The sequence below is a fragment of the Lactuca sativa genome, chromosome 1, assembly GCF_002870075.4.
Source record: "Lactuca sativa cultivar Salinas chromosome 1, Lsat_Salinas_v11, whole genome shotgun sequence".
NCBI lineage: Eukaryota > Viridiplantae > Streptophyta > Magnoliopsida > Asterales > Asteraceae > Lactuca > Lactuca sativa.
In genome coordinates, this window is record NC_056623.2 from 168,007,808 (window position 1) to 168,079,896 (window position 72,089).

General features: G+C 36.2%; 2 protein-coding genes and 1 pseudogene across 2 annotated transcripts; all 3 read right to left on the minus strand.

Annotated features, from left to right (window-relative positions):
• Positions 1–39,180: 39,180 nt before the first annotated feature.
• LOC128128132 (protein MOR1-like) lies at positions 39,181–40,009 on the minus strand. The gene is made up of 4 exons (XM_052766960.1): positions 39,881–40,009; positions 39,671–39,787; positions 39,397–39,492; positions 39,181–39,306 (listed from the first exon to the last, which is right to left on the minus strand). The coding sequence occupies exons 1-4, from the start codon at positions 40,007–40,009 to the stop codon at positions 39,181–39,183; spliced, it is 468 nt and encodes a 155-aa protein (XP_052622920.1).
• Positions 40,010–41,568: 1,559 nt separating this feature from the next.
• Positions 41,569–52,172, minus strand: LOC111902430 (oxysterol-binding protein-related protein 3C-like; annotated as a pseudogene).
• Positions 52,173–56,989: 4,817 nt separating this feature from the next.
• LOC111902429 (uncharacterized) lies at positions 56,990–69,315 on the minus strand. The gene is made up of 3 exons (XM_023898257.3): positions 68,713–69,315; positions 65,910–66,095; positions 56,990–57,348 (listed from the first exon to the last, which is right to left on the minus strand). The coding sequence occupies exons 1-3, from the start codon at positions 69,247–69,249 to the stop codon at positions 57,058–57,060; spliced, it is 1,014 nt and encodes a 337-aa protein (XP_023754025.1). The 5' UTR covers positions 69,250–69,315; the 3' UTR covers positions 56,990–57,057.
• Between the last annotated feature and the right edge of the window lie 2,774 nt (positions 69,316–72,089).

Consider the following 72,089-nt stretch of genomic DNA (forward strand, 5'->3'; position numbering starts at 1 on the left):
AAACATATTTCTTTAATTATCTTATTATGGTTAGATTAATGAGTTATAGGTATATAGACCTTGTATTCAAAGGTGTTGTATGTTTTATGAGGGAATCATTTAGGACCGAGGACCTTCGCATGAGCCGCAAACCCTCACATGGGCAGTAAACCATCAGACCGCAAATGGTTCGCAGCCGTGAACTGCAGTCGTGAAGTCTTCGGCCACAAACACTCGGTCTTATCCCTTCGGTGTGGTTTCCAAAAAAGGTGTCCCATCAATGTTGACCATATTTAGGGGATGAAGCGTGAACTCCTCCTCACTTCTTCTTGATCTAGCCAAAAATTCACCCCTTACCTCTCAAGATCTTCAACCGCAAACACCTTTCTCTCTCAACTATCACCCTTCAAATCCTTTGAATCTTCTTAGGATATTGCTTAGGATCTTCAAGTGTTCTTCATTCATCAAGATCATTGGGCCGAAAACCCTTGAATCACCTTCTTTTCATCAAGAACATTCAGCCGTAAACACCTACATCTCCTTTATTTCACCAAGAACACACACTGAGTTTCCAGCCAAAAACACTTGAATCTTCAAGTGGTCGTGAATCATTTACGGTCGTAAACTCTGAGGTGGAGTCGTGAACTCCTTACAGCCTTCCATTTTGCTTCTAACACTCTTATTTGTAACTTAAACTTACGAATTAGTCGATTTCCTTATCGTATCTATGGTTCTATACACTAATTATATGCATATATATCACGTGAAATGCATTTTAGGACTTGTTTTGTTCCAGGAGCTAACTAGTGGAATCAAACATCCTATATCGAACTTTCATACGAATCACTCACACAAGGTGAATTCATACCCCTACAATTTACCTTTTTTGAATGCTTTTAGAGGGATTACAAGTAGAACACAATATAAATGTGTTAACATTTACATGTGAAACAAACAAACAAAGGATTTCTTATGCTTAAAATTGTTGTTAAAATCATTTCAAAAACTCTTTTAAACTATTTTAGATTGTTGTTTATTATCACAATCGTATTCTTTTATATATTTATGTATAAGTATGCTTTAACAGACTTAGCACTATTGTTAAATACCTTGACTTATATTTCTTGTTTGGTTGTGGGCTTAGGGTAGAATCACTAGTCCGACTGTCGGCTAAATCATAGTTATACTTACTAAATATATTCATGAATATTAAACTCCATTTTCAAAGTACATACTTAACTCAGTTGCATGCATTGGGCAAATGAGTCGTTTCTCTAACTCAGTTACAGTTCAACCGAACATACTAGTAAACTATAATAGGTATAGTTTAGAGGATCACTACATACTATTTCTATAACAGAGAAACAATACATGATTCAGTACATACATACTATCACTATTCATTACAAAGTATACTATTCATTTACAAGAACAAGAATGAACTTACATAGTATAACAAGAACAAGATAACTAAAATGTGAGATACTATTTCATGGCGTAGCAATATTCTTGCTATATCACGTTTTATCACCAGAGAACAAAACATGAGAATTGCATACTATTTTTCAAGTAAAGATATTTTTACAAATATGGAAAGCCTACATTCATACTATTTCAAGTACAAACATACGTTTTACACTATTTTCAAGAGAACAAAACATACAAACAGTTGAGTCTTGGTAGAAGACTACTTTTCATTTTAAAGTAGAAAATATAGGATTTTCTAGGAAAGATACAAACCTTTTCACTAGACAGATACCAACATTTTCACTAGACAGATACAAGTATTTTCATGAAACAAATGCAAACACTTGACACTAAAATACTTATGAACTCACCAACTAAAATGTTGATATTCTCTTTCAAAATAACTTGTATTCTCAAGGAACCAGTAGACAGGTACACTGGACCAGGCTTTGAGAAGACGGAGCATGTTCAAGACTCGTCTTTTATTTTGTTATATACACATTTTTGGTGTCATACAACCATTCACAGAACACACATGCATTAACTATTCTATTAATGCAATGGATGTTGTTGCTTGTTTTACTATTGTACATTGTTATGATACTGTAAATGACGCCCTCCGCCCCCAACGTTTTCGACATTCTCGGTTTGGGGGAGTGACAATCTTCTGAACATACTTCCTTCTACCAACCTAAACATTGACGCTGCATTTCATGAACTATGCAAGAAAATCCCAACCTATAATCATCTCCGTGTCTTCGGTTATCTTTTCTTTCCTAATGTTTTTGAACCTCCAAAACTCTCTCCTCGTTTTACTCCATGCATAATTCTTGGTATCCAACCAGTCATAAGGGTTACCAGTGCCTTGATCTTCATTCTAAAAAATCATAATTTCCCGTCACGTTGTCTTTAATGAAACCTTGTTTCCATTTTGATCTACGACACCTAATTCCGCTCCATCCTACTCCTTTCTTGAAGATATTGCACCTCTTTACCCAAATATTCCTCACATTACAAATACCTTTGATCCATCCGACCTACCTTCTGATTCAGATACAAACATACCACTACTAGCTGGTTCTTCATCACATCCTTTTTCCTTATCTCCTCAAAATGTCGATTCCACAACCCAATCCCCTGGTTCGTTAGCCAGTAACCAGCTCATTATTCCCTCTCAAGATCAATACACTTTAGATATTGGTCGTCCTAACGATCAACCTCTTACAGCTGCCCATCTGACAGCCTCTTCCCAACCCATCACTACTCCTTTGTTTCACCTTCATATGCCCACTCATCTTAAAAAGGGTGTTACCAAACCTATTAATAGATTAAATCTTCATGTTGATTCCTCCTCTTCCCTTCCTAAGTCTTACTTACAGGCATTTCAAAAACCAAATGTTTGATTAGATGTCTAAGCCCATAACTATTATTGGTATGTACTCGACCCGAGAATAGCATGGTCCATTTGGGTTGCATAACACCAGGACAATTTGTTAGGATGGACCCTTGAGAGAAGGTTATATATGATTTGTTAATATATTATAAGTTATAATATATTAATATGAAATCATATCTTCTAATTAGTATTGATGAATTAATTTGGAATTAATTTAGTGATCAAAAGAGAATAATTAAATCTATAGGGACTAATTATGGTAATTAGTTATACTCATATGTGTTGGGCTTATGATCCATGTTGGACCAAGTTTATGTATGGATACATAAAGAGTCGGGCCACATGAACCATGGATCATAAAACCGATGGGTATGAATTTGGGTTATACCCATGACCTTGGAATCCACATATATAAATACATGCATCATGACCTAAAAAACACCACCCATATACACTTGACATGTTCTTCGAGTTCATGGTGGTTTTTGGTGCATGGAGTTTCTCTCTCAAGAGTCACCTTTGTTCTAGGTGAGTTGTGATTCCATTTGAGATGCAACACTTGGGGCATTAAGTTCTTAAAGGCCAAAGTCTTTCTAGTAACACCAAATACATCAGGACTTCAAGCCACATAAAAGGTATGTTACTCTAACTAGTATCTTGTATTGTTTATTTCAAATTGCATGCTAGTTGTAGGCTTAATACCTTGGAAACACCTTTGCATGTATAATTACTAAAAACATAGATCCAAGGTATTTAGGGTTGTATGTGCAGCATAGGATGTTGTAGTATAGAAAACCCATCAGTGGTATCAGAGCCAAGGCTTGTTTTCAATTACACTTGATGAAAACTGCTGAAAAAATCGAATTTTTGGGTGTCTGGACAGTGGACTCGCCCAGTCCACTAACAGACTCGTCGAGTAGCATGCATTTTGCCTTGGACTCACCGAGTTCACTGGTGGACTCGCCCAGTCTAAGTACAAATCTGACCAACTCGCCGAGTTAGTTCATGTACTCGACGAGTTGCTGCTCCAGAGTGCAATTTTTCGTTTAAGCCTGGAATTGGACTAGGAACGTTACCCAAAGTTCTTTTTCAACATATAAACCTGTTTTTTTGATGTGGTAATGTTCATGCTAATCTAATTCAAAAGATAATTGTCAAAAGTTTCATGTTTTGTATTAGTTTAATGGTTAGGCAAATTACATGAAAATTGTTTGATTTGAATTGTCTTGTTCATATGAGTTTAATCTAAATCATAGTTTTCTTGACATGCTTGTTAGTTGAATTGATGATCTTGATGTTTTTTTAATGGATTCCATAAATTGTCCTCAAGTTATGGAAAACCAAAAGTTTTGTGTGTTAAATCTTCATTAAACTCATAGGTTACACAATTAAAGAGTTTTTTTTCTCATAAATAGTTTTATGAACTCCATAACTTGTCCTCAAGTTTGGATGTTCAAGAGTCTCTTCATTAAAGGTTTTAAATCCTACATTAAACTCATATGTTATGGAATTGAAAAGTTTTTGAATTGTTCAAAACTTGCCCTGAAGTTCTGAAATTTTAAAGATCCCTCCCCCCCCCCCCCCCCCCCATGAATACTTTAATTCCAATTTAAACCCTTAGAATTTTAAAAGTTTAAAATTCAACCCTTAAGCTATTATAATATTATAGGTTTAGTGTATATATATATATATATATATATATATATATATATATATATATATATATATATAAGAGCAAGTCAGTCTTACCGTTACTACGCCTCATTCATCAAACCGGTCTATAAGGGGGGGGGGGGGGTATAAGGTTACTGCCTATAAAATGGCAGTTTAATGGGTGTCCACTCTCACCCACCGCTTGCTTGACTGGTGGAGGGTCGTTAGCCGAATGGGTAGGATAGGACTCTAATTCTCCCTTCATGAAAAGTATAATGATAAACCTAAAGTAACTAAACTTTGTTAATACCCAATCTTAGTTACTTTAAGAAAATGTGAATATGGTGCTAACCCATGAAATTGCACTTTGCACCCTGTTAAGTCGTTAGTGGAGCGTGTGTGGTTAACCGGCACACTAATCTGGGACTGGCAGTGCGTGGCAAAGGGTAGCTCGATGTTAATCATAGATCAATGGAGCGTGTGTGGTTAACCGGCACATTGATTAGGTGGTTGTAACCTTGGGTGTACCAACTTAATTTGCATGGTAATTCACTCCTTGTTTGTGATCCTCGGCATCCCAGTCACAAACTTGAAGGGCATAATCGAGATTTAAACATGCCATTGAAATGTGCAATGAATCTCAAAGGATCGAGGAGTTTCAGTTCTTTGAGCTCTAAAATTCTTTTTCGTTTTTCGTGGTGGAAATTGGTAAATCGTCCTTTAACTACCTTCAAATACTTTGTAGCTTGGATTACAGCATCCCTCTTCCCTGTTATAAAATATTATGTTGGGTAGTAGCCTTAATATCCCATATTGGGTGTTATATTAAAGACTTAAATCAACTAAACTTGAATTTCTCCCTCATAAATGTCTAGTTCAAACAACTATGGTCTTCCTTATCCTTTTGGAAAAGGCCTTCCCATTGAAGATGATATCCCACATGGGAATCAAGGTTAAAGATTAATCCCTTTATCGTGCATTAATGGGACTGGAAATCCTACTTCACTTCCTCTACCTCCTCCAATAATTCTCCCTAACCCACAAGTTCAACGTCACTCAAGCCCTATTGGCAAGCAAAGTCTATGTGTGCTCACGTCATGGAGATGAAGTCACATATTGACAAGCCAGGAGAGTTGGGTGTCAAAGTCTTGAGGAAGTTGGTTGTTGACTAGGTTCTTTAATCACTTCCTAAGTCACATAGTGAGTTCCTTTAGGACTACTATATGACAGACCATGATATGACCCTCAATGAACTTACCTATTTTGTTGATGCTGTTGAAGCAGCAATCATTTGGTGCACTGGAAAAGCAAATTTGATTGGAGTATTGACTTCTCAAACTTCCATGGACATTGACAATGGTAACATTGGAAATCCAGAAAAGCTTTCTCTTTGTAAGTCCCTAATCTTCTTGTGTATCAATCAGATCCGTTTGATGGTGCGGAATCCCAATCAAACGGATGATGTCAGATCAAATAGAAGAGAAGGAGAAAAAGAAGAAGATGAATCTATGATGTATTCAATGAAATGATTGAAGCTCCATACACATAGTTCACACACACACTCTTCTCTCTCTAGATTCTCTCACACCTTACAATGCACACACCTAGGCTCCTTGGTGTTCATCATCCTATTCCTCACACCCCTCACCCCTATATATATATACACACGGAAAACATGGGCCGTAAACGGGTTTACGGCCGTAAAGTCACTCACCGACCGTAAACAGCTAAACAATACATAAAAATACAATTTCTCAAAAAAGCAAAGTATAAACCATATTTTTGACCCCACAATCTCCCCCTTGGTTTATAGCTTTCTTTTCTTTTCCTAAATGACCCAACAAGCTCCCCCTAAAAAGTAGCTGGCTTTTCTTGTTAATCTTCATTGGGAACTTGGCTTCAACATTAATCTTCAAATTCTTTACAACTTCAAGATGAACTTGACGAATCTTCAATGAATGACTTCATCTTGAGCAGTTGGCCTTTTCTTCAGAATTTGGCATTGAACGCACATTGGGTAAGGAGGCTTGATGTACTGATTCTTGAAAGATAGCGCTTTCTGCTTGAGAATCTTTAGAGAGAACAAATCTTCTGGATCACTTCAGCAGGTATAAAGATAGCAACAGACTGATTGAGGAGGCTTCAATGCAATTTGTCACATAATATTCAATTGCAGCTTCACCTTGCTTCTGGGGTTGAAGGATTGAATGTTGAAAGAATAATCTTCATTTCTTGCTCCTTCGAATGCAAATTCTTCGATGATCATGGATGAAGCCTTGGCTCAGAAATCTTCAACACAAACTTCATGAGTCTTATCTATACCTGAAATCACTTTTCAAGACAAAACAAAACTAAAAGACAACTTAGCACACAAATTAAAACAGAAACAAAAATATTTTTGGATTTTTAATTTTTCTGATTTTTCTTTTATTTTTGAATATTTCTGATTTTTTTTTTAATTTTTAATTCTCCCCTAATATTTAAATTAGAAGAAACTATGACAAATTTAACAAAAATAAAAATGATATCTAACTTTAAGAATGATTTGGGATCAAAGTTTTTAGACAACCTTTATCCGCTTGTCGGTACCTTCCATCTTCATGTCTTTGTCTAGTTGATCGCCGGTATTGTTGTCCACTTAAACACGAAAAATTGTGACAAAATTAGGACATACTATAAGTGACAAGACAATGTGATCCTAAGTTCCTAGATATTATATCTGATCCTAAGTTTCTAGATACTATATCTTAAGGACCATTCAGCTGATGACGACCAGGGATATTGTTGTCCACCTAAATTGAGCAGCGAGATCTACAGACAATATGTATGTGTTCAATTTTAAGTGTACTAGAACGTGTTTCCCGCTTCCTGATATGCCCCAACCATCAAGAACTTCCAGAGTACTCCTTACACCGGGTGAGCAGACAACCATTCAGAGAGAGGATAGATTCAGAATTCTATTACTTATTACTTATTACTTGAGAGGTGTTAAGAAGTAGAAGGTTGCATATGCTATGTACCAGGTCGGATTAGAAGTCACGCAAAGGAGACAGCATATGGCTAATAGATAAGAGGTATTTCACATATATAACATGTAGAGAAATAGAGTTGCATATGTTGTGTACCAGGTCGGATTGTAAGTCACGCAAAGGAGACAACATATGACTAACAGACGGAAAGAAAGAAAATGATATTCTACAGACCTAATTTATCGGAATTTACCAGTCGCCCCATCCAACCAGAATTAAGGACAGAATCCGCACATCGAGGAAAAGTTAAACCACGGTTCCAAGTACGGGTTCAATTAATGTGACGAGTAGATTCCTATATATATCTTCCTGCTCAACCTATACGAGCGTCATATTGTCAGGCTGAACGGATCTAACTAGGTCAAGATTTGTCAAGTCTATAAATTTCCTAAGTTCAATTCTGCCTAGTCATGTCCATTTAAAATTTTTTGTGCCTACCGACGCATCAAACTTGAGCATAGACCCTTCAACTTTGGGTATGTTACGTAGACTCAGATTGCCTGTTATCACTTGATAATATCACTTCCAAAACATCTCCCTCAAGCACATTTCATAACCAACATAATTTTTTTTTATTTTTTGATTTTCTAATGTTTTTGGATTTTTTTTATAATTTTATAATTTTTGTTTTGTTTTTATTTCCCCCCCCCCCCCCCCTTAATTTTTCGAGATCAATCCAAAAACGCAAGAATCTTTCCAAAATAAGATCAAATCAGCTCCAGATCTGAAAAAAAATGATTGATACAACTAAGCTCTGATACCAATTGTAAGTCTCCAAATATGTTTGTGTATCAATCAGATTCGTTTGATGGTGCGGAATCCCAATCAAACGGATGATGCCAGATCACAATAAGAAGAGAAGGAGAAGAAGAAGATGATGAATCTTGTATGTATTGATATGAATGAAGATTCGGATACAAGATTCACATACACTAACATGCACTCTCTTTTCTCTCTCTCTAGAACACCTTCAAATGCACACACTTAAGCTCCTTGGTGTTCATCACTATTCCTCACACCCCTCAAGCACATTTCATAATTTTTTTTTATTTTATGATTTTCTAATGTTTTATGATTTTTTTAAAAAAATTTCTAATTTTTGTTTTGTTTTTATTTCTCCCCCTAAATTTGTGCATAGGAGAGAAACGAAAGTAAATGCGCAAATTTAAACTATCCTAAAACAAAAATTAGTCTTTAAAGCGAATCAGCTTAAGAAAAACTTAGGAGTATAGAGAAGAAAACTCAAACCGTAAGTCACCGATTGAATTTGCATCCAGAAGGTCTGAGAGTAGCATGTGTAAACTTAGAACAGACAATGGTTTGAGTGTTGTACAGCTGAGAGATGTCTCCTATCAAGTGCCAGGAACAGCCACTACCAACAAACCGAAGTCTGATGATATGCCTCCATAGCTACTCCAACACAGAGCGGGATCAGTTGGTCTTTGGAACCCAGTCCATTTTGAAACTGGGTCGACCTTTGTCATCCTTGCACGGTACTCTCTCCCATGACATGTCCTACTTATCACAAACAGAAGATGTAGAATTATTATAGTCGTTAGTTGATTTGGGAGATTGAGCCTTCAGAACCCATTTGTAGTTGGGTTTAACCCATTTCTTTTTCGATCTGATGGGTGGCTCAGTACTTGCTTTTGATCTTGATGTCGGCCGTTGAGATGACTTTGAGTTTGACTTTACGGGATCATCTCTTTGATTTGGCTTCTAGGCCGACATTCCCTTCTTGAATTTGGGATTTTGATTCTTGTCCTTTGGAGTTTGATTCTTGGCCTTGGGAGTTGAATTCTTGGCCTTCTTGGCATTCCAGTCGTCAATGTCTGATCATGATCTCGAGGGGTATCTTTTGAAGTATCTCCCTCTTGGCACGTTTTGCCAGCCTTGTGCATAGTAGGGAACGTTTGCGCAATTTGGACAATTTCTGGCAATGTGACCAGGTGCTCCACAGTGAAAGCATGTCTTTTTCTTCACTGTGAAGTTGTTTCTTCCTGCCCCTGGTGGCGTATCCTTGCCTTGTCTCTTTTTGTTCCCACATGCACACTCGCAACAAGAACTCTGTTGCGTTGGAATTGGTGGCCTGTATTTCTCAACGGCAGGTTGATCAGAAGCAGTTAAGTTCGAAGTAATAGATTCAGAGTTCAAAGAGATGTTGGTTTGTTCAATGGTTTTCTCCTTGTTCTCATCTTCTGCTACTTTACCTTCACATAAAGTAGAAACATTAGTATTTTCAACATTAATAACTCCTCCTGACACAAATCCAGCTCGTTTGCCATATCGAAGATGTGGCTCTCTGTCGGTTTCGTCCTGTGTCATAGGGATGGATGTGTAGTTATGATTATAAGGAGGAGGTACACTATCATACCCTAGACCCTTGTTTTGATTTTCTTTGAATTTTAATTGGGTTTCATATAAGGAATCGACTGTCTGACTTGACGCGGTATAATTTTTGAAACTGACATCTGTTTTTCCACACTTAATTTTTAAAGCGTCAAGTTCTTCAGTTACAGCAGCAAGTTGTCTCTTAATATAATCATAATTTTCACACTTGTTGCTATACTCTTCCTGAAGTTTCCTAAAGTCCTTGGTTTTTGCTTCTAATTCAACCTTCAGGGGTTACTGTCCTTTCCTGAGTTGATATCCTTCATATCTCAGGCCCTCAACTTCTCTTTAAAATAAATCAATTTGTTCCCGAAGAAATTTAATCGTCGCTTCACAAGCTGGAGTACATGTAACTTCAGTGACCAGAGTGTTTTCAGAACTCATTGTTTCTCTACACTTCAAAGCATCAAGTTCTTGAATTACATCAGCAAGACTAAGATGATTGAGATCTTTTTTCTTCTTGATGATGGCCACGTTCATATCCCATGATTTTGGAAGTGAATTCAACATCTTTTTGTTTATCTCAGATTTGGACAAGAAGATCCCAACTATATTCATCTCAGTAGTGAGTGTAGTAAATCGCTGCAACTGAGTTTCGAGGGTTTCTCCAGGGATATAATCAAACATGTTGAAGTTTTGTGTTAACGTCTCTTGACGACTCTCTTTCATGTTTTCAATTTCCTCGTAAACTTCAAAAACTATTAAAAGCACAACTAGAAGTCAAAAGTCAAAGTTAAATTTAAAAATTCCCTTTGACTATAAACCTGAAAAGTCAACCTTAAAAGTAAAATATAAAAAGTCAAACTCAAAAGTCAAACTTGAAAAGTCAAACTTAAAAGTCAAACCGAAAAGCTAAATTTGAAAATTTAAAAGTTAAATGAAAAAGTCAAAGCTTAAGGTCAAAGGTCAAATTTTAAAAGTCAAAGTAAAAAATTTAAGTAAAAAGTCAAAAATAAAAATTAAAAATATAAAAACTAAAATTTTGGTTGAAAATGGAGCTTAAAAATAAAAGAAATTGATTTTTGGGCAAAAAATGTAAAATTTGCAAAACTAGGAAGCGGCAAGGAGTGGTTAAGTTTAAAATTTGGGAGGGAAGGAACAAAGTCGCAGCTTGGAAGAGTTGGTTATGGCTCTGTGTTGCTGAACCGGAGGTCGCAGGTTTGAGCCCTGGCACCTCCAAGTCGTATCCTATTTTCATGAAGCGCACTGCTAATCTTAGCCGAGCCTATCCCACCAAGCCGATCACCGAGCCTATCCCACCAAGCCAAGTCGCAAGCCGCCGAACCGCAAACCACCGGCCGCAAACCTCCTCCGACCGTGAACAGTTTCCGGCCGTAAACTCCGGCCCATAAACTCTTCAAAGACCGTAAACTCTCCTTCAAAGACCGTACACTCTCCAAAAATCGTTGTTCTTGACGAAAAACAGCGTTTTTTTCACCCTTTCTGCTCTAAAACTCAATCAAAAACTCGTTTTTAGGAAAAACGCGAAGAACAAACCCCCCTTAATTTTTCAAGATCTATCCAAAAACGCAAGAATCTTTCCAAAATAAGATGAAATCAGCTCCAGATCTGAAAAAAAATGATTGATACAACCAAGATTTGATACCAATTATAAGTCCCTAATCTGCTTGTGTATCAATCAGATCCGTTTGATGGTGCGAAATCCCAATCAAACGGATGATGTCAGATCAAATACAAGAGAAGGAGAAGAAGAAGAAGATGAATCTATGATGTATTCAATGAAACGATTGAATCTCCATACACATATTTCACACACACACACACTCTTCTCTCTCTAGATTCTCTCACACCTTAGAATGCACACACCTAAGCTCCTTGGTGTTCATCATCCTATTCCTCACACCCCTCACCCCTATATATATATATATATATATATATATATATATATATATATATATATATATATATATATATATATATATATATATATACACACGGAAAACATGGGCCGTAAACGGGTTTACGGTCGTAAAGTCATTCACTAACCGTAAACAGCTAAACAATACATAAAAATACAATTTCTCAGAAAAGCAAAGTATAAACCATATTTTTGACCCAACACTCTTCCCAATGGAAAAGGGATCGGCCATAGTCAACTCGGTTGACCAAACAGTAAAGAGAAATGCTAACTCTGAGATAGTCTCGTGTACCATTCCCAAAGAGTCCATATGTTTCTATTGCTAAAGGAAGGGGCATTTGTTGCGAAGCTGCCCTATTTGCCTGAAATATCAGAACGATGGTAAAGTCAAGAAGTTTGACTCTACTTCGGGTAAAGTCCACTATCTAACTCTATTAGGTTCCTATTTTGAGAGTCTTATTACATGATGTGACTAGGTCGCATTTTGATGTTTTAAGAATCAAAGAAAAGAGAGGAAACTTAAAGGAAGAATATGTTGATTCTAATCGCTAAGATGGATCTCGATCGCATGGTTCGGTGATCAAAATTTTGAGTTGTTGCTTAAGAGTTGTCATAGATTGCCTAGGAATAAATAACAACATTGTCTTCATATGCATTTGCATTGTAAGGATAAGTTTTTTTTTTCCGCAAGTTTTAAAATAAAAGAAAAGGTTTTAATTTTATTTATTTTAAATATCTTTACAATGACATTTGTGAAAAATTGTTGTTTATATGATTACGTTGATAGCAATATTGGAAAAATGGATTTGATTCTTTCGGTTGTGGTAGTGTCATAATTTACCAAATAAGGAAAGATTCTCATCACCCAAGTTCTAGTTAGATAGAAACTTGGAGTCATGCAACTGGTATTGTATGATGAATCAGAATTTTCATCTTTGGGAAATTAAGACTAATTCCTTGTTCACATGTATATGTGAGTCAAGTGAAGGACTAGGAGATTGGTTACACTTGGTTGTGCACTGGTCAGGTCCACCACAAAGATGGATGAGACTATTCGTCATTATTTACTGAAGTTTAGTAAATATGGTTATCTTACAAGTTTAAGTGAAATTCTAAAACATTGGAAAAGTTTCAATATAAGGTAGGACGGATGAGAAGAATCAAATTAGGCAGAAAGATAAAAGTTTCACCAATCTAAAAAGATGGGAGAGTACTTGAGTATTTTGTATATGGTTATATTAGTGTTTATGAAACCATATCACAATTGATTCTCTAAGGACATCTTAGTGCATTTGGTTGGCTAAGAAGAGGAATCCTGAATTGTTGAAATGTAACAATCAAGAAGATGAATCATACTTCGTTCTAAAACAATTCTTAGAGTGACGCTCCAAGACTGTAACCTTGAGTGACATATAGAAAGGTTTAAAACACTTGTCAAATGTAGAGTAAAATGTTTTCTACTCTTGTACATTTGAAATTGGCAAGTTATGATGTCTTAGATAACACAAAGACCAACTGTGACCAATTATGTGAAGTGTTTGTCTTGATAAAGAATCTGCACTAACTCTTGAATATTTGTTTGTCAAGGAATGATTTTTGAAAAGATAGTCTTATATGTCAAGAGGACACTGGGAGTCTTAAAGGTCTTGAAAGTCTCAAGAACTAATCAAGGTTGAAACCTATTGTTTATCACTAGCACACAACTGAAGGTTTGCAACCTATCGTGCTGACATATTCTTATTTCTGTGCCCATTCCAGTTAAAGTTGTCTATGCATGTGGGTTCTATGATTTCTCCGTTGTTTTCATGACTACTTGGAAGCAATGGTAGGCCTATGTGCTACCTGTTAGGTTTAATACAAACAGTCCTATGTGTGCATGCAACCCTAGTTGGATCTATGTTTTCACTATAAGACATACAACTTTATGAACACAAAATAAACCCTGGCATGCTTCTATAATTTTTGAAAATTACATAGAAGTGTAGTAGACATACCTTTGTTGTTATATAGCAATAACAACTAGTTTCCTTGATCTCTTGAACTCTCTTGAACTCTTGAAAGCAAGCACCACAATTGTAGTGCCTCTAATGGCTCACAAACACCTTAAAGCAAGAAGGCAACTAAGAGAGAGAAGGGAATGATGCTAATTTCGGCCCTAGGGTTCCCTTGGAATCAAGTGACCTAAAATTGAAGCATAGGGCATGTATTTATACTATGGGGTGCTAGGGTTTTAGACTAAACCCTAATGGACAGCTTAGCCACCAAGCAGCCCAAGGAACCTTATGGAATGAGGCCTTGGACGAAAATATGATGATCCTTCATCATAATTTCGTTCCCCCTTGGTCCATAAGGTTTCCTAGCCCAAAACTCAACTATCACACACTTGACAGTTTATACCCCTTTATTTAATTAATCTCTTTTAGTCACCAAATTAATTCCTAATTAATTTATGACTAATACTAATTAAATAAATATGATTTCTCCTTTAATATATTATTCTTATAATATATAAATAAATCATAATATCTCCTCTCTCATATCAAATTACCTTGTCAAGTTGCTTTGGTGAAGGCAACCCAAAAGGACCATGCACACTCGGGTCAAGTATATACCAAATATGGTTACTGACTTAGACACTAATCCAACAGTCTCCCACTTGGATAAGTCTAGTAACTATATCTCACATATGACTTCCGTTCCCGATAGCATTCGTAGCTTTCAATAGCCGCTGTCAACCCTGACCAATAATCTGTCCTTTAGATAAGGGATCGTATAATCCTCTGTTCTAGATATCATGCTAACAATACTTATTGTCTAGCACTTTATTTCTTGATCTCTGATTTGTTCGACATAGAACTCAGTTGAACACATCAACTTTATCTTGACCGGGCCCGGCATATAAGTCAAACCAAATCATCAAGTGGCCGAGATATCGCTTTTATCCTTATGGAATAAAAGGAACAGAAAAACGTTGACTAATATGCCTTTATCATTTACTAGTTAAACCACACACAATAATACGTTTTATAACATCAAGTTACTGATGCGTTTTTCGCATTATCAATGTATAATCAACTAGCAAACAATAACCATATCTCTAGGTTTAAAGATTATATGATATTATCATCTTGCGATCACTTATGATAACATTCATGAAGTAATACCAGCAAGTGTGGGTCTATTTCAATGCTCAATACAAATTTCATAAGCACTCATAAACTTTGCAGCAAACCTTTGCTACGTCTAAACTTTTCAGACAATCTACAAACAAATTTATGACAATCTTCCTTCATATCTACTTCCAACATATGAGCGATTGTGAACTGTTTGAATAATCTTATTATTCAGGAAGTCAAAACATGCAAAATCGACACAATATATAAATAATCAACACAAGATAAAAACTTTCTTATAAATAACACACCTTTATTTAATCATCATTTGTTGAATATGACATTATCTATTACAAGTTTCCTACCTATCTAATCTAAACTAATATCGTCCTCCAGCCCTATGCTCCTAGCGTGCTGCAAATGCTTGACCCTACTCAGTCCCTTCGTAAGGGGATCTGTTGGGTTATCTTCTGACGATACCCTCTTCAAAACGAGGAGTCCCTCTTCTACCCGATGTCTAATAAAGTGGTATTTCCTGTCGATATGTCGAGATCTGCCATGATCCCTTGGTTCCTTAGTTAAGGCAACCGCTCCTTCATTATCACAGAAAATTTCCACGGGCTCCTTTATGGATGGCACAACTCCAAGGTCTCCAATGAAGTTCTTCAACCATATAGCCTCCTTTGACGCTTCGCTCACCGCAATATACTCTGATTCACACGTTGAACCAGCTACGGTCTCTTGCTTGGAACTTTTCCAAGTCACTGCTCCTCCATTTAGGGTAAAGACCCAGCCCGACTGCGATCGGAAGTTATCCCGATCCGTCTGAAAACTAGCATCACTGTACCCTCGTACCCTTAAGTCATCACTCCCACCGAGGACTAGAAACCATTCCTTGGTCCTCCGAAGGTACTTAAGAATATTCTTAACTGCAATCCAATGTGCTCTACCAGGATTCCCTTGATATCTGCTGACCATGCTTAAAGCGAAGGCCACATCAGGGCGAGTACAAGTCATAGCGTACATGATAGAGCCTACTGCGGAAGCGTAAGGTACTCGGCTCATATCAGCTATCTCTGTTTTTGTACTCGGGCTCTGAGTCTTACTCAGCTTGGTATTGCTTTGGATTGGCAACTCCCCTTTCTTGGAATTTTCCATACTAAAACGCTTTAGCACCTTTTCCAAGTATGTATCCTGACTGAGTCCTATCAGTCTCTTTTCCCTGTTTCTTACTATTCTTATTCCCAGAATATAAGCGGCTTCTCCGAGGTCCTTCATAGCAAAACATTTCCCAAGCCAGGACTTGACTTCCTGAAAGGTTGGGACATCGTTTCCTATGAGTAGTATGTCGTCGACATACAATACGAGGAAGCTTATTATACTCCCACTGGCTTTGACATACACACAAGATTCATCTTCGCTTCGCAGAAAGCCAAACTCTTTAACCTTCTTATCAAAACAAAGATTCCATCTGCGAGATGCTTGTTTCAATCCATAAATAGATTTCTCAAGCTTGCATACTCTATTTGGATGCTTCACATCGACAAAACCCTCTGGCTGATTCATGTAGACATCCTCAGCCAACTTTCCATTAAGGAAAGCGGTTTTCACGTCCATCTGCCATATTTCATAATCATGAAACGCAGCTATGGCAAGCATCACCCTAATAGACTTTATCTTCGCAACTGGTGAGAAGGTCTCATCATAGTCAACTCCGGGAGTTTGAGTAAAGCCCTTCGCAACCAATCGCGCTTTATAAGTATGCACTTTCCCATCCATGTCCGTCTTCTTCTTGAAGATCCACTTACACCCGACTGTCTTACGACCCGGTACATTATCAACCAAATTCCAAACTTGATTGTCGTACATGGACTGAATCTCACTCTCCATAGCCTCTTTCCATTTTGCAGACTCTGGGCCTGCCATGGCTTCCTTATAGCTGCTAGGTTCATCCAAATTTACTAGTGTACTATCACTAATAAATGTATCCCCTTCAGTAGTAATATGAAAACCATAAAACTGGGGTGGAACACTAGCCCTAGTGGAACGTCGAAGAGGTAGGGACTCGTCAATAGGTTCAACAGGAGTTTCCTCCTCAAGTTGAGTGCCAGTGTCCGAGGTTCCTTCATCGCTTTGATCTTGAATTTCTTCAAGTTCAATTTGCCTCCCACTGTCTTCTTGGCTTATTAATTCCCTTTCTCGGAAAACCCCTCTTCTAGCAACGAAGACAACATTGTCACTCGGTCTATAGAAAAGGTAGCCAAAAGACTTCTGCGGATAGCCAATGAAATAACACTTCTCACTACGAGGTTCTAGTTTGTCGTGAGTCTCTCGTCTTACGAAAGCCTCGCAACCCCAAACCTTGATATGTGCCAACGAGGGAGCCTTCCCTGTCCACATCGCGTGAGGAGTCTTGGAAACCTTCTTAGTGGGAACTAAGTTAAGTATACGGGCGGCAGTCTCTAAGGCATACCCCCAGAAAGCTATTGGTAACGAAGTCCGACTCATCATAGAACGAACCATGTCCAACAAGGTCCGATTACGTCTCTCAGCCACACCATTCAATTGTGGCGTTCTCGGAGGCGTCAATTGCGAAACGATTCCACATTCTTTTAGATAGTCGTGAAACTCAAGACTTAGGTACTCTCCTCCTCGGTCTGACCGAAGCATCTTGATTTTCCTGCCCAGCTGATTCTCCACTTCATTCTTAAACTCTTTGAACTTTTCAAAGGTTTCCGACTTTTGCTTGATCAAGTAGATATATCCATATCTGCTATAATCATCTGTAAAAGTCACGTAGAAGCGGCAAGCATCCCTTGTGGTGGATCTAAAGGACCCACACACATCGGTGTGTATGAGATCCAATAAACCCTCACCCCTTTCACAAGTGCCAGTGAAGGGTGAATTGGTCATCTTCCCAAGTAAACAAGACTCACACGTGTCATCGTCCCTAAGGTCGAATGACTCCAACACTCCATCCTTTTGGAGTTGGGCTATGCGTTTCTTGTTGACATGGCCAAGGCGACAATGCCACAAGCATGCTTTGTCTAGACTAGTAGACGAATCAATATTCAAAACATTATTTCCAAAATTATCAACAATCATCACAGATTCATAAATCCCATTACAAGGTAATGCATTGAAATAAAAGACACCATTCAAATAAACATTAATAGAACCATTATTATTATCAAAAGAATATCTGAAACCTTGTCTAAACAACCCGTGAAAAGAAATAATGTTTCTTGCCATATCTGGCGAATAACAGCAATTCTCTAAATCTATTCCTAACCCATTACTCAACACTAAAGAATAAACACCGACTTTGGTCACAGGCGAAGATCTTCTGTTTCCCATAATCAGGTTCATCTTCCCATGCTCCATCTCCCTACTTCTTTTTAGGCCCTGCAAATCAGAACAAATGTGGTAACCACATCCTGTATCAAGAACCCATGAGGTAGCAAATGATGAGTTATTAGATTTAATAGCATACATACCTGCAAATGTGGGCTTGATCTTCCCATCTCTTATGTCCTGCAGATATTGTGGGCAGCTTCGCTTCCAGTGGCCCTTTTGGTGGCAATAGAAGCACTCTGCTTCTTTAGGATCGGAAGAGGGTTTAATGGAGCCAGCTTTGGTCCCACTTGAGGACGAACCATCTCGGGGTTTCCCTTTATGGTGGCTCTTACATGGAGCCTTCCTCTTTTTGCCCTTTCCTTGACCTATTGCCATCACAAGAGCGGCCACAGCAGGGGACGGTGCAACGGATTTGTCTTTGAGGTTGCTCTCAGCAGTTCTCAAAAGTCCTTGGAGCTTGCTCAAGGAGACCTCCTCTTTGTTCATATGGTAGGTCATCCTAAACTGATTGTAGCAGGAGGGCAAGGAGTGGAGGATTATGTCGATAGCCAAATCCTCATCAAACTTAACATTAAGTTTGAGAAGATGATCAACATACCTCTGCATTTTTCTGCAAATGAGAGGTTAGGGATTCTCCACTCCCCATCTTAGCGGTGATCATGTTAGTAATGATCTCATAGCGCTCTTGCCTCGCGCTCTGGTGATACCTGTCCAGCAAATCCTGATGCATTTCATATGGATACATGTCCTCATAGGACTTTTGGAGTTCGAGGTTCATGGTGACCAGTATGATGCAGTGGACTTTCGTGGCATCACGCTCGTGGGCCTCAAAGGCGGCCAGTTCCTCAGGAGTAGCAACATCTGGGATGATCTTCTCAAGCTTTTCATCGAGGACATATTCTTTGTCCTCGTAGCGTGTGATCATGCGAATGTACCTCATCCACTCGTTGAAGTTTGAACCATCAAATGTCACTTTCTGACACAAGTTCATCAACGAGAATGACCCAGAAGCGTTGTTGTTGTTGTTGTTTGCAGACATCTGGAAAAAGGAAAGGAACAAAGTTTGATTAGAAATGAATCCCTAATTAAACACCCAAATGAGTAATTAGGGCTAGGATCCAACAACATTATTTACAACTTAGAAAGGGATGTCATACTCTAAAAGTAAATAATTTGAAGGTAAGTGAATGATGATTCACTAATTCTCACCATGAAAAACGAAAAAGCAATTTAGGTTTTAAATGTATTGAAAACTCCTAGATCTTTGAGATTCATTGAACTTTTCAATGGCATGTTTAAATCTCGATATGCATTTCAAATTTGCGACTGGGATGCCAAGGATCGCAAACAAATTTGTGAATAACCATGCGAATCAACGTGGTGCACTCAATGTCTTTATCACCTAATCAATGTGCCGGTGAACCACACACGCTCCATTGATCTATGACAACTATCGAGTCACCCTTCGCTACCAATGTCATCCCCAAACTGATGTGTCGGTTAACCACACGCACTCCATCAATGTTTGACAAGGGTACGAAGTGTAATTCCATGGATTAGCATCATTTTCACATTTTACCCTAAAGTAACTAAGAGTGGGAATTTGTAAAACAATGTAGTTACTTTAATATTTCCATTATACTTTTAATGAGGAATTAAGTGCCCTATCCTATCCGTTCGGCTAACGACCCTCCACCAGTCAAGCAAGCGGTAGATGTGAGTGTACATCCATTAAGCGCCATTTTATAGGCAGCAACCTTATACCCACCTTATAGACCGGCTTCGTGAATGAGGCCTACTAGCGATAAGACTAGCTTATTCTTATACATATATAATAATTAATCTTATAACATCATAATTGTATACGGGTGTATTTTAAAGCATTTCAAAATACTAGTATCTTAATGTGTATTAATATTTTCGAAAATTAAGGCTATTTAATTTAAAATTTTAAACACCAAAAAAAAAACTTTGATTTAATAATTATCAAAATCAAACAATTAATTTGAACTATTAAATCTTTAAGGTTTATCATAAAATTAAACTATTAATTTATTTAATCCTTTTATCCCCTAGATTTTTAAATATATGGAAAGGATAATACAAGATCTTCAATTATCTAGTTTAAACAATTAAATTGATAATCACAAAGATAGCAATATCCAAATCCCTAAAATCTTGGGATCTTATCTTGGGGGGCAAGGGATTTTCGAAATCCCTAGGGTTTCTTAACCCTAATTTCGAAATTTGGAGGCTAGGCAAAAAGGTTTTAAGAACCCTATCAAAAATTGCCAACTAGGGTTTTGCAACCCTAATTTGCGAAAATCACCAAGCCTTAGGGTTTACTTGCCATAAACCCTAATTTGTCAAATTCATAATATGTATCAAATCCAATTGAAAACAAAAAACCAATGGCTCTGATACCACTGTTAGGTTTAATACAAACAGTCCTATGTGTGCATGCAACCCTAGTTGGATCTATGTTTTCACTATAAGACATACACTTTATGAACACAAAATAAACCCTGGCATGCTTCTATAATTTTTGAAAATTACATAGAAGTGTAGTAGACATACCTTTGTTGTTATATAGCAATAACAACTAGTTTCCTTGATCTCTTGAACTCTCTTGAACTCTTGAAAGCAAGCACCACAATTGTAGTGCCTCTAATGGCTCACAAACACCTTAAAGCAAGAAGGCAACTAAGAGAGAGAAGGGAATGATGCTAATTTCGGCCCTAGGGTTCCCTTGGAATCAAGTGACCTAAAATTGAAGCATAGGGCATGTATTTATACTATGGGGTGCTAGGGTTTTAGACTAAACCCTAATGGACAGCTTAGCCACCAAGCAGCCCAAGGAACCTTATGGAATGAGGCCTTGGACGAAAATATGATGATCCTTCATCATAATTTCGTTCCCCCTTGGTCCATAAGGTTTCCTAGCCCAAAACTCAACTATCACACACTTGACAGTTTATACCCCTTTATTTAATTAATCTCTTTTAGTCACCAAATTAATTCCTAATTAATTTATGACTAATACTAATTAAATAAATATGATTTCTCCTTTAATATATTATTCTTATAATATATAAATAAATCATAATATCTCCTCTCTCATATCAAATTACCTTGTCAAGTTGCTTTGGTGAAGGCAACCCAAAAGGACCATGCACACTCGGGTCAAGTATATACCAAATATGGTTACTGACTTAGACACTAATCCAACACTACCAGGTGGCAATAAATTGATATTGAACAAGTTCAATCCATATAAGTTTGATTTTGTCGCTAACCTTGTCTTGTGATTATGGTTTTGACAGACTCATATGGATAGGAACACGTACACTACAAAAATCTAAGTGTCATAAGGTTTCTCTACGATTCATGAAAACGATGGTGAGGAAACGCTTTCACTAAGTAGATTTTAAATAGTTATCAATCGTGATATTTTCATTCTCAAATTCGTCTATGATTACAGCATCCCTCTTCATAGTTCGAATTGTGAGAAATGGCAAAAGGTTTAAACATTATGATTACGACATCCCTCTTCATAATTGTTTAGACACACATGTGAGCTATCTAAGGAAAGGTGTATGATTTTGGGAAGCCTAGATAAGGTATTATCAAAGCATCTCGTATCATAAATCTGAACTTTGGTAAGAAAGTCAATAAGTATTTATTTCTAGAAGTGTAGCTGATTTATGGATACATGTCAAAGCTAGCAGGAGCATAAGTGTTATGCTAATCATTATCATGTTAGTAGGAGCATGATTATTATGTTAAGTATTGCAAGTTAGCAATGTTAATTATAGAAAACAAAGTTTCAAACTTGCAAAGATGCAGGGTTTGAAAAGTTGTTTTGCTATAATTAAGAGAGAGGAAATTATACTTCATCCCAATTCTAAAAACATAGATTGAGATTTTGATCAATTTTAGACCAATATATATATATATATATATATATATATATATATATATATATATATATATATTAATGTTATGCTGGAATGGTTCAACATAAGGAAATTATGTATATGGAAATGTTAATTGTGATCTCAAAATTCGATTATGATTACGGCATCCCTTTTCATAGTCTGAATTGTGAGAACATGGCAAATAAAAATTATAGCATGTCTTTATGTTAGACATCATGAATCATGTTCAATATGCTTTGGGTATTGGATCGATTACATGTACTATAATATTCATCCGTTCTAAATTTTCCAAATGCCTAGGGCATTAAGAAGGAAAAAGTACTAGAACCGGATATGACTAAAGTGATTAAGCAATTGTCGAGAACAATCTGAGGTTTACCAAAGATTGGTTGCTCATGGACAGTTGGAAGTATAGTGTTAATTTTTAAAAAAGACCATATTGACATATTCGGAAAAGAGGCAACTCTTGTTTAGAAGTGACAGTCAAAATGGGAATATGGAAATATTTCCATACGTGGAAGTTATTCATTAAATCTGTGTAAGATTAGAAAACTTAATGCAAGAAGGATGTTTAAAGGAATGTACTTTGAATGTGAGACTTCGTTTCCATGCAATTGCTCTCCATTGGAATACTTTGTAATGTCTGTTGCCGAGTCTTCGTGACTTTTGTGCATAGTCATTACTGTTGGATATAGTGTCTAAGCCCATAACTATATTTGGTATATACTTGACCCGACCCGGCATGGTCCATTTGGGTTGCACTTCACCCGAACAATTTATGGATAATATTTGAGAATAGCACAAGTTATGATTTATTAATATATTATAAGTTCTAATATATTAATATAAGATCATATTATTTAATTATTAGTGATCTATAATTAATCTAGGATTAATTTAGTTATCAAAGATATTACTAATTAAGTATGGGCTTCTATATTTATATAGTGTGGGCTTATGCTTATTTGGAATGGGCTAGGCTTGGATGGAGAAGTCCATGGATACTCCATGGAGCTTTAACCCATGGATCTCATGGAAATGAAGAGACATGGGTATTAGGGTTTACATGGATGTAACCCTAATCCACCACACTATATAAAGGAGGCTTTGGCTCTTGAAATCAAGCTAGTGAACACTAGTTGACACATGTTGAGGTGAGGGCCGATTTCAAGAGAAGTGTGACTATTCTCTCAAAGTTCCAAGTTTGTGGTGATTTGTGACTTTCATTTGAGGCATCCACATTATTGGTGCTAGGCTCTAAAACTCCAAGGAATCAACTACAACTACAAGGTAAGTGTTTCTACTAGCTTTATTTGATTCAAGTTCCCCATGCCATGCTAGTTAGGATATAAGCCTTGGAAAAATAATTATTTGCATGTATCTTAGACAAACATAGATCCAAGGTTTATTAGGGTTGCATGTACACTTAGGAAGTGTTAGAATGCTCAAAACCTATCAGTGGTATCAGAGCCTAGGTCTGTTTGTTTGATACTTGTGATTAAAAGTTGGAAAAAGTCGAAAAACTTGTTGTCTGACGAATGGACTCGGCGAGTCCATGGGGGGACTCGTCGAGTTCACTTGTATCTTCAACCTACTCGGCGAGTAGGTTCATGCACTCGGCGAGTAGGGTCGACAGAGTGCAGATTTTCGACTTTAGTTGCTGGAAATGGATTGGAAACATTACCCTAAACTGTTTTGGTACTTGAAAACTTGTTTTAGATGGTGTAATGTTTTTGCTAATTCATTTACAACAACAAGTTATCAAAATTACAAAGTTTAATGTGATTTTGATTCTTGAAAGTGTTCATATTCATGTTCTTGTTCTTATGAAGTTTAGATGATCATAGGAATTATTTGTAACCTATGTGGTAGTTTAATTCTTGATCATAATGTGTTTTAATGGAGTCCATAACTTGTCCTCAAGTTATGGAAAACCAAAAGTCTCTTGGATTAAAAACCATTAAAAGAACACAAGAGTTAGAAAAATGAAAAGTCCTCATTTTATTACTCTATTAAACTCATAAGTTACAAGATATGAAAAGTTTTGAAAGTTTACAAAACTTGCCCTCAAGTTTTGGAACAAGTAAAGTTAAGTTAAACTTTAGTTCCAACCCTTAGAATTTTAAAAAGTTAAAATTCAACCCTTATACTTATATTATTATGATTTAAAAATTATATATATATATATATATATATATATATATATATATATATGTATAAGAACAAAGTCATCTTACCGCTAGTACGCCTCATTCACGAAGCCGGTCTATAAGTTGGGTATAAGGTTGTTGCCTATAAAATGGTGACTTAATGGGTGTCCACTCTCACCCACCGCTTGCTTGACTGGTGGAGGCTCGTTAGCCGAACGGGTAAGACAAGGACTTATAAATTCTCATTTAAAGTATGATGAATATTATAAAGTAACTAAATGTTTTATTAAATTCCCAATCTTAGTTACTTTAGGAAAAATGTGAATAAGGTGCTAATCCATGAAATTACACTTTACACTTTGATTGAGTCGTTAGTGGAGCGTGTGTGGTTAACCGGCACACTAACTTGGACTTAACAAGGTAGGTAAAGGGTGACTTAGGGTTTATTATAGTATCGATGGAGCGTGTGTGGTTTACCGGCACATCGATTGAGTGATAAACTTTAAGGGTACCAAGTGATTTGCTTGGTTACTTCACACCTTGTTTTGTGATCCTCGGCATCCCAGTCACAAAACTTGGAGGGCACACTCGAGATTGAAACATGCCTTTGAAAAGTTCATTGAATCTCAAAGAATCTAGGAATTTCTAAGAACCAATCAAAAACCTAATACTTAAATGTTTCGGTTTTCGTGGTGGAAATTGGTGAATCGTCATTAACATACCTTTCAAATATGGTATAGCTTAGATTACGGCATACCTCTTCTAAGTTATATTATATTGTGATTGGATCCTAGGCTTAATATTACATTTGGGTGTTTTATTAAGGACTCTTTTATATCTAAACTAATCTTGTTCTCTTCTTTCTAGATGTCTTCAAACAATGCTGCTTCTGGCTCTAATCCTAATGGCTCCTTTACCCTTATGAACTTGTGTGGGAAAGTCACCTTTGATGGATCCAACTTCAATGAGTGGATCAGAAACATCAGGATGATTACCCGCTATGAGGACAAAGAATATGTCCTTGATAAGGAGCTTAAGGAGATTGATGAGACCACTGCAACTCCTCAGGAGATCGCTGAATTTCGGGCACATGAAAGGGATGCTACGAAAGTGGCTTGCATCATGATGGCCACGATGACAGCGGAACTCCAAAAGTCTTATGAGGATTTCTACCCTTATGAAATGCACCAAGATTTGATGGAAAGATACCATCAAAGTGCAAGACAAGAGAGGTATGAAATCATCTGCTCCATGATAACAACCATGATGAAGGACGGGGAATCCGTCACGAGCCACATGCAGAAAATGCAAAGGTATGTGGATCGTTTGCTGAAGCTTAATGTGAACTTCCCTGACGATCTTGCAATAGATATCATTTTGCACTCCTTACCATCGTGCTATGATCAATTCCGCATGACATATCACATGAATAAGGAAGAGGTCACACTCAGAAAACTTCAGGGACTTCTCAAGACCGCAGAATCAGGTCTTAAGGGGAAGTCGGTTGCTATCACTCCTACTCCAAACTCAACTCCGGTTTTGGCAATTGGGAAAAATCGATGGAGGAAGAGAAAGAGATCCTCGAAGGGTACCAAGGCTCGGACCCTTGATGGCTCTTCTTCAAGTGGAACCAAGAAAGGTTTCGTCACTCCTTCTTTTGACCCAAAAGAGGCAGAATGCTTCTATTGTCATGAAAAATCTCATTGGAAGCGGAACTGCCCAAAGTACCATCAGGATGTGAAGGATGGGAAAGTCAAACCCAACCATGCAGGTACTTACACTATCATTTCTAATAACTCACCCCATTCTAAGTCTTGGGTCCTTGATACCGGTTGTGGTATTCATATTTGTTGTGACTTGCAGGGACTAAGAAGAAGTGAGAATGTGGAGCAAGGAAGAATAAACTTGATCATGGGGAATAGGAAAGCTTTACCTGTTACCAAGATTGGAGTTTATACTTTATCGCTAAGTAGTGGGTTTAATTTAGATTTGAATAAGTGTTGTTATTCGCCAGGAATGGCAAGAAATATTATTTCCTTTCATGCTTTGTACAAACAAGGGTTTACCTTTTCATTTAATAATGAAGTTGGTTCTATAGATGTTTTCTATAATAATGTTTTTTATTTTAAAGCATTACCTTGTGATGGTGTGTATGAAGCTGTATCTGTTGTAGATAACTTAGGAAATAATGTTTTGTGTATTGATTCTACTAATAATAATAACTTGGATAAAGCATCATTATGGCATTGTCGTCTTGGACATATAAGGAAGAAACGCATAGGCCAACTCCAAAAGGATGGAGTCTTGGAGTCGTTTGACCTAAAGTCAGATAATAGTTGCGAATCATGCTTACTTGGAAAAATGACAAAGTCACCCTTCACAGGCTCGTGTGAGAGTGGTGAAGGTTTGTTGGACCTTATACACGCGGATGTGTGTGGACCATTCAAACATGCCACAAGGGATGCTAATCGTTATTATTTGACTTTTACTGATGATTACAGTAGATATGGATATGTCTACTTAATCAAGCATAAGTCAGAGACTTTCGAGAGGTTTAAGGAATTTAAACAGGAAGTCGAGAATCAATTGGGCAGGAACATTAAGATGCTTCGATCCGATCGAGGAGGTGAGTATCTTAGTTCAGAGTTCCTCGACTATCTTAGGGAATGTGGGATTGTCTCACAATTGACACCTCCCAGGACACCACAGTTGAATGGTGTGGCTGAGAGGCATAATCGAACCTTGTTGGATATGGTTCGTTCCATGATGAGTCGAGCTACGCTACCAATCTCATTCTGGGGGTATGCCTTAGAGAGTGCCGCCCATATTCTTAATCTTGTCCCTACAAAGAAAGTTGCCAAAACTCCTCACGAGATGTGGACTGGCAAAGTACCTAAGCTAGACCACATCAAGATTTGGGGTTGTGAGGCTTTCGTGAGACGCGAGACTCATGATAAGCTCGAACCTCGAAGCGAGAGGTGTATTTTCATCGGCTACCCACAACAATCCTTTGGTTACCTCTTCTACAGACCTAGTGACAATGTGGTCTTTGTAGCAAGAAGATGAGTCTTTCGAGAGAGAGAATTTATAAGCCAAGGAGACAGTGGGAGGCAAATTGATCTTGAAGAAATTCAAGAATCAAGCGGTGAAGGAACTTCAAACACTAGCCCTCAACTTGAGGAGGAAACTCCTGTTGAGCCAGTTGATGAGCCTGTACCTCTGAGGCGTTCCACGAGAGTTAGGAATGCACCTGAGCATTACTATGGTTTCCATATTACTGCGGAAGGTGAGACACTTATTAGTGATGAGACACTAGTAGGTCTGGATGAACCTAACAGCTACATGGAAGCCATGGCAGGCCCTGAGGCTGCTAAATGGAAAGAGGCCATGGATACCGAGATACAATCCATGTATGACAATCAAGTTTGGAACTTGGTTGAGAATGTACCTGGTCGTAAGACTGTAGGGTGCAAGTGGGTCTTCAAAAAGAAGACCGACATGGATGGTAAAGTACACACTTATAAGGCGAGACTGGTTGCAAAGGGCTTCTCTAAAATTCCTGGAGTGGACTATGATGAGACCTTTTCTCCAGTAGCCAAGATTAAGTCTATTCGGGTTCTGTTAGCCATAGCTGCATTTCATGACTATGAAATATGGCAAATGGATGTCAAAACCGCTTTCCTTAATGGAAAGTTAGCTGAAGATGTTTACATGAGTCAGCCAGAGGGTTTTGTCAGCAACGAGTACCCTAATAGAGTGTGTAAACTCGAGAAATCCATTTATGGATTGAAACAGGCACCTCGCAGGTGGAATCTTTGCTTTGATGAGAAAGTCAAGGAATTTGGCTTTTCGAGGAGTGAAGATGAATCTTGCGTCTATATCAAGGCTAGTGGGAGCATAGTCAGTTTTTTGGTACTGTATGTGGATGACATACTACTCATAGGAAATGACATCCCAACCCTGCAGGAAGTAAAGTCTTGGCTTGGGAAGTGTTTCGCTATGAAGGACCTTGGTGAAGCTGCCTATATCCTAGGGATAAAGATTTTGAGAAACAGGAGTAAAAGACTAATTGGACTTAGTCAAAGTACCTACTTGGACAAAGTGTTGAAAAGATTCAACATGCATAACTCCAAGAAAGGTGAGTTACCCATTCAGTGTAACGCTAGATTGAGTAAGACACAAAGCCCTAGTACTGAGGCTGAGATAGCAGAAATGAGTCGATTTCCTTATGCTTCAGCTGTAGGATCGATCATGTATGCTATGACGTGTACTCGACCTGATGTAGCCTTTTCTTTGAGCATGGTTAGCAGGTATCAGGCGAACCCTGGAAAGGAACACTGGACTGCGGTAAAGAATATTCTCAAGTACCTGTGAAGGACTAAGGACTGGGTCCTTACCTTCGGTGGGAGTGATGACTTGAGAGTTGTAGGGTATAGTGATGCTAGTTTCCAGACTGATAGGGATAATTTCCACTCTCAGTCAGGCTGGGTCTTTACCCTAAACGGAGGAGCAATTTCTTGGAAGAGTTCCAAGCAGGAGACAGTGGCTGATTCCACTTGTGAATCAGAGTATATAGCAGCAACCGAAGCAGCAAAGGAGGCGATATGGCTAAAGAACTTCATCGGAGACCTTGGAGTTGTTCCAGCTATAAAAGAGCCAATGGAGATTTTCTGTGACAGCAATAGTGCGGTTGCCTTAGCCAAGGAACCAAGGGATCACGGGAGATCCAGACACATCGACAGAAAATACCATTTTATCAGACATCGAATTGAAGAAGGACTCTTCATGGCAAAGAGGGTATCATCGGATGAGAACCCGGCAGATCCCCTCACGAAGGGACTGAGTAGGGTTAAGCATCTCCAGCATGCTCGGAGCATAGGGCTGAAGGATGATATAAGTTTTAGTAGTTAGATAACCCATAAATTTGTAAAGTGTAATTGACATTTGATGATGAATAAAAGGTGTTTTATTTATGAGTAAAGTGTTGCTATCTCTTGTCGATCTTTTACTATATTTCTTTTGCATGTTTTGACTTCCAGAATAATTATGTTTGGTATATCATATTATTCAAACCTCCACAGTCGGTCATATGTCGGAAGTAGGTATGAATCAAGACTGTCATGATTGGTTGCAGAGGTCTAAGGTGTTGGACATGGCTACAACAATCATGAGTGCTCATAAGTTCTGAGCATTGGACTCAACCCACGCTCACTGGAATCACTTCATGGAATTTTATCTCGAGTGATCGTGAGACGGTAATATCATATAAGTCTTTAAACCTAGAGATATGATTTGTTACTTACGAGTTGGTTATGCATTGATTGTACGTAAATGCATTGGTAACTCGATGTTATAAAACGTGCCTTTGTGTGTAATTCAATGAGTGGTAGAACAAACATATGAGTCGAAGTTTATCTGTTCCTTCTTGGATTTGAAGCTGATATCTGGGCCCCTCGATGATTTTGTTTTGACCTATGTACCGGGCCCGGTCAGAACTAAATTGATGTGTTCAGTTGAGTTCTATGTCAAACAAATCGGAAATCGGGAAACAAATGCTGGACAATAAGCAAGACAATGTTCCATGTGTTTGTCCGGCTGATATCTAGAACAGAGGATTATATGATCACTTATCTAAATGGCGCATTCTAGTTCAACAGAGTTTAAAGAGCTACGATTGCGGATCGGTTCCTGAAGTTATACTTGCAAATATAGTTACTAGACTTATCCAAGTGGGAGACTGTTGGATATAGTGTCTAAGCCCATAACTATATTTGGTATATACTTGACCCGACCCGGCATGGTCCATTTGGGTTGCACTTCACCCGAACAATTTATGGATAATATTTGAGAATAGTACAAGTTATGATTTATTAATATATTATAAGTTCTAATATATTAATAGAAGATCATATTATTTAATTAGTAGTGATCTATAATTAATCTAGGATTAATTTAGTGATCAAAGATATTACTAATTAAGTATGGGCTTCTATATTTATATAGTGTGGGCTTATGCTTATTTGGAATGGGCTAGGCTTGGATGGAGAAGTCCATGGATACTCCATGGAGCTTTAACCCATGGATCTCATGGAAATGAAGAGACATGGGTATTAGGGTTTACATGGATGTAACCCTAATCCACCACACTATATAAAGGAGGCTTTGGCTCTTGAAATCAAGCTAGTGAACACTAGTTGACACATGTTGAGGTGAGGGCCGATTTCAAGAGAAGTGTGACTATTCTCTCAAAGTTCCAAGTTTGTGGTGATTTGTGCCTTTCATTTGAGGCATCCACATTATTGGTGCTAGGCTCTAAAACTCCAAGGAATCAACTACAACTACAAGGTAAGTGTTTCTACTAGCTTTATTTGATTCAAGTTCCCCATGCCATGCTAGTTAGGATATAAGCCTTGGAAAAATAATTATTTGCATGTATCTTAGACAAACATAGATCCAAGGTTTATTAGGGTTGCATGTACACTTAAGAAGTGTTAGAATGCTCAAAACCCATCAATTACTAGAGGATCAATGCATATAAGTTTAGAATCTAATAGATTTCGGTAAATGGTAAGAATTTGGTATTCTTAAATTTATCATAAGGATTTGGAATTCTGAAATGAGCATTATTGAAATGTTTTCAATTGATCTATTCCACAAAGAAAGGACCATAGGAAAACATAGTGTGTATGCTTGGAGCATGGGGCAACTATTGTTTTAATTCAAGTATTAAGTTGATTATCTGAAACAATATACAATGAATAATGACTACTCAATATGGTGATTAAATAATAGGTGTTTTATTTACTCTCACAAGTATTGGGGCCATATAGGATTAGTATTATTCTTGTGTTTCACTTTGTGTGTTTTGACTTCCTGAATAACTAAGTTATTCAAACTATCCACAGTCAATCATACTTTGGAAGTAGGTATTGAGGCAAGACTATTATGAATGGGTTTGTAGTTTGTCTAGGTGACTTAGACATAGCTCCAATATTCATGAGTGCTCCTGGAATAAGATTTGAGTATTGGATTAAACCCACGCTCATTTGACTCACTTCATGGATTTTATCACGAGTGATCATGAGACGGTAATATCTTATATTCTTCAAACGGAGAGATATTAGTTACAGTCTACAAGTCGGTTGCACATTGATAATGTGAAAACGCACCAGTAACTAGGTGTTATGAAATGCATTGTTGTGTGTGATTTGGTGCGTAAATAGATCAAGCATATGAGTCAAAGTTTATCCATTCCTATTACCCTTAGAGGGATAAAAGTCATATCTGTGGGCCCCTCGATGATTTGGTGATGACAACCGTAAGTGCTCGGTCGGGCCTGGACTGATTTGATTTGTTCAATAAGTCGGTCGTCACAAATCAGAAATCGGGAAACAACAGATGGACAGAGAGTATGATTATATTCCATGTCTCAGTCCATATGATATCTAGAATGGAGGAATATATGATCCCTTATCTAATAAACACGTCATTGACTAAGTCAGAGTTCGACAACGACTTTTAAGAGCTATGATTGCTAGTCGGGATACTGGAGTCGTACTTGCAATAATAGTTTTAGACTTGTCCAAGTGGGAGACTGTTGGATGAGATGTCTAAGCCTATAACTATTATTGGTATGTACTTGACCTGAGAGTAGTATGGTCCATTTAGGTTGCATAACACCAGGACAATTTGTTAGGATGGACTCTTGAGAGAAGGTTATATATGATTTGTTAATATACTATAAGTTATGATATATTAATCTGAAATCATATGTTTTAATTAGTATTGATGAATTAATTTGGAATTAACTTATTGATCAAAAGATACTAATTAAATCTATGGTGACAAATTATGGTAATTAGTTATATTCGTATGTGTTGGACTTATGATCCATGTTGGACCAAGTTTATGTATGGATACATAAAGAGTTGGGCCACATGAACCATGGATCATAAAACCCATGGGTATGGATTTGGTTATACCCATGACCCTTGGAATCCACATATATAAATACATGCATCATGACCTAAAAAACTACCACCCATATACACTTGACGTGTTCTTGTAGATCATGGTGGTTTTTGGTGCATGGAGTTTCTTTCTCAAGAGTCACCTTTGTTCTAGGTGAGTTGTGATTCCATTTGAGGTGCAAAACTTGGGGCACTGAGTTCTTAAAGGCCAAAGTCTTTCTTGTAACACCAAATACATCAAGACTTCAAGCCACATAAAAGGTATGTTACTCTACCTAGTATCATGTTTTGTTTATGTCAAATTGCATGCTAGTTATAGGATTAATACCTTGGTAACGCCTTTGCATGTATAATTAGTGAAAAAATAGATCCAAGCTATTTAGGGTTGTATGTGCACCATAGGATGTTGTAGTATACAAAACCCATCAGTGGTATCAGAGACAAGGCTTGTTTTCAATTATACTTGATGCAAATTGCTAAAAAAATCGAATTTTTGGTTGTCTGGACAATGGACTCGCCGAGTCCACTGACAGACTCGTCGAGTAGCATGCATTTTGCCTTGACCTCACCGAGTTCACTAGTGGACTCGCCCAATCTAAGTACAAATCTGACCAACTCGCCGAGTTAGTTCATGTACTCGACAAGTTGCTGCTCCAGAGAGCAATTTTTCGACTTTTAAGCTTCGAATTGGACTAGGAACATTACCCAAAGTTGTTTTTGAACATATAAACCTGTTTTTATGATGTGGTAATGTTCATGCTAATCCAATTCAAAAGATAATTGTCAAAAGTTTCATGTTTTTTATTAGTTTAATGGTTAGGCTAATTACATGAAAATTGTTTGATTTGAATTGTCTTATTCATATGAGTTTAATCTAAATCATAATTTTCTTGACATGCTTGTTAGTTCAATTGATCATCTTGATGTTTTTTTTAATGAATTCCATAACTTGTCCTCAAGTTATGGAAAACCAAAAGTTTTGTGTGTTAAATCTTCATTAAACTCATAGGTTACACAATTAAAGAGTCTTTTTCCTCATAAATAGTTTTATGAACTCCATAACTTGTCCTCAAGTTAGGATGTTCAAAAGCCTCTTCATTAAAGGTTTTAAATCCTACATTAAACTCATATGTTATGGAATTGAAAAGTTTTTGAATTGTTCAAAACTTGCCCTAAAGTTTTGAAATTTGTAAAGTTCCCTCCCCCCCCCCATGAATACTTTAATTCCAATTTAAACCCTTAGAATTTTAAAAGTCTAAAATTCAACCATTATGCTATTATAGTATTATAGGTTTAGTATTTATACATATGTATAAGAGCAAGTCAGTCTTACCGTTAGTAGGTCTCATTCATGAAACCAGTCTATAAGGGGGTATAAGGTTACTATAAGATATAATATATTAATATGAAATCATATGTTTTAATTAGTATTGATGAATTAATTTGGAATTAATTTATTGATCAAAAGAGACTAATTAAATCTATGGGGACTAATTATGGTAATTAGTTATATTCGTATGTGTTGGACTTATGATCCATGTTTGACCAAGTTTATGTATGGATACATAAAGAGTTGGGCCACATGAACCATGGATCATAAAACCCATGGGTATGGATTTGGTTATACCCATGACCCTTGGAATCCACATATATAAATACATGCATCATGACCTAAAAAATGCCACCAATATACACTTGACATGTTCTTGGAGTTCATGGTGGTTTTTCGTGCATGGAGTTTCTCTCTCAAGAGTCACCTTTGTTCTAGGTGAGTTGTGATTCCATTTGAGGTGCAACACTTGGGGCATTATGTTCTTAAAGGCCAAAGTCTTTCTAGTAACACCAAATACATCAAGACTTCAAGCAACATAAAAGGTATGTTACTCTAACTAGTATCTTGTATTGTTTATGTCAAATTGCATGCTAGTTATAGGCTTAATACCTTGTAAACACCTTTGCATGTATAATTACTGAAAACATAGATCCAAGGTATTTAGGGTTATATATGCACCATAGGATGTTGTAGTATACAAAAACCATCAGTGGTATCAGAGCCAAGGCCTGTTTTCAATTATACTTGATGAAAATTGCAGAAAAAATGGAATTTTGGTTGTCTGGATAGTGGACTCGCCGAGACCACTGACAGACTCATCGAGTAGCATGCATTTTTCCTTGGACTCACCGAGTCCGCTGGTGGACTCGCCGAGCCCAAGTATAAATCTTACCAACTCGCCAAGTTAGTTCATGTACTCGATGAGTTTGAGCTCTAGAGTGCAGTTTTTCGACTTTTAAGCCTGAAATTGGACTAGGAACGTTACCCTAAGTTGTTTTTGAACTTATAAACCTGTTTTTTTGATGTGGTAATGTTCATGCTAATCCATTTCAAAATATAAATGTCAAAAGTTTCATGTTTTGTATTAGCTTAATGGTTAGGCTAATTACATGAAAATTGTTTGATTTGAATTGTTTTGTTCATATGAGTTTAATCTAGATCATAGTTTTCTTGACATGCTTGTTAGTTGAATTGATGATCTTGATGTTTTTACTGGATTCCATAACTGTTAGGGTCGAAGTGTTGTAATGAGTTGAAGTTTGTTCTTGGTATCTTTGAACAATTTTTGTAATATATTGTACTAGGGCATTATATTCGAAGCTTAATGTTTAGTCCTTAGTATATTTTTTTATGTTTTCCTCTCCTATAAATAGGAGTGTTTACTAGAGTCATAGATATGAAGTCTTTACAGAATTTTCACTTGGACTCTGTAAAACTTGGAAGCATAATAATGCTGAAAGAAGATCATATTTACATCGGGGTTCAAATATCGCTATCCTATTTTTGAATTCACACTCTGATTAATTCAATACTCGATTCTTTGTTTCATCAATTGGTATCAGAGCAGGAATCATATCTCTGATCTGATTTTCACTTTGTTCAAAAGGTTTTTGAATCAAATCTTTGATTCAAAAGTTTCCGCACTTTTTCAAAGTGAAAAATTGTCTAGATCTTAGTCTGTGATTCGATTTCGCATTTAATTCATTGAATCAAGTGTTCTATTGGTGATTCTGATTTGAATCATATAGTTTGTCGTCAAATTCTCAAAGTTTCTTAAAAAAATATTAAGGATTTATTCCATATATCAATGGCGTCTTTCAATCTGAATTCCATGACTTCATTTTCTCATCTTCTAGGATCATCCACCAAAATTCCTATGCTCATCCCTGAGTATTACGATCAATGGGATGATCGTATGCAGGATTATCTCAACGGATTGGATGAAGAACTGTGGAATTGAATTTCTGGCAATCTCAAATCACCATCAAATGTTCAACCAATTGGATCGTCTTTTGGAAATTCTGAAGTTGAGAATCAAACTGATCGTCTGAAAAAACTGGAGAAAAGGTGCGTAAGAGAGATAAGAGGAGTTTTGCCTCCAGTTGTTTACAAATATGTGAGCAGTTGTACAACTGCAAAGGAAATCTGGAACAATCTCAAGGAGAAATTTCAGGGAAGTGAGAAGACAAAAGTTAACTCTGTGAAGCAATGCTTAGTGGAATTGAAGGATTTCAGACCAAAAGATGGTGAAACGATTGAAGTTTATTACGATCGTCTTAATGAATTGATCTATCGATGCAATCGATATGGTATCACTAGATCAGCCATGGAGTTCAATCTAATTTTTGTTATGGGACTTCGTAAGGAGTGGCGTAGTGTGAGCATGATGGTTAAGAATCAACAGAGCTTTGATACGTTAACTTTGAATGACTTGTACATTTAACTGAAGACTCATGAAAGCGAAGTGAACGAAATTGCTGAATAATTAAAGAGTCTTTTTCCTCATAAATAGTTTTATGAACTCCATAACTTGTCCTCAAGTTAGGATGTTCAAGAGTCTCTTCATTAAAGCTTTTAAATCCTACATTAAACTCATATGTTATGGAATAGAAAAGTTTTTGAATTGTTCAAAACTTTCCCTAAAGTTTTGAAATTTGTAAAGTTCCCTCCCTCCCCCATGAATACTTTAATTCCAATTTAAACCCTTAGAATTTTAAAAGTTTAAAATTCAACCCTCATGCTATTATAATATTATAGGTTTAGTATTTATATATATGTATAAGAGCAAGTTAGTCTTACTGTTAGTAGGCCTCATTCACGAAACCGGTCTATAAGGGGGGGGGGGGGGGTATAAGGTTACAGCCTATAAAATGGCAGTTTAATGGGTATCCACTCTCACCCACCGCTTCCCTGACTAGTGGAGGGTCGTTAGCCAAACGGGTAGGACAGGACTCTAATTCTCCTTAAACCTAAAGTAACTAAACCTTATTAATTCCCAATCTTAGTTACTTTAGGAAAATTTGAATATGGTGCTAACCCATGAAATTGCACTTTACACCCTGTTAACTTGTTAGTGGAGCGTGTGTCATTAACCAACACACTAATCTGGGACTGGCTGTGTGTGGCAAAGGGTAGCTCGATGTTAATCATAGATCAATGGAGCGTGTGTGGTTAACCGACACATTAATTAGGTGGTTGTAACCTTGGGTGTACCAAGTTAATTTGCATGGTTATTCACTCCATGTTTGTGATCCTCGGCATCCCAGTCACAAACTTGAAGGGCACAATTGAGATTTAAATATGTCATTGAAAAGTTCAATGAATCTCAAAGGATCTAGGAGTTTCACTTCATTTAAGACCTAAAATTCTTTTTCGTTTTTCATGGTGGAAATTAGTAAATCATCATTTACCTACCTTCAAATACTTTGTAGCTTGGATTATGGAATCCCTCTTCCAAGTTATAAAATATTGTGTTGGGTCCTAGCCTTAATATTCCATATTGGGTGTTATATTAAAGACTTAGATCAACTAAACTTGAATTTCTCCCTCATAAATGTCTAGTTTAGACAACTATGGTCTTCTTTATCCTTTTGGAAAAGGCCTTCCTATTGAAGACTATATCCCACATGACAATCTAGGTGAAAGATTAATCCCTTTGTTGTGCATTAATGGGACTAGAAATTATACTTCACTTCCTCTACCTCCTCCAATAATTCTCCCTAACCCACAAGTTCAAGGTCACTCAAGCCCTATTAGCAAGCAATGTCTATTTGTGGTCACATCTTAGAGATGAAATCACATATTGACAAGCCGGGAGAGTTGGGTGCCAAAGTCTTGAGGAAGTTGGTTGTTGACTAGGTTCTTCAGTCACATAGTGAGTTCCTATAGGACTACTATATGACAGACCATGACATCACACTCAATCGTCTTACATATTTGCTTGATAATGCTGAATCAACAATGATTTGGAGCACTGGGAAAGCAAATTTGATTGGAATATCCACTTCCTAAACATCCATGGAAATTGACAATGGTAACATTGGAAATCCAGAAAAGCTTTCTCTTCCCAATGGAAAGGGATCGACCATAGTCAACTCGGTTGACCAATTGGTAAAGAGAAAGGCTAAGTCTGAGATAATCTCGTGTACCATTCCCAAAGAGTCCATATGTTTCCATTGCCAAAGGAAAGGGCATTTGTTGCGAAGCTGTCCTATTTACCTGAAAGATCATAAGGATGGTAAAGTCAAAAAGTTTGACTCTACTTCGGGTAAAGTAGACTATCTAACTCTATTAAGTTCCTATTTTGAGATTCTTATTACATGATGTGACTAGGTCGTATTTTGATGTTCTAAGAATCAAAGAAAAGAGATGAAGCTTAGAGGAAGAATATGCTGATTCTAATCATGAAGATGGATTTCGATCGCATGGTTCGGTGATCAAAAGTTTGAGCTGTTGTTTAAGAGTTGTGATAGATTGCCTATGAATAAATAACAACCACTATTAGAAAAACAGCCTTTTACGACGCTCATTGTGCGTCGTAAAAGGCTCAGACGACGCGCAAATGCGCGTCAAGGAAGGCCCTGTCATAAAGAGAGACGACACATTTTTGCGCGTCGTCTATAGACAACGCGCATTTACGACGCGCAATTACGACGCGCATTTATGACACGCAATGTGTATCCAAGAAGGCCCTGACGTAAAGGAAGACGACACGCATTCGCATGTCGTAACCTTACGACGCGCGTGTTAATGACACGTAATGCGTATCAAGAAAGCCCATGTCAAGAAAGACCATGTCATAAATGAAGACAACACACATTTTTGCGTATCATAATTTTAAATATTTAAAAAAATATTATTTATAAATTTACTTATTTTCAAATTAAATTTGTATTTAATGTTTCATAATAGAAAATAAAATTTCATATACAAAAAATAGAATTCATTGCATAAATTTAATGTCATACAAATAATCGTTCCATTGAAAGATAAAACAAATCAATAGAAGTTGTAACCAAGATTTACAAACGAATTAGATACAAAAAATACAATTCATTGCCCCTTTGCTTATTCAAGATCAACCTGCAAGTAGCTAACTAATCTGTACAAATTCACCCTTGTTTCTAATCATTTTCTTGAATACTTTACCAACATAATTCATCCATAGTACTTGAACTATAGTTGTAGCTTTGTTTCTTCTTCTTCTGAACTCATATCTTGCAACCATTGCTCTAAGCCTAGTCTGAATAGATACAACAGCTCCTTGTCAATTATGTGAAAAATACAACCGGAGAGTGGCCTACCTTCATAATAGCAACAACTAACTAAGCAGGAATGAAAGAGAAGGCAATACTCACAACAATAGCTGCAGTGAATGCATTTAGGTCCTACAAGATCATACAAATCACTATTTAAATACTCATTACATATAAAGGTGTCAATATTCAGATTGCATGTACTTAATATATAAAGACTCCAACAATAAATAGATATGTTATGTTACCTTAATGTATAAAGACTCCAATTCAAATAGGACTATATGCCCCAGGATTTGCATTTGCATGACTATCAAAAAGAGAATTGGTTTGTAGAGGAAAGAGATGCATGATTAACAGCAGCACATAAAGGTCTAGGAGCATAGATATGTCAACCTGTCATGTGTCAACAACCATTAAACCACCTTAACAACCAACAAAACATTTGGATTTGACAAAAACTAAAATGACCAGATCAAATCAAACATGTGGGTATAATTGTGTTATACGGTATAGTTCGTATAGACCGATACTGCATGTTTGCTTGTCTCCAATTTTCTTGAATATCGCAGAAAGTTCATGCTGCCATGCCATGCCAACACAAGAATACAAATATGAATTTATTTAAATCTTTCCTACACAATTGTATTTTCATTTTACTTATCTTACACAATTCTACTGTCAGTTTTATTCCTCCTTCTACTTTCCCAAACATAGTATTGTACTGAAAAAAAAAATCTTATTAGGGGATGGAACTGACCTTCAATTGGGCATCTGCAGAATGCGTGGCAGGCATTGGATAATTGGCCATGGAATCACCCCAATGAGTTTGACCAACAGGGCCAGCAGGGGTCAACATTCTGGCAGCAGCCAATGTCTAACAATGTTCATAAAACAATTACAATTAATACATAATAAATAAGATGTTGATAACGCATAATATTAAAGAGATAATAGAATAGGTGCATACCTGAAGATTAAGATCGATGTAGGCAAGGATTATGGGTTGGGGTTCCATGTCAATTGGGACCATGGAAAAATGACCATTTATTATTGTCCCACGAAGCTTTACAAGCTCATGAAGAACCGTTTTCACCATCCACAAAGGCTTGTCATCCGCTCCTGCTTTATAAGATTAATATTAACAACAAACCCCAATTAAATCAATATACTTTAGTAATTAATATATCAACATGCTCATTTACTCTCTCTCTCTCTCCCTCTCTCTCTACCAATAGGGCAACGTACTTATATCTTTTACACCATAGTAAAAACAAAATTAAATTCCTATTGTGTGTAAAATAATGTACTTACAGGTTGCTTGATATTATGGGTTTAGTTACAAGTTGGTTGTGATTATGGATAACAAAATGTAAGTGCATCATTATAGTAGGTAGTCGTAGAAGATAAACTACATTAATGTGTATATTATTGTGTATAAGGAATAAAGTATGTATGTTTGATCAAAATGTGAGTGCATCAGTGAGTCGGTTAATCTCAGACTTAAGGGTTAGATTTTCATTAGGCAATGCAATAATTGATCAAATAAGAGCCAGTTTGGGGATATCTGACTCACAGAGAACTCCAATGGTAACTTTTAATTGCAGAAATATTTTTTTTTTAAATATAAACATTGATTCTAAGATTGTTGAATTATAAATTATTATTCTTTGTGTTAAAAGGCTCGGGGAAGCTCTAAAGGACTTCTATAAGCAGACAAACAGTTACTGGAAAAAGGCAGCATATGAACATACTGCTCACACCGGAAAGGTTTACTTTCACCATTTTATCGATTTACATGTAGTGAATAGCCATTAATTACACCATTAATACTTTTTTTCTTTTCAGTAAATCTTCTTTGACTTGTTTTTATTGATTGCAGGAACTTCGGAAGGATGGTTTTGATCTTGCTAAAACTCGGTTCAAGGAGCTTAAGCCAATTCTTGTGCACAAACTGCTCAATGGATAGTAAAGAAATAACCCAATGATTTGACCATAATAACAACTAACAACCAATGATACTTCATATCTAATCAACCAAGGTAGGCAAATTAACATGTTGTTTATGAAATAGCTAGTAGATTGGTATGTATACCTCTTAAAAATCTCCACAATAAATAATATGAACTTTTGAAGCTTCTCTTTTCCATGTTTTCTTACCAGTTCGCTCACAAAGTCCATTGCTGCGGTCCTGGGACTGTATAGGTCTTTAATAATATCTGCAGAAAATTATTGAAAGTATGGTTGATATATATATATATATATATATATATATATATATATATATATATCATGATGGGTGAACCGGTTGAACATATGCAATGTATGGACACAGATGACTAGCAAATGATACAGCTGCATGTTCAGTAAAGATCACATGTTGTCCAAACATACAGCTAAGGGCAAAATTGTCATTCTTAAAATAGACATGAAATATAGCAGACTCATTTGGGAACTTTAACACTTGTATTTTATTCAACCATGTTTACATTTTTGTTAAGTGTAAAGCGCAAGACTATATTGTAATTGATATAGTAATAAAATATTCAACAGAAAAGCAAAATATCACTGTGATATTTATGGCAGGGTAATTTAGTGAAGGGGCATTTTAGTACTTTTTACATTATGGCAGGTTTTTTATGTTAATGGTAGACATGGTTAGTGGGACAACACCTGTGTGAGTTCAGTATTTGGGAGAGGTTCCTCTTCATAATCACAAGGCTGATAGCTCATGGATTCATTCCATTTTCCTGTCATTAATATTTTTGGTTCTTTTGAATTGTGTACATATCCATACACTTCATATCATCCAGCACTGCACACAAATTAAAAAACAAAGAAAGTAAATTTATATACAATGTAAAAAAATTGAAGTTTACTTTTGTGTATTTAAAAATCATGCACCCGAACCAACCATGTTCTTCCAAATATTAAATTGATGACTTTTGTTGGAGGGGGTACTGATTCTAGAATTACTCCATCTTTCTTTAGCTTCAAATGAGTTCTACAATTATAACAACATATATCATCCATAGTTTTTATATTTAAAAAAAAAAAAAAAAAAAAAAAAAAAAAAAAAAAAACATGATAGAGTTAGTTATTTACCTTCCAAGAGGATAGACATCAATAGAGTTACCAAGAAACTTGGTCTTCACCTTTGAAGTTATATCATATACAAAATACTCATTTTCAACATGTGCATCACTTATTGGAGGGTGATGACTCACCTAATATTTTACATTAAAGTATTATCAAATTAATCAACTCTTAAAACTATGAAAGATCTTTAAAGTTTTTTTTTCTGCTCTACAATAAATGTAATGCCACAATGATTAACCATTTCATATGTTTCACCAAGAATTGTATTGAAAGGCTTCCAGGTTTGTTGTAGAGCATAATATACTGATATAAACCATGATGTTGTAACAAAAAAGATTTCATCGTTTTGAAAATTTATATAGAAAGAGGAGTGTATCAGCGTAGTGTGTGTCTATGTGTATAAGGAATTAACAGTAATGATTCTTACCTGTATATACTAATCGCATGTATGGATCCTCCTAATTATCTGCTTGCTTGTAACAGCCTGGATTGCCAGGTATCTTTATTGTTTTGATTTTTTTTTGGTGTTTTGAGAGGGGACTCGGCGAGTTGGAGCTCAGACTCGCCGAGTAGGGTCGCGATTCTGGACGCGGGATTCGTCTGGACTCGGCGAGTCCAGGATATGGACTCGGCGAGTCCGCGCTGTTTAATGAAACCCTAATTTCTCGGGTTTGGGACCTATTTAAAGGGCCTTATGGCCGTCATTTGCACCCAACAGTCCATAGAGAGAAACCCTAGAGTGCTTTAGCGATTTGAGAGAGAAAGGAAGCATTTCTTGACCTTTGTGTGTTGTTTAGCAAAGAAGAGGAAGGTTTTAGCCAAGAGGAGGCAAAGGAGATTGCTAATCTGTGGATTTGGAGCTTAGATCTTCGATCTAGAGGTATGATTTCAGCTCATCTTCTGTTTTGTGAAGTATATTTGGTTTTAGTGTTTCTTGTGATCCTTGTTGGGTTGATTGGATGGTCAAATAGTCCCTTGCTAGTGATAAGGCCTTGGATCTGGATCCATAGAGGTCCAGAGAGCCTTATTCATCAAGCTTTATGGAGAACAATGGAGGTTACGACCTTAAGTAGTGATATTTGTGGGTAATCCTTCATATATGGTCATATAGAGGTTGTTTGTGCACCAAGTCTAGGGCTTTACGTCGTGAATCAGTCTAGGAAGGCTAGATCTATGTATTGTTGGAACAGATCTGACCTTAGAAGCAAGTTTGAGTGATTGCATGGCATGGACTCGCCGAGTCCAATGAGCAGACTCGGCGAGTAGCTTGAAGATTGCCTTGGATCGGCCAGTGAGTGATCCAGTCGAGTCACGAGTTGACTCAGTGAGTCAGGACGAGTTAGAGAGCGTCGACAGGTGGATTGAGTCGAGCTGGGACTCGCCGAGTTGTTCTTGAGACTCGGCGAGTTGAGTCGGGGTGGCCCCGCGACTCTCCCAGGTGGAACTCGTCGAGTCAGGGGAAGCACTCGATGAGTAAGAAGGGAATCCTAGGGAGTTGGCGAATACGTCTAGACTCGCCGAGTTGCCCTTGTGCACTCGCCGAGTCCGGTCAAGTTGACCGTTGACCGTTGACCAGAGTTGACCTATGTTTGACTTCTTAGGGATAGTCAAACTTAGAAGATAAAAGTGTTAACAAGAGATGTATGATGTTATAGGGAGATTGTAGCTCGGCGAATCGAGCACGAGTGACTTCGGGATTTGCTAGCTATCGATATTCACGAGGTGAGTCTTCTCACTATACTGTACCCGGAAGGGTTAGGCTGTGTGACCGGAAGGTCGGATATGATATGAGACATATGTGCTATGTGTGATAAGTTAATTGTTATATGTGTTGTGTATGATTTATGTGGGCCGGAAGGCATTATGTTATGGGCCGGAAGGCGAATATGTTATGGGCCGGAAGGCGTTGCAATGTGGACCGTAAGGTTGGTGTGGGTAGGACCGGAAGATTTACCCAGCAGGGACGGAAGTCCCCTGAGACACATGGACCGGAAGGTCCGGGCCTGGAAAGGCGTATGTGCGTAAGTTGTATTTTGGGGAACTCACTAAGCAATTATGCTTACAGTTGTTGTGTATGCGTTTCAGGTACTAGCGAGGACCGTGGGAAGGCGCCGGCGTGATCTGTACATACTGATAGATGATTTATGATCTTGGGATTCATATGATTTGTATTATGATATGACACGTGGAATGTTTATGCCTTATTTTGGATGAAAACACTTTATTTTGAAATGAAAATTTTGTTTGAAAATTTACGTTGTTACAAATTGGTATCAGAGCCTTGGTTTGAGGGATTCGGGTGCACCTTCGGGCGTAACTGAACTCAAACCGAGGATTTGAGGAAAACTTTTAAAATAAAGGCATAAACTTTTATAAATGATTTTGTGGTAAACAAGAATGAAGCAGTGTGTACGATCAGTCAGCGCCCGAACGGTAAAGATCCCCAAAATACCTTACAATGTTATGTTAAGAGATATGATATGATATGGATTGTTATGCATGCTAGAAGACTAGGTATTCATGATAGGACTACAGTGGCCTGATTTGTGATGCCTTAGTCTAGGGAAGTTTGCCGATATGAGATGCTTTGATAGCGTGCGGGTAGTTAGTGCATAACAAAAGTAGAGTACTCACTATCCGGGGTTTGGGGAGGAAGACTTGGGATGAATGCTGATGCGGTGTGGTCGGTAGTATTGGGCCCGTACTACCGAAGGCACCGAGTCAGTGGGCAACCCAAGTAAGAATCCCTAGATATCGGAGACTGAGTAGGGTTGCGTTATCGAGTACGATTATACTCGATAGAGTCTCTGATAGTTTTATGTTGTATTTCAGAGACATCATGGTTGGACCACGCCACAGACCGAGTAAGAGCGGTGTGAGTGACGAGGAGATTCGTCAGATGATTCATGAGGAGGTGGCTGCAGCGATCCGGGCTGAGATTCCGGAGATGTTTGGGTCTATTAAGACCACCTTGATAGAGACTTTTGATGAGCGGTACGCCGCATTGACTGAGGCTGCAGCCGCTGCAGCTACCGCAGCTGTGGCCGCTGCCAGGCCACAGGGGGGTGACTCGTTGCTGTTTCGGGAATTCAGCAACACGAAGCCACCCGAGTTTGATGGGACGCAGGATCCGATCGCTGTGATGAGGTGGATCGCTGATATTGAGGGGTGCTTCTACACTTGTTCATGTCCGGAGCATCTGAGGGTACGGTTCGCTTTGAACCAGCTCCGTCTGGGAGCGAAGGATTGGTGGAAGTTCGTGACGGCGAAATTCACTTTGGCAGAGATTTCAGCTGTGACGTGGGAGAGGTTTACCTCTATGTTTAGAGACGAGTACGTTCCCCCGGTGGAGAGGGAATGGTTGGTTCAGGAGTTCTTGACCCTCAAGCACGGTACTGATTCGGTTACGGTGATCACGCGGAAGTTTCATGAGAGGGCGATGTTCTGCCCTGAGCAGGTGTCCACAGAGCAGGCTCGGATGAGCCGGTACTTGGGTGTGTTGAGGAGGGATATCCGGGAGTTTGTGTCAAACTCCACATATCATACCTTTGCTGAGCTTCAGGCGAATGCCAGGAAGCGTGAGATCGAGTTGGAGACCCAGGCCAGGGAGGAGGCCGAGTCTCAACGGGTGGACCGGCGGCCGGCTCAGTCTCAGCCGGCAGCCAAGCGGACTAAGTCCGCCGATTCGAGGACGGGAGGTCCGAAGGGCCGCACTTGCGGAAAGTGCGGCAAGGGTCACGAGGGGACATGTCGATCTGGTGCTTGCTACAAGTGTGGCAAGGAGGGGCACATCGCTAGGGATTGCCCCAAGGGGTTCATGGTTTGCTTTCATTGCAACCAGACCGGCCATCGGAAGGCCGAGTGCCCTCAGCTTCTTCAGGGATCTGCACCTGCTGCCAGGGCTACTGAGACTCGGTCGGTGAAGGCCGAGGCCCCGAGGGCTCGTGGGAGAGCCTTTCAGCTGACTGCAGAGGAGGTCCGCGCTGCGCCCGACGTTGTGGCAGGTATGCTTTATTTCATGTATTTATTTTGATGTTGAAATGTTATGCTTATGTTATGATATGCGTAGGTACTTTCCTTGTGAACTCTGTGTCTGCTTTAGTGTTATTTGACTCGGGTGCGAGTCGGTCCTTTGTATCTTTGGCCTTTAGTCAGCATATCAGCGTTAGTCGTGAGCCATTGAGTCGGCCTCTGAGAGTTTCTATAGCTGACGAGAGAGTGATTTGTGCCACGGAGGTTCTCCGGGGATGTGTGTTAGAGATTTTCGGGGTTGAGTTTCCGATTGATCTGATTCCTATTGCGATGGGTGATGTCTGTGTCATTGTGGGCATGGACTGGTTGAGCCGATTCGGCGCAGTCATCGACTGCGGGCGTCAGCTGGTGACTATATGAGACCCTAGTGGCGGAGTTCTTTCGGTGTACGGCGAGGGTACACGTTCGGGATCAGCCTTTTGTTCGGCCGCTAGGGCAAGGCAGTGTCTACAGCAGGGCTGTAAGGGTTTTGTGGCGTATGTGATGGATATGCGAGCGACTTCCGAGAGACCGAGTTCAGTTGAGGAGGTACCGGTGGTAAGTGAGTTTCCAAATGTCTTTCCCGAGGAGCTGCCGGGAGTACCTCCTGTGAGGCAAGTGGAGTTTGGTATTGATTTGGTTCCGGGGGTCGCGCCTATTGCTAAGGTGCCTTATCGTCTTGCACCTCCAGAGATGCAAGAGTTATCCTCGCAGCTTCAGGAGTTGCTGGGGAAGGGATTCATTCGGCCGAGCAGCTCACCGTGGGGAGCACCTATTCTGTTCGTCAAGAAGAAGGATGGTTCACACCGGATGTGCATTGATTACCGGGAGTTGAACAAGCTGACGGTCAAGAACCGTTACCCGTTACCGAGGATCGACGATTTATTCGATCAGTTGCAGGGAGCATCTTGGTTTTCCAAGATCGATTTGAGGTCGGGATATCATCAGGTGAGAGTGCGGGATGAGGACGTCCAGAAGACAGCATTCAGGACGCGATATGGGCATTATGAGTTTGTGGTGATGCCTTTTGGGCTCACCAATGCCCCGGCTGTGTTCATGGATCTCATGAACAGGGTATGCAGGCCAATGTTGGATCGGTCGGTGATTGTATTTATCGATGATATTCTGGTGTATTCGAGATCTAGAGAGCAGCATGAGGAGCATTTGAGGGAGGTCCTTAGGTTATTGAGATCGGAGAAGCTTTATGCAAAGTTCTCCAAGTGTGATTTCTGGTTGCGGGAGGTCCAGTTCCTAGGACATCTCGTTAACCAGGAAGGGATTCTGGTCGATCCGGCCAAGGTTGAGGCGGTGATGAGTTGGGAGGTGCCGAAGTCACCATCTGAGATCAGGAGCTTCCTTGGGTTGGCAGGGTATTATCGGAGATTTATCAAGGATTTCTCCAAGATCGCAGTGCCGCTCACCAGATTGACCCGGAAGGGTGTCGCATTCTCATGGGGTCCCGAGCAGCAGACCTCCTTTGAGACACTTCGCCAAAGGTTGTGCGAAGCCCCGGTATTAGCTCTCTCGGAAGGGATGGAGGATTTTGTAGTATATTGTGATGCATCGATTTTGGGGCTGGGTGCGGTGTTGATGCAGAGGGGTCATGTGATAGCATATGCATCGAGGCAGCTGAAGCCTCATGAGGCGAGATATCCCACGCATGATCTAGAGTTGGGGGCAGTAGTGTTCGCTCTCAAGATTTGGCGTCACTACTTGTATGGGGTTCGATGTACGATCTACACAGACCATAAGAGTTTGAAGTACTTGATGGATCAGCCCAACCTAAATATGCGTCAGAGGAGGTGGTTGGATGTGGTCAAGGATTATGATTGTGAGATCCTGTACCACCCAGGCAAGGCTAATGTGGTAGCCGATGCGTTGAGCCGCAGGGCGGAGAGCACTCCACTACGAGATGTATGTTTGAGATTGACCGTGATAGCTCCGGTATTGGATGCCATTCGTGGGGCACAGGCCGAGGCTGTGCGACCGGAGATGCAGAAGAGAGAGCGGGTCGTTGGTTTGGTTTCAGAGTTCGTTGCAGATGGACGAGGGATTATGACGTTTCAGGGTCGGATTTGGGTACCGTTTGTGGGCGGTACGCGTATTACTTTGATGGAAGAGGCTCATCGGTCGAAATTTTCGATCCATCCGGGGGCTACGAAGATGTATTTGGATTTGAGGAAAGAGTATTGGTGGCCCTGTATGAAGAGGGACGTCGCTTGGTTCGTTGAGAGGTGCTTGACCTGCCGCAGGGTTAAGGCCGAGCACCAGAGACCGCATGGCAAGTTGCAGCCATTGGAGGTTCCCGAATGGAAGTGGGAACAGATCACTATGGATTTCATCACCAAATTGTCGAGGACTGCCAGAGGAGTTGATGCAATTTGGGTGATTGTGGACAGGTTGACGAAGAGCGCTCACTTCCTTGTCATCAGTGAGAGTTCTTCAGCGGAGAAGTTGGCGGAGATATATGTGAGGGAAGTGGTATCTCGGCATGGGGTGCCAATCTCGATTGTTTCTGACCGTGATGTGCGCTTCACTTCCAGATTCTGGAAGAAATTTCATGAGGAGTTGGGTACTAGATTGCATTTTAGTACCGCATATCATCCCCAGACAGACGGCCAGAGCGAGCGGACGATTCAGACGCTTGAAGACATGCTTCGAGCATGTGTGTTAGATTTCGGGGGTAGCTGGGATGCGTATTTACCCTTGGCAGAGTTTTCCTACAACAACAGCCATCATTCGAGCATTGGTATGCCACCCTTTGAGCTGTTGTATGGCAGGAGGTGTCGGACCCCCATTTGTTGGGGAGAGGTTGGGCAGAGAGTGATGGGCAGTACAGAGATCGTGCTTCAGACGACAAAGCAGATTCAGCAGGTCAGACAGAGGTTATTGACCGCCCAGAGCCGACAGAAGAGTTATGCAGACAGACGCCGGTCCGAGCTTGAGTTTCAGGTCGGCGACTTCGTTCTCCTGAAGGTCTCTCCTTGGAAAGGAGTGATTCGATTCAGGAAGAGGGGCAAGTTGGAACCCTGGTATATTGGGCCATTTCGTGTGATTGCTAGGGTAGGCCGGGTAGCCTATCGTTTGGAGTTGCCAGCAGAGTTGGGGCAGATCCACGACACTTTTCATGTGTCGCAATTGAGGAAGTGTATAGCCGATGGGTCGGCAGTGGTTCCATTAGAGGATATTCAGGTGGATGCGAGCCTGAATTATGCTGAGAGGCCTGTGGCCATCAGGGATCGGAAGATCAAGGTTCTGAGGAACAAGGAGGTACCTCTGGTGTTGGTTCAGTGGCAACACCAGAAGGGATCGGAGATGACCTGGGAGCCGGAGCGCGAGATGCGGGAGCAGTATCCGGAGCTATTTTCAGAGCGAGACTTCGAGGGCGAAGTCTAGTTCTAGTGGGGGAGAATTGTAACAGCTCGGATTGCCAGGTATCTTTATTGTTTTGATTTTTTTTTTTGGTGTTTTGAGAGGGGACTCGGCGAGTTGGAGCTCAGACTCGCCGAGTAGGGTCGCGATTCTGGACGCGGGATTCGTCTGGACTCGGCGAGTCCAGGATATGGACTCGGCGAGTCCGCGCTATTTAATGAAACCCTAATTTCTCGGGTTTGGGACCTATTTAAAGGGCCTTATGGCCGTCATTTGCACCCAACAGTCCATAGAGAGAAACCCTAGAGTGCTTTAGCGATTTGAGAGAGAAAGGAAGCATTTCTTGACCTTTGTGTGTTGTTTAGCAAATAAGAGGAAGGTTCTAGCCAAGAGGAGGCAAAGGAGATTGCTAATCTGTGGATTTGGAGCTTAGATCTTCGATCTAGAGGTATGATTTTGGCTCATCTTCTGTTTTGTGAAGTATATTTGGTTTTAGGGTTTCTTGTGATCCTTGTTGGGTTGATTGGATGGTCAAATAGTCCCTTGCTAGTGATAAGGCCTTGGATCTGGATCCATAGAGCTCCAGAGAGCCTTATTCATCAAGCTTTATGGAGAACAATGGAGGTTACGACCTTGAGTAGTGATACTTGTGGGTAATCCTTCATATATGGTCATATAGAGGTTGTTTGTGCACCAAGTCTAGGGCTTTACGTGGTGAATAAGTCTAGGAAGGCCAGATCTATGTATTGTTGGAACAGATCTGACCTTAGAAGCAAGTTTGAGTGATTGCATGGCATGGACTCGCCGAGTCCGATGAGCAGACTCGGCGAGTACCTTGAAGATTGCCTTGGATCGGCCAGTGAGTGATCCAATCGAGTCACGAGTTGACTCAGTGAGTCAGGACGAGTTAGAGAGGGTCGACAGGTGGACTGAGTCGAGCTGGCACTCGCCGAGTTGTTCTTGAGACTCGGCGAGTTGAGTCGGGGTGGCCCCGCGACTCTCCCAGGTGGAACTCGTCGAGTCAGGGGAAGCACTCGACGAGTAAGAAGGGAATCCTAAGGAGTTGGCGAATACGTCTAGACTCGCCGAGTTGCCCTTGTGCACTCGCCGAGTCCGATCAAGTTGACCGTTGACCGTTGACCGTTGACTAGAGTTGACCTATGTTTGACTTCTTAGGGATAGTCAAACTTAGAAGATAAAAGTGTTAACAAGAGATGTATGATGTTATAGGGAGATTGTAGCTCGGCGAATCGAGCACGAGTGACTTCGGGATTTGCTAGCTATCGATATTCACGAGGTGAGTCTTCTCACTATACTGTACCCGGAAGGGTTAGGCTGTGTGACCGGAAGGTCGGATATGATATGAGACATATGTGCTATGTGTGATAAGTTAATTGTTATATGTGCTATGTATGATTTATGTGGGCCGGAAGGCATTATGTTATGGGCCGGAAGGCGAATATGTTATGGGTCGGAAGGCGTTGCAATGTGGACCGTAAGGTTGGCGTGGGTAGGACCGGAAGGTTTACCCAGCAGGGACGGAAGTCCCCTGAGACACATGGACCGGAAGGTCCGGGCCTGGAAAGGCGTATGTGCGTAAGTTGTATTTTGGGGAACTCACTAAGCAATTATGCTTACAGTTGTTGTGTATGCGTTTCAGGTACTAGCGAGGACCGTGGGAAGGCGCCGGCTTGATCTGTACATACTGATAGATGATTTATGATCTTGGGATTCATATGATTTGTATTATGATATGACACGTGGAATGTTTATGCCTTATTTTGGATGAAAACACTTTATTTTGAAATGAAAAATTTGTTTGAAAATTTACGTTGTTACATTGCTCTAAAAGATGGGCGTATTCCATCAACTACAAAAATAATAAAAGTCTCTTACTCATTACTAATTTACTATGAACAATTATAAAAGAAGAAGAAGATAAATATTATAGAAACATATTGGTGTTGGGAAATACCTCTGCCATTTTCTGTAGCATTGTCATAGGTTAAAAAATGAGTACTAGTAGAGTCACCATTGATGTGATATCAGCACCCACATACTTCTGCATTCACCTCCAGTAACTATCATGCTTCTGTAAAAACACAAAAGAAAGCAATGAATGACGATAATAGAACATAGATGTTATATGTAATAAGTACCCAAAACAGAGCAAAATGATGAGACTGTGAAAGAAACAGATAAGAGAAATAAGTTAGTGTACCTCTCCCTTCCATCTGCCTCTTTGTGCTTCAACTTCAACATCATTATTTTTAGTTATTTCTTATTTGTGTAAGATAAACTTACTTGATCGGTTCCAGTGGGTAGAAGTAAGTGAGGCGAGTCCGATCGAGTTGGAGTAAGATAGAGGGGAATTGGATTCGCTGATCAGGTGAGGAATGAGGATACTGAATAAGGAATAAGGAAGGTATTGGATCTGGGCAGAGATTATTCGAGAATAAGTTGGTTCTAAAACCAGGATGAGGCTGGTAAATAACATATTTGAATAGCATTAATTTCACACCATAAACTCTCTCTCTAGCTCCACCGTCGTTGGTGTAAAGGTGAAAGAACCCACGAAACCAGCCTCTATTGTGTGTCGATGAGGGTAGAAACTTAATGAACGAACCTGCAAGAAAACATAATTTGGGGGAGAATCAAGAAAGCTCCAGATATCATTCTCAAAGCTCTTTTGCCAGCTGCTATTAATTTGAGAGAAGAAGCAGGAGATAGACAATCCATGTTAATAACTTACCTGAAGTGGATTTCAAGACTCTTTCCATGCCAAGTTTTGAGATTATGTCTTAATTTTGCTACTGATTAATCGAATTGATCCCTAGTTTTTTCTTCCGCCTGAAGGTGAAGTCTTTTGATACGAAATCGGAACCTACCTCCACCTCTGTGTTGGTTGAATCTTGGAATAACCTGAAAACTGATTCACGATCGACTGTGAGAACGTGGGTGAAGGCGGAGGCCCTAGGGCTTCTTGTTGGAGGTGTTGGACGTGGGTGAAGAGGTGGGTGAAGGCAGAGGCCCTAGGGCTTCTCGTTGGAGGCACTGGAGGAGTGTGAAGGCGGAGGACCTAGGGCTTCTTGTTGCTAATTCAAAGATCAACATCGATGGTAAAAGGTAAAGGAATCAGTAGAGGGAACAACGTAAAAAGAGAGTAGATCGAACCATTTAGTGTGAGGGTCTATTTGCAAGAAATCTCAAACCCTTAACCTTAAACATGATGTGAAGCGATTGATACATAATTTTCTTCATCTATGTCAATTCATTGGGCTCACATAATCGGACGATGGTGGTAAATGAAGCATTCTTCGAGAAGGAAGGTGCATCGCCACAGTTTGAGGCTAGAAGAGGCAATCAGGATTGGAGGATGTGGATGACGGGTGGAGACGAGGGAGAAGAAGGTGGGGGTTTAAAAAATTTGGGGATTTCATTTTCCCTCGGAGACGCGCGTTTATTAAAAAAATATAAAACGACATTCACAGACGACGCACAAGTGCCCTCCGTGTTTTTAATATTTTTACATGAGACACTACTTTAAGGGCACGCAATAATGCGTGATCTAAATCCTTAAATTTTTTGAAGAAATGACACTTTCTTAATGTCACTCTCTTTTGCGTAACATAAATCACTGAGTGTTGTGGTTTGCGCGTCGTAAAAGGGTATTTTTCTTGTAGTGAACATTGTTTTCATATGCATTTGCATTGTAAGGATAAGTTTTTTTAGCGAGTTTTAAAATAAAAGAAAAAGTTTTAATTTTATTTATTTTAAATATCCTTACAATGGCATTTGTGAAAAATTGTTGTTTATATGATTCCATTGATAGCAATATCGGAAAATGGATTTGATTCTTTCGGTTGTGGTAGTGTCATAATTTACCAAATAAGGAAAGATTATCATCACCTAAGTTCCAGTTCAATAGAAACTTGGAATCATGCAACTGGTATTGTATGATGAATGACAATTTTCATCTTTAGGAAATTAACACTAATTCCTTGTTCACATGTATATGTGAGTCAAGTGAAGGACAAGGAGATTGGATATACTTGGTTTTGCACTGGTCAGGTCCAAAACAAAGATGGATGAGACTATTCGTCATGATTTACTAAAGTTTAGTAAATATGGTTATGCTTACAAGTATAAGTGTAATTCTGAAACATTGGAAAAGTTTCAATGTAAGACAGAACGGATGAGAAGAATCAAATTAGACAGAATATTAAAAGTTTCTCCAATCTAAAAAGATGAGAAGAATTGTTATATATATATATATATATATATATATATATATATATATATATATATATATATATATAATGAGAAATTAAATGTTCTCCTATTTTTCTTTTTATCCGTCCTCCTACCATTTTTTAGATTATGACAAATGTATTAATTTCTTTTAATTTTATTAAATATGAAAAATATGAGAATCTTAAATATTATCACACCCCCGAACCAGGATAGTGGAAACGTCCGGGGACGGATGAACTCATAGTGTAATATCATAGCAACTGAATATAAATGATACATAGCAACCAAACCTCATACATTACAATATACCAACATTCATTGTTTACAAATTGTACTTGTTCTTCAATTACACAAAAATAACAATGAGTATGATGTCTCAAAATGATGGCAAAATATACAAATCCAAGGCCCGAGTACTTGTTCAGTATGTCCCCGAGAATACAAGTCATTTTGAAAAGCGTCAACATTGAATGTTGGTGAGTTCATAAAGATGTTTGTAAGTAAACTTGTAGCATCTTTATTTATATTAACTTGTAAAACTCCAGAAAATCCAATATTTTCTATAAAAGTAATTTGTGAGTCTTGTTCCAAAATCGTGTATATTTTCATGCATGTTCTTTGTTTTCCTTGGTTTGTATTTGAAAAGAGTATGATCCCAGAAAATCCTATATTTTTTGTATATAAAACTGTTGTGGTACTAAAAAAACTAAGTCCGGAGTGGTGAAATTAGTTTACAAAATATACGGAATATAGTTGTGTATTTTATAAAACTAGTAGAGTGCATATCTTTTGTAAATTCCAATAGTGTTATTATTCTTTATGTGAGTCGTTACAACTATACTAATATGAATAATGCGCATGTCTTGACGTTCTTCAGGTGTCGGTTTCTAAAGATACTTGTCACCCTAGACTGGCCCGTCTAGCTGTAGCGAACAGCTCAGGTGTGGGGGTGTCAACCCCGTATAGATCTATACACAATTACCTCGCACTCCCTCTAGGAGACTCTGGTTATAACTACAGGGCTTACGGTGTACGCTAGGTAGGTACGATGAAAGAGTGTCTCATAAGAGCCTCAACAAAATTTACGCAAAATTATAGAATAATGTATACGAAGTTCTTAAGGTAGATTTATGACTACAGTTTTATGACTCGCGTTTTACAGTTTTATGACATACAATTCAACACTTGTATTATTTAAATGCTTTTTGATAATCAGATGATGACACGCGCATATTACAGTCGTAAAAAACGCTGCTTTGCTTATCGGTTATATTAAATTATTTATAACGATATTTATAAATAGTTTCTAATAGCTTGTTAACCTACGATGTGTGTTAAATCAAAAAAATATATATATAACAAAATATTATAGGTGTTAACCTTTGAATTAGTAAACTCCTTTACAATTATTTTACTAATCAAACCATATTTAAGTAAAATATTCAAGTGTCATGGTTAGTTTTTAACACACCAAAATTTCGATTAAGTATTTTGTAACACCAAAAATAAATATACTTTATTTTTGGTTGTGACTAGAATTTGTCAATTTACACAAAAATTTCATAAAAGCTTGAAGATTATTATAATCCCACAATCTCACAAGTTTTTTGTCGTAAAAGCTTACATAACCCAAAATTTACCATTTTTGATGGTAAACTCCCATATTTACCATTTTTTAAACTTTAATAAACATAATTTTTATAACATTTCCTTGACATTATTTGTGGTTTTTAACACACGTTTCAAAGAGTCACTTTCACTAAGCAGCTTGTCTCATTTCCAATATAATACCGAAAATATGTGAAACTACATAAATGTAACTTATTCCAACAACTTGAGACTTTGTAAAATCTCGAGTTTTAAGGAGTTCTAGCATGAAATAACAACATTTCAACACGCATAAACATATAAACATACAAGTACATGCAAATATCCAAAGATTTCAAGCAATATCTGACTTGTAATCTCCCCTAAAAGAATGAAAAACTTGGAAAGAGTGGGGTATGAAGCTCTCCTTGGGAATTTCGAAATGCGGAGGAAGAATAAGAAGGATTTTCGAGTCTAGCTTGCGTTCTTGATGGGATTCTCAAAATTTTGGGTGTTCTAAGGAGCTTAACACACAACAAAGTGTGTAAGTTGAAAGTTCTAAGCATATATATGAAGCAAAAGCACTTGACTCAACCATGGAGTTACCAACTTTATGATCCTTGGATGAAAACTTCCTTGAAGAACATACACACTCACACGAAATCTTAAAGAGAGGGAGAGAGAGGATGAGAGAATGTTGAATGTTAAGAGGAAATGAGTTGGAGTTGAAGTTGTGAATGAGGGTGGGAGAAGGGAGATAGGTCGAGGGGTAGAGAAGAGAGAGGAGATGGTAGGAGTTGACCTATGGGGATGATGGGAAATGTGTGGATAAATGGGAGATAATTCCTTGGGTGTATGGTGTGTAAATGTGAGGTGTCATCTCTTATTACCCAAGTCATTTCCCTTTTTTTTTTTAATTATAAATGGGCCAACCGATTAGGGGGGGGGGGGGGGGGGGGGTTTCTCGGCCCACATGATGGCCCAAATTGGTGGGCTTCGATTTGGGTTGGTCCAAGAGAGTTTTCGCCCCACTTAAAAGGTCTTCGTCCCATTAGAGCCCTAAATAGGGGTTCTCGGCCCAAATAAGACTCAAGTGTGGTTTCGACCTAAAGAGAGGCCCACTAGAAGCTTTCGGCCCAAAAGGCCCATTAGAAGAGTTTTCGGTCCAAAACAATGTTACATAAAAGTTTTCGGCCCATTAGGGCCCAAGGAGGGGTTTTCGGCCCAACAAGGCCAAAAGAGAAGCTACCGGCCCAATAAGGCCCAATAAGGATGTCTTGGGCCAACAAGGGATTTGGATTGAAAATCTTTGGCTAAGGCCCAAAAATGATTAAATTTGGCTTATTGGGTTGACTTTTGGGCTTATACTTGGTTGTTTCGACTTGGATGACAATGTATGAAGGTATGAACTTAATAGCATTGAAGTTTGAATTTCACTAAATGAAGTGTTGCAAGATTACACAAGGAGATTATCTTGTACCAGGATCATCATTCGTAACCTTAGTTTGCTAGTTGTGACAATATGTAGGAAAATGATAGGAAAAATAATAGGAGGATCTTCATGAGAAATTAAAAATCCTCCTAAATGCTAATACTGAAATTATCAAGTGGTTGTCGGTTCATAGCTAAATGCTAATACTAAAATTATCTTGCTAATTTGAAATTGCATAACTCTAACCATATGCTATTACCAAAATCAATATGACTCTAATAACTAGAATTTCAACTTCACCAAAAAATAATTAACAACATATGCTTGATTGAAATTATTCTTTCACGTGTTAAACATGTTTCATTTGGATGAAATATAATAAGTATTAAGAATCATAATAAATTACAATGCTTATCGTACATTAAAGATTTATGTTGTTTATCATGAGTCTTATTGAGGATTAAAATGCACTCTACCCGATGACGATAATTAGGACTAATTAGCTTCCCAACGACATGAAATCTTGACCTAAGTTTGAAACGAACGACCAACGATAATCCTTTTCCAGAGTCCAAAATGTCTTGCATAATTCTTCCTGCACCATACATAGGTTTGTTGGTTGTTCCCAAGTATAACAAGAAAGATGTTGGTCCATTACTTGATGCGTAGAGTGCTCGTGTTTCCTGAAAATGAAATTTAGCCAAACATGATTATCCTGTATAGTTCAGAACAGGTAGGTTGCATTTGGTTTATTGGTTGTTTAAGTTGAGATTTTAATCCAATCAACATGTTTAATAAAAGATGTTGAGATTTTTCAACAGTAACCAATATGTTAGATAAGCTAGTTGACCTCATTTAAATCTATTTGTTTTAGTCTAAACCCCTTCTTTAAGGTGCTAGATAAGGGACTTGAGCTCACTTAAAACTATTTGTGTTAATCCCAGCCTTTACTAAAGCTTGATAGTGATAAGAAAGGCATCCAAAGTGGTCGATTTTTGAAAACTGGGCACACATATGTTTGGCATCTAAAGTGGAAACGACCACCAAGAGTGTTGAGGATATGTCACAATTGCAAAGCTTAATGGGTGATCTTAATGGGTGATCCAATATGTATTCCAAGGATAATTAGATACATTATTGGAGCAACTGGTTACCGATAAAAGTTAATTTTTTTGGTCGAGAATGTTGTGAACATGATACGTTCGAAAGAAGCTTTGCTTAAGACGGGTGTGGGAGTTAACTCTCTTACGTGTGCATTGTGGTGCTTAAACGTAATTGAAATGCCACTTTTTTGCACCGTGTTCTTTTTTGAATAAAATCTGGAAGAATATTTATAACTGGCGTGATAGTAATTTTTTACATCCATTGAATGTTGATGACTTGTTGGGGGTCACAAACATTTTAAGTAATATTACAAATTACAGAAAAGTTATACATCCCATTCTTTTGAGCACATTGTCTTTTATATGGTGTCCGGGGAATGAGAAAATTGAGGATATTAAGGCGAATGCTTTCCTTTGGATAAAGAACAGGGGTATATTAGTAATTTTTCATTGGTTTCTTGAAATAATTATTTTACATCATGAACTATTATCTGATCCATTAGATAATGTTTCCAGTTTGTTGCTAGATTTTTTTCATAAAATTTGTTCGTCGTTCAAAGGGAAATAGATAAACAAGTTAGACTCCAACTTAATCAACACGAATAAATTCTAACATATATAAAATAAAAAAGATTAGACTTACTAAGTAAGTTAATAAACCAAATAGAAGTTCAAAGTTAAAATAAATAAATAAATAAATAAACATACATAACTACAATTTAATTGTTTCAGTAGCTTTATAATTTCTATGACTTTATGGTTTTCTTGGTCTATTTTTCTAATTTATAAGATTAAATAATACAAGTTAATATATATATATATATATATATATATATATATATATATATATATATATATATATATATATATATATATATATATATATATATATATCCCTATTCTAATAAAAGAATAGCTTTAATCTCATATTGACAAATATCATGCAATGAGAACCCCTCATTAATGTTATGTATCATTTATCATGCCATTTGTCAACCTATTAATTATTCATTTCAAATTTCAAATTTTAAATTTCTCAATTTAATTTTATTAAATTAATAATTCATTTTTAATTTAAATTTCAAATTTTAAAATTTATTCCTTTAGTTATATTAAATTAATAACATTATATTAAAAAATAAAATAAAATTAATATAAATTATAAAATGATATAACTCCACGCATTTATTTAAATCAACGATTATAATTTTATATAACTAAAAAATATCTCTTAAGTAATAATTTATTTAAAATAATTGATTAATAATTTTGATTTTTTAATAGAAAAGTTTAATTAATTTTATAACAGTGATAATCACGAGTTATAAACTAGTATATATATATATATATATATATATATATATATATATATATATATATATATATATATATATATATAGGGTCTGGTTCCGATTGAGATTTTTTTTCGGTGAGCATTTGTGAAGGCACCTTAAGAAAACTGGAAAAAAAAATATATAAATCATAAAATCGAGCATAGTATTACATCGGAAAGAAAAAAAAATGGTTCATTAAAATTGAATTATGGATCATAAAAAGTAAATCATTGATCATAAAAATGATATATTCTTCAATTTTAGTGATCCATTTTTTTTTTAAATTTTTTGTCTCCGATATAATACTATGCTAGATATGAGTTGAGTTGTTGATATAATATCATAATTTAATCCAACCTACTTAAGAATTTTTAGAACAACAACATAACAAATTGTATTGAAAGAAATCAAATATCATGTTATCTTTTATTTTTATTAATCTTCTTGCACAATAGATTAAGATAAGTGTCAAAATAAAATAAATAAATAATTTCCAAAAAGTAATTAATGGATTACATATGTAATTGCTTTTTAAGGAGAGAAGGATAATTAGCAACAAAAACAGAAAGATATTAAAATTTTCTTTTATCAAATATAAAATGTTCGTAAAGGACTAGCAACCCTATTTAAGTAAACATATGAACTAAATTAACAAATTTAATTAAATATGTTAAACATCTTTTTAAGGTGTTTGAGCTATTTAAGTAAGAGATTTTTTGTATGCATCTCATAATTTCTCTTCCTTTTTTTTTGTGTGTTGTTAATTTTTTTTGTTTTGTTTTTAATGTTTTTAATAAATACATATTTCTTCGTTTGAATTATCCTTGTGTTATTTTTTTATTCAGACTATCTATATGTTATTTTTTTTTATTCATAGTCGTTAAATAAAACCTACACACAAACATACATATAAATGTTTGTAAATTTTTTGTAACACAAAGATACATCAAACGAAAAAAATAACATAATTATAGTCTGAAAAAAATATAAAGTTAAAGTTAAAAAGACATCAAATCAAATCAAAATTTTAAATAATAATAATAATAATAATAAGACAAAAAAACAAAACAAAATAAAAAAAAACAAAATCTACCATAATAAATGAAGGTTTCTGTTGCCACATATCCTCTTCTCTTTCATTTAGACACATGTCATTTTCTAGAATTTTTAAATTTTCTATTTTCGACTTGTCATTTTATTGTATTTTTCATTTTATTAAATTAAAATTCCATATTTAATATGTAAGTAATATATATATGTAAGGTATTTATAGAAAGGATTTATATATATAATGTATTCAATACATTAAAGCCTCATTAATTTTAAAAATTAAAATCATATATATTTATATATGTAAAGTATTAAATATCATATATATGATTAACTTGTAATAAATACGTTTCATCCTTTCTTATTTTAAAGTTCTACATTAAAAAATATTTTATGTTTACATTTTAATGTTTAATTTTTTTTAAATCAATCGGTATACTACACGGGTCTCACACGTAGTGATAAAATATGTTAAATCAAAATCGGTTAAAGATAAAAAAAACACAAAAAAGAAGTACATAGAGAAATTTTAAAAATTCGGATATACATATAACAACACCGAGTAAATAAACATTTGGAAGAATTTAATTAAATATGTTAAACATTTGTTAAAAATGTTGGAGATTAATATATAATGTTTTGATCCATATAAATTGGTATTTGTTTTCTTCTAATTTATTTAAAATGTTTATTATATAGGTGGAATTACTTTAAACATCATATAGATCAAGACATCTATTCTTTTTTCATTATCAACAATGTCATATAAATTTATCCGTTTACCCCACTTTTTATTTTTTTCATAATTTTACTATGTATTAACAAATTTTGGTAAATATTATAAAACAGTTTGTTATCTTGTTGTATTTTCATAAGATCGAACAATATCTTTTAAACTCTGTTTTAGTATCACGTAAATTGTTAATAACTTTTACACAATATATGTATAAAATATTTTAATATACAATTTCAAATATACCCTATCAACTAGGGCTATTATTGGATTTTTTTTTTTATTTTCGGTTTTTTCGATTTTATTACATTTTAAAACAATCAGAACCAAACCAAATAAGATTCAATTTAATCACTTTTGGTTAAATCCGTTACGATTGATTCGGTTGGTTTTAAAAGTTAAACCGAATAAAATTTCATATGTAAAAAAAAGAAACATACTAGACATTTACCAGATGAAAAAATCTACTATAATAAATGAAAGTTTTTTTTGCCACATGTCCTCTTCTCCTTCATTTAGATACATGTCATTTTTTAGAATTTTTAAATTTTCTATTTTCCACTTGTCATTTTATTATATTTTTCATTTTATTAAATTAAAATTTAACATTTAATATGTGAGAAAATATATATGTAAGGTATTTATAGAAAGAATTTATATATATAATGTATTCAATACATTAAAGTCTCATTAATTTTAATAATTCAAAAATTGTCATTTTTCTTATAAATTCAAAATTTTCAAATTGTTAAAATATTATACTTAATTTTTTTTTTTAAATAAACTCATGTAATACATGGGTCTCACACCTAGTCCTTCTTAATAAATAAAAGTTTTTTTTGCCACATGTCAATTTCTTATTAGTTTTGACACTTGTCATTTTGTGGTATTTTCTAAATAAATATTATCCAATTGTCAAGTTTTAGTTTTTTTCAATTTTTAAAATTAAAATCATATATATTTATATATGTAAAGTATTAAATATCATATATATGATTAACTTGTAATAAATACGTTTCATCCTTTCTTATTTTAAAGTTCTACATTAAAAAATATTTTATGTTTACATTTTAATGTTTAATTTTTTTTAAATCAATCGGTATACTACACGGGTCTCACATGTAGTGATAAAATATGTTAAATCAAAATCGGTTAAAGATAAAAAAAAACACAAAAAAGAAGTACATAGAGAAATTTTAAAAATTCAGCTATACATATACCAACACCGAGTAAATAAACATTTGGAAGAATTTAATTAAATATGTTAAACATTTGTTAAAAATGTTGGAGATTAATATATAATGTTTTGATCCATATAAATTGGTATTTGTTTTCTTCTAATTTATTTAAAAATGTTTATTATATAGGTGGAATTACTTTAAACATCATATAGATCAAGACATCTATTCTTTTTTCATTATCAACAATGTCATATAAATTTATCCGTTTACCCCACTTTTTATTTTTTTCATAATTTTACTATGTATTAACAAATTTTGGTAAATATTATAAAACAGTTTGTTAGCTTGTTGTATTTTCATAAGATCGAACAATATCTTTTAAACTCTGTTTTAGTATCACGTAAATTGTTAATAACTTTTACACAATATATGTATAAAATATTTTAATATACAATTTCAAATATACCCTATCAACTAGGGGTATTATTGGATTTTTTTTTATTTTCGGTTTTTTCGGTTTTATTACATTTTAAAACAACCAGAACCAAACCAAATAAGATTCAATTTAATCACTTTTGGTTAATTCCGTTACGATTGATTCGGTTGGTTTTAAAAGTTAAACCGAATAAAATTTCATATGTAAAAAAAAGAAACATACTAGACATTTACCTAATGAAAAAAATACAATAATACATAAAATATTATATTTAGTCTTTCATAATATGTTGTCTTTAAGTGTCTATATAACAAAAATATTATAGAAGTGAATTAATATAGCTTTACTCGTATAAATACAAAAAATAAATAATCAAATGTTAATTGACAATTGGCTAATTAGTTATTGCTTTTTAATACAATATCCGACAATTATAAATTTAAAATGATTCATAATTAAATAATGAGTTATCAAAATATTTTTTTAATAACTAATCCATCAATTTAAATAAAAATATTAATTTATAGATGTGAACTATAAAAGCATATATTAATTTAATAGGTCATTCAGTTTTTCGGTTTAACCAAAATAATAATAATTTAACTTAAACTATAGCAAATAAAATATTTTATTCGGTTAATCAAACCGAATTAACCAAATGACAAAATAACCCAAACCAAATAAACCAAACATCATTTGGTTTGATTCAATTATTCAGTTTTAATTTTTTTTATAACATCCATACACAGACTATCAACACTCTAAATTTAGGTTAGACTATTTGGTTGATTTTTGCCAATTTTGTCTTTCTATCATGTTTAAAATTTGAAAAGTCAACCACTACAACAAAAATATGAATAAGTATAAAACTTTACTATAGATTCAAAATTCATACCTATTATGCTACACAAATGATAGTTATTAGGGCTTTGTTGCTACGAAATCCAAATTTGTAGTTATATTGGCACAAAACTTTCCCACGAAATCAAAATTGTAGTTATTTCAAAATTCTCTTATAGTACAAAGGTGTGAGACTCGTGTATTACACGGGTTTATTAAAAATAAAAATTTAATATCAATATATAAATATGAAATATTTTGTAAAGTAATACTTTACATAATAGAATGTAATCTTTTGGAACATTTGCAAAAGAAATTAAATCGTTTGGAGTATTTATGAGAACTTATTATGAATTTAATAGGATAATTTTATTTCCTTATAGAACCCTTTACAATTTTATGGAATTTTATTTTAAGAAAATGAGAATCCCTAAAAAATGATAAATGAAAAATAAAAATTCTAATACTCTCACAAAATGACAAGTGTTAAAATGAAGGAGAAAATGACATGTGGCAAAAAAAACCTTTATTTATTAGAGAAGATTATACATGTACGTACATATTTACCTTATAAGGGTATCTTTAAGATTATCCTTTTCTAAAACATTTTATAAATTGAAAAATATTTTTACCAGTAGGGATGTCAATGGGAGCAAACGGGACGGGAATCACATCCCCCGCTCGCGCCCCAGAAATTCCCTCATTCTCATGGGCCCCTGACTCTGCCCCTAAAATGTCCAACTTTTCTACCCCCGCGCCATGCCCCCGATTGATTTTGGACTGTCTTTTTTGGGCTAAAAGAAGTTGTTATTTGGGCTAAAAAAAACTTTTTTTTTGTAACAAATAATTATTTATAGCAAAATTTTCATGTTAAAAACAAAAAAACTATGGCATCTTAAAAACAATATAATAACAACTTAAAATTTGTTTGTTTGTTGAATTTTCGAAGCTTAAAATCATATTATTGTTTATTATATTTATAAAATTAATATATGTATAATTTATTAACAGGGGCCCATGAGAGTTTCGGGACGGGACTACCCACCTCCACCCCCGCCCCAAAATTAAAACGGGGTTTAACCTTGCTCCCGTCCCGTTTCCATCCCTGATTTTTTAAATAAATATCTCTAAACGGGACGGGGCCCTCACGGGACCGGGATTCCACAAGACTTTTTGACATCCTTAATTATCAGTAGTTATAAAAATGTTTTTAATGTCACATTAACCACATAAATTCGAACCTTGTAATGATTCTTACATTTAGTAATAAATCAATTTAGCATATTTATATTTAAATATATAAATATTACTATTTTTCATTAATATACAAAAAAAAAAATTGATTCATTCAAAAGATTATTTTTTAAATTTTCAAAAAGACATAGATATCAAATATTAAAAAAAAAACATTATTATCACGTAATATTTAAATATTACGGGTTTTCTTTTATTTAAATGTTAAGGTTAACTAAATTTACTTTAAAAAAATAAGACGTATGTTTAAGAAAGCGACAAAGTATACGAGGGACTTTTTGTAACATTTATTAGAATAAAAGCTGATAATTTTAGAAAAAACGTTTGAAAAAGTAAACGATTACAAAATGTTTGTGAAATAAGGTTTTGATAAGTAAAGTTATAAGTGGAAAATAAATAAATAATTGAGATGCCCTAATTACCGTACATTGTCTTTCCTGGTGATCTTAAAAGTTTTTCCTCAACAAAGGAACCTAATAGTTTTTTATGAAACCGAAAATTATCTTACTCCTAATCTAATCTTAAACAATACCTATGTCTCTTAATAAGACGTGAACTTACGACCTCTCATTTGAGAGAATCACTCATTGACGCTAGGCCAAAGACCTTTTGGTTGAGAACCTAACGACAATGTTTTAAAACCTGGGTTGACCCGGCCGGTTCAACCGGTTGGACCGTGACCCGGAGTAGAAGACGGATCAATTGAGAACGGTTTTTTTTTGTAAAAATACGGATCGGATCGAACCGGCCGGGTTTCCCCTAAACCGCAGTTCGACCGCTTATATTGAACTGGTTAAAATTGGATTGAGCCGTTTTAATAAGGCTTTGATAGTTGGATACAAGGCGCGAACACCAAAACAATGAGCTGTTTGCGATTTCTTCAATGTTTAAACTTTATGGACATCAAATTATTGGTTTTATATGTTTATGAATTATACAGGAAAGTAAAACTATATAAAAATAGAAAAAGACTATAAATCGGGTTGACCCGGCGGCAAAATTTCATAAAGAAAACCCCAAACCCCCAGGTTTACTCACATGGTAGGTTGTACGTGGTCAATATATTGCCAATGATTTGTGATTTACTCACATGCTAGGTTGTATGTGGGTGTTGGGCGTCGGACATATAGAGGGTGTGACTTTCCCTTTTTACATTGGTATTTTTGTTATAAACCTATTAATTTTCTATTTATATTGCCGTCTCAATTTTTTTCCCTAGCGTTTTCTTAATAATTCAGACGGGATAAGTTAATATTTTTATGGATCAACATTGAACGTTTGGGTTTTAGTGATGGGTCAAGTAGAAAGCTTACCGATGAGGTTACAATAGGAATATTATTGAACGACAAAGTTAAAAGCTCGGGATGAATGTGAAGACCATACAGGCTAGACTTGATGTTTACTAGTAGATTTATTGAGCAATTGTAGGTGAGGAATTTGGTAGTAACGCCAGTGTTATCTACCCCTTCCCCTAGCTGAAATTCGTTCGCTGTTCCTACCTGCAATCATACAAACACTTAAATCATAAATCGAATCCATTTAGTTTTCATAAAGAGATGATTATTTGTATATGGGAAGTTTTGTAGATTATGATCACAATCAAACTTCTTCCTACAGAAGAAGGGTTTTTGCAATTAATATGTAATACCACTTGGTGTACATAATTTTTTATTCCATCATTACAAAATAAAGATACCAACCCATGCTTGTTGTCATATTTAACAAATTGGGGGTAATCATGCATTTTAAAGCTTACCACATGCATGCCTATTCATTATCGCAGACATTATCAACTTGTTAAAGGAAAAACCATCTAAAAAGTAAAATAATGGAGTAGTTCACTTTTAATACGGGCTTGGTTTATAATTGAATAAGTGAATATACTAACAACTTCAAGTTTTGATTTTTCTATTTCTTGATAATTGGAATTAATAAAATACGGAGTAATTGTTATACTAATTGTCCGTTGCTTCTGTTGACAATAAACTTTGTACTTAAATTTCGAAAACGTGTGTTTAATATAATTAAGAATATAAATTGAGTATAAAATTTATCAATACTATCAAAATAATAAATATAAAACTTAAAAAAAAAAGGTAAATCATAACAAATAGTTGTTCATATTTAAATTAAAACTCGAGTATAATATTCTGACCGTTCACATAAGATTTATCAAAATATGTTAATTCGTAGAAAGATTAATTATAGTTTTTTCTCAAAATTTTGGTTTAGTTTGTCGACTGAATTAAATTGAAATTAAAATACCGTTTATTTTGTTTTTTAATCATTTTTTTTATATTTTTCAAAAGTTTATTTTTATAATTATCTATTTAAAAAAGAGTTGTACTATAAGTACCCATTTATTCACATACACTCTCACATCTACGGGATGGACAAACACTCTACACTCACATACATGAAACAAACACTATTACACTCACATACAAGGAATGTTAACAACACGGAGTAAGAAATTGAAGAGGGAAATGTTGTAGTTGAATCTTGAGTTCAAATTAAAGCGAAGTATATTCATTTGAGTTTTGTTGTTTCTCGATTTACATTTTGGGAAAATGTTTTATAAGCCCAACCAAGTTTTTAAACCGTTCAAAAATCACAATTATGTTTTCTCTGTTAAAGAAAACCCTATGAACTTAACCTTTTGTCTAAAAAATTCTAACGAACTTACACTTTCGTTCACTTCTCATTTAGGGTCAACCGACTAATGAAAGTCAACGAATGACATGACTTATAACGTGTATTTAAATATCGGAAAATGACTTGTAAGACCAACGGAGTTTCAAAACCGTTCAAAAAACCTCAATCATGTTTTGTTTGTTGAAAAAAACTCAATAAACTTTCGCTTTTGTTCAATTCTCATTAGATGCAACCCGATTCATTAGGTATACAACTAGTTGGCAAATGATATGACATTATATTTAATGACATAGAATAAACAGATTAGAATTGCCCTTTATATATCGATTTTTAGGGCATGGAGAAGAGAAAAAATGAACGATGTATGTGTTCGATCTTTTGTAATAGCTACTTCATATTCCTCCTCTCAATCGTTGATGTCCAACCAAGGTCTACAAAGAAGATATTTGATGATGAAAACCCTTGTGGATGTGGACGTCCGTCTAGGATTTGGACATCTACAACGGAGGATCATCCATAGAAAAAAGTTCAGGGCTTGTTCGAACAGATGGGTAAGTGTAATTGAAAGTTTTATCATGTACATATTCTATCTATTTGTTTGGTTTCTTTCAAAAACAAAAACTTATTAAAATGGACATGATAAAGCTTTCAATTACACTTACCCATTTGTCCGAACAAGCCCTAAACATTATCTTTAGATGATCCTCCATTTTAGATGTCCAAATCCGAGAAGGATATCTACATCCACAAGAGTTTGCATCATCAAATATCTTCTTTGTAGATCTTAAGTTGGACATCAACAATTGAGAGGAAGAAGAAATAGCTATTACAAGAGATTAAACACAGACGAGGTTCGTTTTTCTCTTCTTCAAGCCTAAATCGATATATAATGGGCAATTCTAATATGTTTATTCCATGTCATTAAATATAATGTCATGTCCTTTGCCAACTAGTTGTATACCTAATGAATCTAGTTGCCTCTAATGAGAATTAAACAAAAACGTAAGTTTGTTGGGTTTTTTTTCAACAAATAAAACATGATTAGGAATTTTTGAACAGTTTTGAAACTTCGTTGGTCTTACAAGTCATTTTCCGATATTTAATTACACGTCACAAACAATGTTATTCGTTGACTTTCATTAGCTGGTTGACCCTAACTGAGAAGTGTAAGTTAGTTGGGGGTTTTTTAACAAAATGTTAAGTTCGTTAGGTTTTTTTGAAAAAACAAAACATAATTGAGGTTTTTTGAACGGTTTGAAAACTTCATTGTCTTTATAATTCATTTTCCCTTTACATTTCATGCTGCTAGTGCAAACCGCAACCACCAATAGCAAGGATATATTTTTCAAAAATAGTGACAATGATTTCAATCCTTGAAATTTCATTAATGTGAACGTAAGACTTGAACTGTTTCATGAATATTAGAAAAATAGCAAAGCAACTCCAAAGAAAAAAGGTTACCTTAACAGAGATATCGGGAGGAGGAGGCTTAGTAATGAGATAGAAGAAAAGCAAAGCAACTCCAAAGCTCACTAGAACCCTCAAGCTTATCTGAAACAATATCCATACACATGAATCAGAGTGTGAAAAAGATACAAGATCCCACATCTTCTTTCGAAAACCCTTCTCTAATTCCTCCTCATCTTCCTCCCCATTGATGCCACGAGCACCAGCACCATGTACATTGTCACCACCAACGAAAACAGAGCACTTTTCTCCCATTTTTACCACCACCCTCTCTACAGCATCATGGTCGGGGCTTTCTTGAGGACCATAAGGGATCTTCTTGTCATGTAAAAAAGAGTTGGTGGATCCTCGGGATGAGGAGTAATGAGAGAGGGTGAGTCGGCGTTGAGTGGCTGGTGAATGGAATGAGATTACATCGTGGTTGTAGTGGGAGACGGTGGTGGTGGGACTTTGGACGAAGTATAGGGCCGCGTATGGGTAGGACCTGCACAGTGCTTCTTCCTCCGATGACTCGACAACCGGGTTTGTCATCACGAGAGAGAGAGAGAGAGAGAGAGAGAGAGAGAGAGAGAGAGAGAGAGAGAGAGAGAGAGAGAGAGAGAGAGAGAGAGAGAGATGACTATCGGTGATCCACTGGCGTGAGTTTGGAGGGTTTTTAAACTGGCACAAAAGTGGAAAACAGTAAAACGGCGCTGTGCAAATATGTATATTTTTATCTTATTATGGCAAAATATGTTTTTGTTTGAAGTAATTACAAACTCTGTGATTGTGGTTATGCAATTGGACCAATTTCTTTTTTGTAACATAGTACAATGTAAATCAAACTTTTTTTTTCCCCACTTATTGTGTCTCGGTCGAAGGGCATTACTATGTTATCACATGAGGGTTTCTTTCTCATTTGGTTTTAATATAAATGACACCTAATATCATTCGCCTATTTTCCCCAACCATATTTATATTTTCTAGAGAAAATTTCTTACTTTTTGTTTATAATTTTTTGTTTATAATTATATTAGGAGGAAGACTCATATATTATATGGATTTATTTAAAAAAATGAAATACAAAATTTTAAACATTTGAGAAGTTTGAATTTATAAGAAAAATGAACAAAATATTAAATTATTAAAATTAAAATATTTTTTTTCTCTTTTATATGTAAACAAATAATCTATCTATTCTAATAAATAAAATTTTAATTTGCCACATGACACCTTTCTACACTCTATATTTGACACATGACATCTTCATGTTAATCCATTTTTTATTTTCCCGTTGAAATTCTTTTCTTTTCAATACACTTCCTATTCTTCTTGATATATCTGTATCCCTTGAAATCAGGAATAATTTTCGCCCCTTCCTCCATATACACTACCTTCCTTTTAAATTTTCACATCTCTACTTTTATCTTCTATGCTCCTTTTACTGGACAACCTTAGATAACCATCGTCCAATGATTATTGTTCATCAAATGGTTGTCATCTTGTTTCCATAAACGATTTTATGTAAGGTTTCTTCTCTTAAACTTTTATCGATTTTCCTAATTACGACCTCTGCTTTTCTTGGTCTCTGATAAGGCTATGGTCAATAACCTATTTACATAATCTATCATGTGATTGTTGTACACACCTATGTTATTGGCTAATTTATAAATTCTCTTTGAGAAATTAAATATCCTCCTACTATTTGTTCCTACATATCATCCTACCCAATGAAATTGTGACATGTGTAACATTTAATGTTTATTTAATGAGATTTAATGATATTTTAGGATACTAATATGACACATGTCATCATTTAAATGGGTAGAAGGATATATAGGATTAAAAGATAGAAGGATATTTAATTTCTCATTCTGTTTACATTGTCTACTACTTGAATTAGTGCAAAAATTGTGTTGGTTAATAAATGTTTGATGAATGCATATAAAGTGTTTGATAAAATGTGTAAGTGATAAAATCTATGGAAAATAGAAAATTTAAGGTACGGTTTTTAATGGTTTTACTTACCCTCATCTTCATCTTTTTTTCGGGGGTTTCCTTCTTAATGATTTCATGACTTCTTGATCTCAACCTCTACATGTTGACCATGATGTATGATGCTATGGATATCTGTAAACTCAAACTGAAGAAGATGAGTCAGATGATCGTCTATGCAAGTTTCTTTTTCCACCAAATATTTTCTGGAGTAGGCATGATTTCCTTCACATTTATGATATTTTTTCTCTGTAATCTTTGTCAACTTCATTTCTCCACTTTATAAATCATATTTATTATTGTAGAATATACAATATGATGGTTTTTTAAACTTTTTTATGATGATGAAATTTCATTTCGATTGATAAAGTTCTTTCTTCATTGTTTGATTGTTTATATATAAAATATGGAACTCTTGCTTTTAACTTATATGATTATTGCTCAAGTTTATTACTTCATTCGAAGTATACGGGAACTTATGTATTTTGTGGGTTTTTTGCTTCGAGTTGAATTTAATTTTAGCATGCATACAATAGGAAAATGAAACAAAAATCCTTATTTAATTACTAAATTTTTTTTAGATCTATTTGTTTCTATTGGATCTCTCTCTCTCTCTCTCTCTCTCTCTCTCTCTCTCTCTCTCTCTCTCTCTCTCTCTCTCTCTCTCTCTCTCTCTCTCTCTCTCTCTCTCTCTCTCTCTCTCTTTGATTTTTAGTTTTTGTGAAAATTCTCAAATTCTCAAATTCTCTTTCTAATGTTTTTTGGTTTGTGATATTGGCTTTTGTAGAATAGAGTTTAGTGGTGAAGAAACATGAAGGCGAGTTGATGAGAGATGCATGGGAAGATTTTTGAAATCCATTAGTTAAAAAATCACCCCTAAAACATGAAGATAAATGTTTTAGCTTGGTGACTTTCTCTAAAAGAAGAAATGGGCTAGTGTGTACATCCGGTAAAACTTTTCATAATATATTTTCAATTTATTTGTAATTATATCAATGTTATTCTACCTATATATATATATATATATATATATATATATATATATATATATATATATATATATATATATATATATATATATATATATATATATATATATATATATATCATGCTAATCTGAGTCGGTGAATGCTAATTTCTCAGATTTTGGATCTCAAAAAATAAATAGTTCAATGTATTCTTTGAATCACATAAATGTCCTGTCGATTTATGCATTTTTTTAAACAATGACCATTTTTGTTAATATTGTTATAAATGGACCATTCCCATAATTTTGTATAGAGGTATATCCGTAATTTTTAAAATCAGGACCAGTTATGCATTCTGTCTAATAAGGATTAATTTATGTATTTTTATATCTGCATTATAGCAATCTACGTTGCAACTACAATGCTAAA

What these genes read in the sequence shown, in the direction of transcription:
- LOC128128132 (XM_052766960.1), bottom strand. Translation starts at nt 40,009, where the DNA reads ATGGTGAAAACGGTTCTTCATGAGCTTGTAAAGCTTCGTGGGACAATA. An exon ending in ACATCGATCTTAATCTTCAG is followed by an intron (nt 39,788 to 39,880) that starts GTATGCACCTAT and finishes GAACATTGTTAG; the next exon opens with ACATTGGCTGCTGCCAGAAT. An exon ending in TAACACAATTATACCCACAT is followed by an intron (nt 39,307 to 39,396) that starts GTTTGATTTGAT and finishes GACACATGACAG; the next exon opens with GTTGACATATCTATGCTCCT.
- LOC111902429 (XM_023898257.3), bottom strand. Translation starts at nt 69,249, where the DNA reads ATGACAAACCCGGTTGTCGAGTCATCGGAGGAAGAAGCACTGTGCAGG. An exon ending in CTCCCGATATCTCTGTTAAG is followed by an intron (nt 66,096 to 68,712) that starts GTAACCTTTTTT and finishes GTATGATTGCAG; the next exon opens with GTAGGAACAGCGAACGAATT. An exon ending in TTCCTATTGTAACCTCATCG is followed by an intron (nt 57,349 to 65,909) that starts GTAAGCTTTCTA and finishes TTTCATTTTCAG; the next exon opens with GAAACACGAGCACTCTACGC.